We start from the raw sequence: 72,089 nt of genomic DNA on the forward strand, positions 1-72,089 counted from the left end.
AATGCCACTTTTATTGAAATAAAAGATGCAAAACATTGTTCTAAATAACAGCAAGAAAATCCTAACAAAATAAATTGACGCTCCAAGCAAAACACGTATCATGTGGTGAATAAAAATATAGCTCCAAGTAAAGTTACCGATGGACGAAGACGAAAGAGGGGATGTCTTCCGGGGCATCCCCAAGCTTAGGCTCTTGGCTATCCTTGAATATTACCTTGGGGTGCCTTGGGAATCCCCAAGCTTAGGCTCTTGCCACTCCTTATTCCATAGTCCATCGAATCCTTACCCAAAACTTGAAAACTTCACAACACAAAACTTAAAGTAGAAAACTCGTAAGCTCCGTTAGTATAAGAAAATAAATCACCACTTCAAGGTACTGTAATGAACTCATTCTTTATTTATATTGGTGTTAAACCTACTTTATTCCAACTTCTCTATGGTTTATAAACTATTTACTAGCCATAGATTCATCAAAATAAGTAAACAACACATGAAAAACAGAATCTGTCAAAAACAGAACAGTCTCAAGTGAGGAATAATCCAATTGAAAACTAAAATCATGATGACAAGTTTCATGGATATAATTATTCTTTATAGCATACAAGTCATCACAATAATCATCATAGATAGGAGGCATGCTTTCATCATAATAAATTTGCTCATCAAAGCTTGGGGGACAAAAAATATCATCTTCATCAAACATAGCTTCCCCAAGCTTGTGGCTTTGCATATCATTAGCATCATGGATATTCAAGGAATTCATACTAACAACATTGCAATCATGCTCATCATTCAAATATTTAGTGCCAAACATTCTATGTAATTCTTCTTCTAGCATTTGAGCACAGTTTTCCTTTCCATCATACTTACGAAAGATATTAAAAAGGTGAAGCGTATGAGACAAATTCAATTCCATTTTTTTGTAGTTTTATTTTATAAAATAAACTAGTGATAAAACAAGAAACTAAAAGACTTGATTGCAAGATCTAAAGATATACCTTCAAGCTCTAACCTCCCCGGCAACGGCGCCAGAAAATAGCTTGATGTCTACTACACAACCTTCTTCTTGTAGACGTTGTTGGGCCTCCAAGTGCATAGGTTTGTAGGACAGTAGCAAATTTCCCTCAAGTGGATGACCTAAGGTTTATCAATCCGTAGGAGGCGTAGGATGAAGATGGTCTCTCTCAAGCAACCCTGCAACCAAATAACAAAGAGTCTCTTGTGTCCCCAACACACCCAATACAATGGTAAATTGTATTGGTGCACTAGTTCGGCGAAGAGATGGTGATACAAGTGGTATATGGATAGTAGATAAAGGTTTTTGTAATCTGAAAATATAAAAACAGCAAGGTAACTAATGATAAAAGTGAGCGTAAACGGTATTGCAATGATGGTAAACAAAGGCCTAGGGTTCATACTTTCACTAGTGCAAGTCCTCTCAACAATACTAACATAATTGGATCATAAAACTATCCCTCAACATGCAACAAAGAGTCACTCCAAAGTCACTAATAGCGGAGAACGAACGAAGAGATTATGGTAGGGTACAAAACCACCTCAAAGTTATTCTTTCCAATCAATCCGTTGGGCTATTCCTATAGGTGTCACAAACAGCCCTAGAGTTCGTACTAGAATAACACCTTAAGACACAAATCAACCAAAACCCTAATGTCACCTAGATACTCCAATGTCACCTCAAGTATCCGTGGGTATGATTATACGATATGCATCACACAATCTCAGATTCATCTATTCAACCAACACAAAGGACCTCAAAGAGTGCCCAAAGTTCTACCGGAGAATCACGACGAAAACGTGTGCCAACCCCTATGCGTAGGTTCATGGGCGGAACCCGCAAGTTGGTCACCAAAACATACATCAAGTGAATCACGTGATGTCCCATTGTCACCACAGATATCCACGGCAAGACATACATCAAGTGTTCTCAAATCTTTAAAGACTCAATCCGATAAGATTACTTCAAAGGGGAAACTCGATTCATTACAAGAGTGTAGAGGGGGGAAGAAACATCATAGGATCCAAATATAATAGCAAAGCTCACGATACATCAAGATCGTATCACCTGAAGAACATGAGAGAGAGAGAGAGAGATCAAACACATAGCTACTGGTACATACCCTCAGCCCCGAGGGAGAACTACTCCCTCCTCGTCATGGAGAGCAACGGGATAATGAAGATGGCCACCGGAGAAGGATTGCCCCCTCCAGCAGGGTGCCGGAACGGGTCTAGATTGGTTTTTGGTGGCTATGGAGGCTTCTGGCGGCGGAACTCCCGATCTATGTTGCGTTCCGGAAGTTTTAGGTCACGTGGGTATATATGGGTGCAGGGAGGACATCGGAGGAGCCACGAGGGTCCCACGAGACAGGGGGCGCGCCCTAGGAGCACCTCGTGTCTCCCCTGAAGTGGGGTCCAAGTTCATCGGGTGTGTTTCCTTCCAAAAATAACTTCTCTAGTTGATTTCATTCCGTTTCGACTCCGTCTGATATTCCTTTTCTTCGAAACACTAAAATAGGCATAAAACAGCAAATCTGGGCTGGGCCTCCGGTTAATAGGTTAGTCCCAAAAGTAATATAAAAGTGGATAATAAAGCCCAATATTGCCCAAAAAAGTATATAATATAGCATGGAGCAATCAAAAATTATAGATACGTTGGAGACGTATCACCGTATCACGCAAATATCTCTTGTCTTTGTTTCGAGCTGTTTTTCTAACAGATCTAGGTCGACATGTCGTCTTCAAGTGCCCCCAAGGACAAGTTCTTCAATAAGGTCATCAACCCCTACCTCGCGGAGGTGCTGCAACACCCTCAAACCATTGAGATGCGTGAGGGGTTGTTGCACATCCGCGATGTTGAGGGACCAAGGAGGACCGGAAGCATGGAGGAAAGACTCGAGGCATTGGAGCAACAAGTTTTCAAGTGTCAGGAGATGGTGGAGCATGGACTCGACTCCAATCACATTATGATCACGGAGTTCACCAACAACCATAAGCTGGACGTCAAGGACATTGGGGAGGCCATCTTCAAGCTTCATGAGAAAATCGAGCACCTCCAAGCCCAGATCTATGACCTGCAAAATCAAAACTGTGAGTATGAATATAGATTCAAGAGGATGAGTTTGGCTGCAGATTTGAGGATCTAGGAGACTCGATCATCCTTCTATGATGGTGAGCCTATGCCTTGGAAGAGGGACGACAAGCCTACATCGTCAACAACTCCACCTTCTTCACCAACAAAGAAGAACTGAGTATTTGGTATGGGCACTCCCCTTAGCAACTGCCAAGCTTGGGGGAGTGCCCCGGTATCGTATCACCATCACAACTTTTATCTTTACCGTTTTTCTTAGTTCGATCCTTTTGATAATATCTTGATCTAGTAGAATAAAGCTTTAGTATGATCTAGTTGTGAGTTTTGCTTTATGATCCCTCTATGTAATCGAGTCCGTGAGCTATATAATAAAGATTAGTGTTAAGTCAATGGCTTGATTATTTTGCTATGATCTTGAGGGAATTAAATAAAATAAAAGAGAAGAAATAAAGAGATCATATGGATCTTATGGAAAGTAATGAGCTCACATATAAAGAGTATGATGAATAAAAGTTGTTGGGAGTTGACAAACATAGTTTTGGTCATCGTTGCAATGAATAGGAAGTAATAAAGAAAGAGAGGTTCACATATAAATATACTATCTTGGACATCTTTTATGATTGTAAGCACTCATTAAAGTATGGCATGCTAAGATTTGACGTTGGACAAGGAAGACAACGTAATGGGTTATGTTTTCTTACATCTGGAATAAATTATATTGACATGGATCATCCAACATGTTGAGCTTGCCTTTCCCTCTCATGCTAGCCAAATTCTTTGCACCAAGTAGAGATACTACTTGTGCTTCCAAATATCCTTAAACCCAGTTTTGCCATGAGAGTCCACCATATCTACCTATGGATTGAGTAAGATCCTTCAAGTAAGTTGTCATCGATGCAAGCAATAAAAATTGCTCTCTAAATATGTATGAGTTATTAGTGTGGAGAAAATAAGCTTTATACGATCTTGTGATGTGGAAGAAATAAAAGCAACAGACTGCATAATAAAGGTCCATATCACAAGTGACAATATAAAGTGACGTTCTTTCGCATTAAGATTTTGTGCATCCATCCATAAAAGGACATGACAACCTCTGCTTCCCTCTGCGAAGGGCCTATCTTTTACTTTTATCTTCTACCTTACATAAGAGTCATGGTGATCTTCACCTTTCCTTTTTTACATTTTATCCTTTGGCAAGCACAATGTGTTGGAAAGATCCTGATATATATAGCTAATTGGATGTGAGTCTTCATGAACTATTATTATTGACATTACCCTTGAGGTAAAACGTTGGGAGGCAAAACTATAAGCCCCTATTTCTTTGTTCCGATTAAAACTTCACACCCATAAATATTGCGTGAGTGTTAGCAATTGTGAAAGACTAAAAGATGGTTGAGTATGTGGACTTGGTGAAAAGCTCTTATATTGACTCTTTCCTATGTTATGATAAATTGCAATTGTCTCAATGACTGAAATTAGAGCTTGTTGGTTCTCAACGAAGTTTATGATTCATACTTGAAATTGTGATTGAATTGTTACTTTAGCATAATAGATCATATGACAAATATATATATATATTGATGTTCTAATAATGATCATGATGCCCTCATGTCCGTATTTTATTTTTATCGACACCTCTATATCTCAACATGTGGACATATTTTTCGATTTCGGCTTTCGCTTGAGGACAAGCGAGGTCTAAGCTTGGGGGAGTTGATACATACATTTTGCATCATGCTTTTATATCGATATTTATTGCATTATGGGCTGTTATTACACATAATGTCACAATACTTATGCCTATTCTCTCTTATTTTACAAGGTTTACATAAAGAGGGAGAATGCCGGCAACTGGAATTCTGGGCTGGAAAAGGAGCAAATATTATAGACCTATTCTGCACAACTCCAAAAGTTCTGAAACTTCACGGAAGTTATTTCCAGAATATATAAAAAATACTGAGCGCAAGAAGTACCAGAGGGGGGCCACCCACCAGAGCCACGAGGGTGGGGGCGTGCCCTACCCCCCTGGGCATGCCCCCTGCCTCGTGGGCCCCCTGGTGGCCCTCAGGTGCCCATCTTCTGCTATATGGAGTCTTTCGTCGAGGAAAAAATCATAAGCAAGCTTTCGGGATGAAACTCCGCCGCCACGAGGCGGAACCTTGGCGGAACCAATCCAGGGCTCTGGCGGAGCTGTTCTGCCGGGGAAACTTCCCTCCGGGAGGGGGAAATCATCACCATTGTCATCACCAATGATCCTCTCATCGGGAGGGGGTCAATCTCCATCAACATCTTCACCAGCACCATCTCATCTCAAACCCTAGTTCATTGTTTGGCCAGACACGTGTGACTAGGTCGTTATGATCATTGTGTTATATATGATGTTTGAGCAACCCCAGAGATCCATTGTATGGTAAGAAGTGACTACGATACTATCATGGTCTAAGGAACTAAAGCATATGTTAGCTCTTCATGTTATAACGATTGACTTATGACGATAGCATCTCAAAGTATAACAAGCAAGTTGGGCCAATTCAATATGATCATTCTTCCAATGTCATATTCTCAAAGTTGTTTTGAGACTATGTTACACTTAACGATATCTCAAGATCCGGAAAACATGATCACAAACAACACTTGAGCTAGTCTTAGAGGCGAGACTAGGAATCAGGTTTTACCATTTATCACTCCACACATGCATACGAGTTTTCCACTGAATTGCATGTTGCATGATCATAATAGTTATAGCACAAAATATAAATTCTTAATTATAAACATGAAAATATAATAATAATATAATATTGTTGCCTCTAGGGCATATTTCCAATAAAATGGCAATGAAAATTACACACTTCGATAGAAATACAACTTCCTTGACTGCTCCTACAAGTCCAATCAATGCTTTCTCCATCTCATTATTCCTCTTCACGGCTACCTTCTCTATCTTGCACACTTGTTCCTTTTGTGCCTCCTCAAATTTGGACATTGCATCCTCTGCAATCTCATCTCTAGAAACTAGTGTACCAACATCCAATAGACCTCCGTTGATCAATAGGTCATTGTATTCTTCTTCCCAAAACAAAAATTTGCAACCTTTCTACATAACAACAAGCAAAACTTTTAGTTCAACCAAAGAACTACCGCACATAAATGCACTCACATTGTCCATTTCACACTTGAAGAAAATCCATTCGGGATGATCTACCATACTCGAGACCAAAACACCAGCTGCCGCCAACAATCATCACACTTGATGATCACAGAGGCACACCAATGAGCTACTAGGCTAGGGCCAAGACTGGGTGACGAGGATGCGCTGGCAGTCGAATGACGATGCGGGTGGCGAGAGTAGGAAGATATACCGCGGGGTGGCAAGACAAGCTCTGGGGCACTATGCAGTCGGTTTTCGATGAACCTTGACGAAATACGATGACGTCGAGACGTAGGTGCATCTAATCTAGAGACGGCAACGACGGGCATAGATGTGATGAATCTGGTGGCGTGGAGACGGACGATGACCGAATCAAAGTGCATGGAGGAGCGACGACCGCTATGGATCGACTATAGCGGCGCGTGGCGGCGAGCAGAGGCAAGGATGATCACGTCAGAGTGGATTCAGTCGAGCCAGGGAGGTTTTTTTTCTAAGAAGCTGCGTCGGCCAAGTAAATATAAGGGAATGTCGATGCGAGAAGTAAAATGTTTACTCCTATAACAGGGATAAGAGATTGGCTAGGTTCGGTTTAGGCCAATTAATCATATTTTTACTCCTCTTAATGCTTCAGCTACAGATGCTCTTAGGATCTCTGTCAACAGGATCTCCCCCCTCACCCACACACACACACACCACCACCATCTCCTTTTCTGCTGGTTGGTTTTAACCATTCTTATCAATCTAGGGATCATCAACCAATCAAAGAACCTCAATCCTCTAGTAAACCTTTTATTTTTGTTGAGAGCCACCTTTTATTTTATTTGCCCTTAGTTTCACCGATGAGTTCACTTCCACACCAGGTCCCTTGCACAAGACGATGCATTGATGTCCCTCTTTGAAGTTTTCGACATATTGCTACCTCTTGAGCACTGTGTTGGTTTTCCCTTCAAGAGGAAAGGGTGGTGCAGTAAAGCAGTGTAAGTATTTCCCTTAGTTTTTTGAGAACCAAGGTATCAATCCAGTAGGAGACCACGCGCGAGTCACCTCGTACCTACACAAACAAATAAGAACCTCACAACCAACGCGATAAAGGGGTTGTCAATCCCTTCACGGCCACTTGCAAGAGTGAGATCTGATAGAGATGATAATAATAAGATAAGTATTTTTGGTATTTTTATGATATAGATTGAAAGTAAAGATTGCAAAATAAAATAGATTGGAAACTTGTATGATGGAAAATAGACCCCGGGCCATAGGTTTCACTAGTGGCTTCTCTCAAGATAGCATAAGTATTACGGTGGGTGAACAAATTATTGTTGAGCAATTGATAGAAAAGCGAATAATTATGAGAATATCTAGGCATGATCATGTATATAGGCATCACGTCCGTGACAAGTAGACTGACTCCTGCCTGCATCTACTACTATTACTCCACACATCGACCACTATCCAGCATGCATCTAGAGTATTAAGTTCATAAGAACAGAGTAACGCCTTAAGCAAGATGACATGATGTAGAGGGATAAACTCATGCAATATGATATAAACCCCATCTTTTTATCCTCGATGGCAACAATACAATATGTGTCATTTCCCTTTCTGTCACTGGGATCGAGCACCGCAAGATTGAACCCAAAGCTAAGCACTTCTCCCATTGCAAGAAACATCAATCTAGTAGGCCAAACCAAACTGATAATTCGAAGGGACTTGCAAAGATAAACCAATCATACATAAAAGAATTCAGAGAAGATTCAAATATTGTTCATAGATAATCTAGATTATAAACCCACAATTCATCGGATCTCGATAAACACACCGCAACAGAAGATTTTATCAAATAGATCTCCAAGAGAATCGAGGAGAACTTTGTATTGGGATCCAAAGAGAGAGAAGAAGCCATCTAGATACTAGCCATGGACCCGAAGGTCTGAAATAAACTACTCACACATCATCAGAGAGGCCATGGAGTTGATGTAGAGGCCCTCCGTGATCAATGCCCCCTCCGGCGGAGCTCCGGAAAAGGCCCCAAGATGGGATCTCTTGGGTACAGAAGGTTGCGGCGGTGGAAATAGGGTTTCGTGGTGCTCCTGGATGTTTGCGAGGTATATGGATGTATATAGGAGGAAAAAGTAGGTCGGTGGAGCAACGAGGGGCCCATGAGGGTGGAGGGCGCGCCCCCCTGCCTCGTGGCCTCCTCGATTGTTTCTTGACGTCCACTCGAAGTCTCCTGGATCACGTTTGTTCCAAAAATAACGCTCCCGAAGGTTTCATTCCGTTTGGACTCCGTTTGATATTCCTTTTCGGTGAAACACTAAAATAGGCAAAAAAAACAGCAATTTGGGTTGGGCCTCCGGTTAATAGGTTAGTCCCAAAAATAATATAAAAGTGTAAAAATAAGCCCATTAACGTCCAAAATAAATAATATAACAGCATGGAGCAATCAAAAATTATAGATACGTTGGAGACGTATCACATATCTCTCACTTTTGTGTGATAGAAAAAAAGACATAAATTACGAGACCCTGATAAGTACCGAATGTCAGGTATGAGCACATGGCAACTCCAAACGTTTTCAACGGCAATTTTATGTTGGGGAACATAGTAATTTTAAAAATTTCCTACGCACACGCAAGATCATGTGATGTATAGCAATGAGAGGGGAAGAGTGTTGTCCACGTACCCTCCTAGACCATAAGCGGAAGCGTTATGACAACGCGGTTGATGTAGTCGTACATCTTCACGATCGACCGATCCTAGTACCAAAAGTACGGCACCTCCGTGATCTGCACACGTTCGGCTCGGTGACGTCCCACGAACTCTCGATCCAGCTGAGTATCGAGGGAGAGCTTTGTCAGCACAATAGCGTGATGACGGTGAAGATGATGCTACCGTCCCAGGGCTTCACCTAAGCACTACAATGATATGATCGAGGTGGATTATGGTGGAGGGGGGCACTACACACGGCTAAGGGATCAATGATCAACTTATGTGTCTATGAGGTGCCCCCTGACCACGTATATAAAGGATGGAGGGAGGAGGAGGCCGGCCCTCATAGGGCGCACCCAAAGTGTGGAGTCCTACTAGGACTCCCTAGTCCTAGTAGGATTCCACTTCCTTCATGGAATAGGAAAAAGGGAAGGGAGAAGGAGAAGGAAGGAAGGGGGCGCCCCCTTTCCCTAGTCCAATTCGGACCAGTCCATGGGGAAGGGGCGTGGCCACCCTCGAGGCCTTTTTCTCCTTTCCTGTATGGCTCATTAAGGCCCAATATGAATTCCCGCAACTCTCCGGTACTCCGAAAAATACCCGAATCACTTGTAACCTTTCCGATGTCTGAATATAGCCTTCCAATATATCGATCTTTATGTCTCGACCATTTCGAGACTCCTCGTCATGTCCCCGATCTCATCCCGGACTCCGAACAAACTTCGGCCATCAAATCACATAACTCATAATACAAATCATCACAGAACGTTAAGCGTGCGGACCCTACGGGTTCGAGAACTATGTAGACATGACCGAGACTCATCTCCGGTCAATAACCAATAGCGGAACCTGGATGCTCATATTGGCTCCTACATATTCTACGAAGATCTTTATTGGTCAAACCGCATAACAACATACGTTGTTCCCTTTGTCATCGGTATGTTACTTGCCCGAGATTCAATCGTGGGTATCCTCATACCTAGTTCAATCTCGTTACCGGCAAGTCTCTTTACTCATTCCGTAATGCATCATCCCGCAACTAACTCATTAGTCAAAATGCTTGCAAGGCTTATAGTGATGTGCATTATCGAGAGGGCCCAGAGATACCCCTCCGATACACTGAGTGACAAATCCTAATCTTGATCTATGCCAACTCAACAAACACCATCGGAGACACCTATAGAACATCTTTATAATCACACAGTTACGTTGTGACGTTTGATAGCACACAAGGTGTCGGGGATATACCCCGCGGCGTAAACCGGCCGGAAGTTAACCCGGCCAGGACTTGGCGGTTTATCTGAAGACCCCGCTGACACTTGGCGAGTTACTAGCGAACCGCCCTGACCTGGCAGTTTACAAGCAACCCACCTGGTCATTATGACTCACTGGTGATCCGGCGTGCGGGACAGACGGATAACAAGGCCCAAGGCCCAGAAGGCCGGTTCACGTTTAATGGTGGGCCGGTTTAAGAGGAAAGGCATGAGGAATATTTGTCTTACAAAGAGTTAAGACCTGGACTTGTATCCGATTTGTATTAGAGATAGACTAGTCCTAATCCTAATAGGACTCCACATGTAAACCGCCCCTTCAACATATATAAGGAGGGGCAGGGCTCCTCAAAGGGAGGGGGAAGATAGACAAGTTCCATAAGTTGGACAAGTTAGGTTTAGACAATAGCTCTCGAGATAGAGCACTCTTGTAACCGTGATCATCATCATCAATATCAATGAAGCAGGATGTAGGCTTTTACCTCCACTGTGAGGGGCCGAACCTGGGTAAAAACATCGCGTCTCTCGTCCCGCTCAACCCCTCTCAAGCTACCACATATATGCGTTGGCCTCGCGACTAAGTCCTGACACTAAGGACATCTGCCGTGACAATTCCACGACACAAGGTGTTCCTCCGGTATTCGGTAGTTGCATAATCTCATAGTCCGAGGAACATGTATAAGTCATGAAGAAAGCAGTAGCAATGAAACTGTAACGACCATCGTGCTAAGCTAACTGATGGGTCAAGTCAATCACATCATTCTCTAATGATGTGATCCCGCTTATCAAATGACAACTCTTTGTCCATGGCTAGGAAACTTAACCATCTTTGATTAACGAGCTAGCCAAGTAGAGGCATACTAGTGACACTCTGTTTTTCTATGTATTCACACATGTACTAAGTTTCCGGTTAATACAATTCTTGCATGAATAATAAACATTTATCATGATATAAGGAAATATAGATAACAACTTCATTATAGCCTCTAGGGCATATTTCCTTCAATCTCCCACTTGCACTAAAGTCAATAATCTAGTTCACATCGTCATGTGATTTAACACCAATAGTTCACATCTTTATGTGATTAGTTCACATCTCCATGTGACTAACACCGAAAGGGTTTACTATAGTCGATAATATAGTTCACATCGCTATGTGATTAACACCCAAAGAGTGATCATGTTTTGCTTGTGAAAGAAATTTAGTCAACGGGTCTGCCACATACAGAGCCGTATGTATTTTGCAAATTTTCTATGTCTACAATGCTTTGCACGGAGCTACTCTAGCTAATTGCTCCCACTTTCAATATGTATCTAGATCGAGACTTAGAGTCATCCAGATCAGTGTCAAATCTTGTATCGACGTAACTCTTTACGATGAACTCTTTGTCACCTCCATAACCGAGAAACATTTCCTTATTCCACTAAGGATATTTTTGACCATTGTCCAGTGATCCACTCCTAGATCACTATTGTACCCTCTTTTCAAACTTATGGTGAGGTACACAATAGGTCTGGTACACAGCATATCATATTTTATAGAACCTATGACTGAGGCATAGGGAATGACTTTTCATTCTCTTTCTATTTTCTGCCGTGGTCGGGTTTTGAGTCTTTACTCAACTTCACACCTTGTAACATAGGCAATAACTCCTTCTTTGACTGTTCTATTTTGAACTACTTCAAAATCTTGTCAAGGTATGTACTCATTGAAAATATATCAAGCGTCTTGATCTATCTTTATAAATCTTGATGCTCAATATGTAAGTAGTTTCACCGAGGTCTTTCTTTGAAAAACTCCTTTCAAACACTCCTTTATGCTTTCCAGAAAATTCTACATTATTTCTGATCAACAATATGTCATTCACATATACTTATCAGAAATGCTGTAGTGCTCCCACTCACTTTCTTGTAAATACAGGCTTCACCGCAAGTCTGTATAAAACCATATGCTTTGATCACTTTATCAAAGCATATATTCCAACTCCGAGATGCTTGCACCAGTCCATAGATGGATCGCTGGAGCTTGCTCACTTTGTTAGCACCTTTAGGATTGACAAAACCTTCTGGTTGCATCATATACAACTCTTCTTTAAGAAATCCATTAAGGAATGTAGTTTCGACATCCATTTGCCAGATTTCATAAAATGCGGCAACTCCTAACATGATTCGGACAGACTTAAGCATTGCTACGAGTGAGAAAATCTCATCGTAGTCAACATCTTGAACTTGTCGAAAACCTTTAGCAACAATTCGAGCTTTGTAGATAGTAACACTACTATCAGTGTCCGTCTTCCTATTGGAAATCCATTTATTCTTAATGGCTCACCGATCAATGGGCAAGTCAATCAAAGTCCATACTTTGTTCTAATACATGGATCTCATCTCAGATTTCATGGCTTCAAGCCATTTCGCAGAATCTGGGCTCATCATCGCCTCCTCATAGTTCTTAGGTTCGTCATGGTCAAGTAACATGACCTCCAGAACAGGATTACCGTACCACTCTGGTGTGGAACGTATTCCGGTTGACCTACGAGGTTCGGTAGTAACTTGATCTGAAGTTTCATGATCATCATCACTAGCTTCCTCACTGATTGGTGTAGGAATCACTGGAACTAATTTCTGTGATGAACTACTTTCCAATTCGGGAGAAGGTACAATTACCTCATCAAGTTCTACTGTCCTCCCACTCACTTCTTTCGAGAGAAACTCCTTCTCTAGAAAGGATCCATTCTTAGCAACAAAATATCTTGCCTTCGGATCTGTGATAGAAGGTGTACCCAACAGTTTCTTTTGGGTATCCTATGAAGATGCACTACTCCGATTTGGGTTCGAGCTTATCAGTTTGAAACTTTTTCACATAAGCATCACAACCTCAAACTTTAAGAAACGACATCTTTGGTTTCTTGCCAAACCATAGTTCATACGGTGTCATCTCAACGGATTTAGATAGTGCCCTATTTAACGTGAATGAAGCTGTCTCTAATGCATAACCCTAAAACGATAGTGATAAATCATAGATCGCACCATATCTAATAAAGTACAGTTATGACGTTCGGACACACCATTACGTTGTGGTGTTCTAGGTGGCGTGAGTTGCGAAACTATTCCGCATTGTTTTAAATGAAGACCAAACTCGTAACTCAAATATTCTCCTCCACGATTAGATCGCAGAAACTTTATTTTCTTGTTATGATGATTTTCCACTTCACTCGGAAATTCTTTGAACTTTTCAAATGTTTCATACTTATATTTCATCAAGTAGATATACCCATATCTGCTCAAATCATCTATGAAGATCAGAAAATAACGATACCCGCCGCGAGCCTCAACACTCATCGGATTGCATACATCAGTATTTATTATTCCCAATAAGTCAATTGCTTGCTCCATTGTTCCGGAGAACGGAGTTTTAGTCATCTTGCCCACGAGGCATGGTTCGCAAGCATCATATGATTCATAATCAAGTGATTCCAAAAGCCCATCAGCATGGAGTTTCTTCATGCGCTTTACACCAATATGACCTAAACGACAGTGCCACATATAAGTTGCACTATCATTATTAACTTTGCATCTTTTGGCTTCAATATTATGAATATGTGTATTACTACGATCGAGATTCAATAAACCATTCACCTTGGGTGTATGACCTCAGAAGGTTTTATTCATGTAAACATAATAATAATTATTCTTTGACTTAAATGAATAACCGTATTGCAATAAACATGATCCAATCATATTATGCTCAACGTAAACACCAAATAACATTTATTTGAGGTTCAACACTAATCCCGAAGGTAAAGGGAGTGTGCGATGGTGATCTTATCAACCTTGGAATCATTTCCAACACACATCGTCACCTCGTCCTCAACTAGTCTTTGTTTATTTTGCAACCCCCGTTTTGAGTTACTACTATTAGCAACTGAATTAGTATCAAATACCGAGGGGTTTGCTATAAACACTAGTAAAGTACACATCAATAACATGTATATCAAATATACCTTTGTTCACTTTCCATCCTTCTTATCCGCCAAGTATCTAGGGCAGTTCCACTTCCAGTGACCATTTCCTTTGCAGTAGAAGCACTCAGTTTCAGGCTTAGGTCTAGCTTTGGGCTTCTTCATGGGAGTGGCAACTTGCTTGCCACTCTTCTTGAAGTTCCCTTTTTCCCTTGCCCTTTTACTTGAAACTAGTGGTCTTGTCAACCATCAACACTTGATGCTTTTTCTTGATTTCTAGCTTCACCGATTTCAGCATCGCAAAGAGCTTTGGGAATCGTTTCCGTTATCCCTTGCATATTATAGTTCATCACAAAGTTCTAGTAACTTGGTGATAGTGACTAGAGAACTATGTCAATCACTATCTTATTGGGAAGATTAACTCCCACTTGATTCAAGTGATTGTAGTACTCAAACATTTTGAGCACATGCTCACTTGTTGAGCTATTCTCCTCCATCTTGTAGGCAAAGTACTGTCAGAGGTCTCATACCTCTTGACACGGGCGTGAGTATGAGATACCAATTGCAACTCTTGGAACATCTTATATGCTCCATGGCGTTCAAAACATTTTTGAAGTCCCGGTTCTAAGCCGTAAAGCATGGTGCACTAAACTATCAAGTAATCATCATACCGAGCTTGTCAAACGTTCATAACGTCTGCATCTGTTCCTGCAATAGGTCTGTCACCTAGCGGTGCATCAAGGACATAATTCTTCTGTTCAGCAATGAGGATAATCCTCAAATCACGGACCTAGTCCGCATCATTGCTACTATCATCTTTCAACATAGTTTTCTCCAGGAACATATCAAAAATAAACGGGGAGCTACATCACGAGCTATTGATCTACAACATAGTTATGCAAATACTATCAGGACTAAGTTCATGATAAATTAAAGTTCAATTAATCATATTACTTAAGAACTCCCACTTAGATAGACATCCCTCTAGTCATCTAAATGATCATGTGATCCAAATCAACTAAACCATGTCCAATACGTGAGATGGAGTAGTTTTCAATGGTGAACATCACTATGTTGATCATATCTACTATATGATTCACGCTCGACCTTTCGGTCTCCAGTGTTTCGAGGCCATATCTGCATATGCTAGGCTTGTCAAGTTGAACCCGAGTATTCTGCGTGTGCAAAACTGGCTTGCACCCATTGTATGTGAACGTAGAGCTTATTACACCCGATCATCACGTGGTGTCTCGGCACGACGAACTTTCGCAACGGTGCATACTCAGGGAGAACACTTGTACCTTGAAATTTAGCGAGAGATCATCTTATAATGCTACCGTCGAACTAAGCAAAATAAGATGCATAAAGGATAAACATCACATGCAATTAAAATATGTGACATGATATGGCCATGATCATCTTGCGCCTTTGATTTCCATCTCCAAAGTACCGTCATGATCTCTATCGTCACCGGCATGACACCATGATCTCCATCGTCTTGATCTCTATCAACGTGTCATCACATGGTCGTCTCACCAACTATTGCTCTTGCAACTATTACCATCACATAGCGATAAAGTAAAGCAATTATTTGGCGCTTGCATCTTATGCAATAAAGAGACAACCATAAGGCTTCTGTCAGTTGCCGATAACTTTAAGAAAACATGATCATCTCATACAACAACTTATATCTCATCACGTCTTGACCATATCACATCACAACAAGCCCTGCAAAAACAAGTTAGACGTCCTCTACTTTGTTGTTGCAAGTTTTACGTGGCTGCTATGGGCTAAGCAAGAACCATTCTTACCTACGCATCAAAAACCAAAACGCGGTATAGTGATTGCTTTTTGATCTTTAGAAAGAACCTTGTTCATTGAATCCGATTCAACTAAAGTTGGAGAAACAGATACCCACTAGCCACCTGTGTGCGAAGCACGTCGGTAGAACCAGTCTCGCATAAGCGTACTCGTAATGTCGGTCTGAGCCGCTTCATCCAACAATACCGCTGAATCAAGAATCAACTAGTGACGGCAAGCAATATGTATATACCCACGCCCACAACTCCTTTGTGTTCTACTCATGCATATAATATCTATGCATAAACATGGCTCGGATGCCACTGTTGGGGAACGTAGTAATTTCAAAATTTTCCTACGCACACGCAAGATCATGGTGATATATAGCAATGAGAGGGGAAGAGTGTTTTCCACGTACCCTCGTAGACCGTAAGCGGAAGCGTTATGACAACGCGGTTGATGTAGTCGTACGTCTTCATGATCGACCGATCCTAGTACCGAAAGTACGGCACCTCCGCGATCTGCACACGTTCGGCTCAGTGACATCCCATGAACTCTCGATCCAACTGAGTGTCGAGGGAGAGCTTCATCAGCACGACGACGTGATGACGGTGAAGATGATACTACCGTCGCAGGGCTTCGCCTAAGCACTACGATGATATGTTCGAGGTGGATTATGGTGGAGGGGGGCACCGCACACAGCTAAGGGATCAATGATCAACTTATGTGTCTATGGGGTGCCCCCTGACCACGTATATAGAGTTTACATTGCAACCTCGGTGGGACCGATTCGCTCTTTCGGTGAGACCGAAAAGTTACGAAAGGGAAACAGAGAGTTTGCAATCCCATCTCGGTGAGACCGAGATCCCTATCGGTAGAACTGAATTGCTAGGGTTTGGCAGTGGATTATGACAAGTGAAACTCGGTGGCGCCGGATAGAAAGAATCGGTAGGACCGAGTTTGGCTTAGGGTTTAGGTCATATGTGGATATGGGAAAGTAGTTGAGGGTTTTGGAGCATATCACTAAGCACATGAAGCAAGAGGCTCATTAAGCAACACCTCATCCCTCCTTGATAGTATTGGCTTTTCCTAAAGACTCAATGTGATATTGGATCACTAAAATATAAAATGAAGAGTCTTGAGCTTGAGCCAATCCTTTGTCCTTAGCATTTTGAGGGTTCCACTTTCACATCCATGCCATGCCAATCATTGAGCTTTCCTGAAATAGTCATCTTGGAATAGCATTAGCTCAATGAGCTATATGTTGTTATGAATTACCAAAACCACCTAGGGATAGTTGCACTTTCAATCTCCCCCTTTTTGGTAATTGATGACAACATATAGATCAAAGCTTCGACAAATGATAATAAGCATGAAATATATCGTTGCTTTGAGAAGTATGTGACAAGTAAGAGCTCCCCCTAAATTTGTGCATATTTAAAATTTGCTTTGGACTGCAAATGCACAAAGAGTTAGAGTCATGGGTTACTCTTCCATGTCACATACATCTTGGTGGAGCGCTTAAAATGATAAGAATGAAATACATGCACTCATCACCAAGAATAGTGAATGATCACATAAGATAGATAAGATGATAATATTAAGCAAACATTAAGTGTAGCTTATGATCAAACACATGATCATCAATGTCTCACGAGCAATGACATAGTATCTCACACAAAAGCAAACAAAGTTCGAAAAACCACCAAATAAAACAAGAGAGAATAAAAGCAACACTCTCTCTCGAAGCCTATGATCTATACATTTTCTTCCCCTTTGGCAACAAGTTACCAAAAAGTCCTAGAAAATGCATAGTGATAAGTCGACACTCAGGCTTGATCTTCAGGTGGTGGTGGAGTCCGGAGCACTCCAAGGACGAAGCCTTCTGTAGACGTGGTCGGAGTCGAGGCTGAAGTGGACGCTGGAGCTGGTGGAACTGAGGTTGTAGCTGGTGCAGACGTGGTGGCTCTGGGGTCAGCAACTGGCACTGCAGACGACCTCGGACCTCGTGGCACTCTGGCAAAGGCATCAGTTGTAGTCTTGCCTCTCCTCTCCTGCATGTCATCCTGGAGCTGCTCCACTGCAGTCTGAATCTCTGTCACTTTGACATCCAAGTCATAGAACTTTTGTTCCATGATCCTCTCTAAGCTTGCCTGGTTCTGAGTTAGGGTGGCTAGTCCTTGCTCAATCCGCAGGGTGGATGCAATCAAGTAACCAAGCTGCTCTTGTTTGGTTTTCAGGAAATATTCAGATGCCTCCTCTTGAGTAGGCATCTTGGCAGCTTTCTCCTTCCTCGCCTTCTCCTTCTTTGCTTGTGCTTGTGCAGATGATGGCTCATTCTCAGTCATGACCACTTGATTATCTTCAAAGTCTGGACGGATGGGCAGGTGTTCCTTGTCCAATAAGTATATGCCCGTGCCCATCTTAGAGTTGACGAGCTCCTGAATCTGTGGGGCATATCCACAGCTCCTCTTCTGGTCTGCTGCTGTCCTCTTGATTGTTTCAATCATAAGGCTCATGACTTTGAATTTCTGTGGCACGTCAAAGATATGAAGCAAGTTGATCGCGTGGCCCCTGATCATCTTGTGATCTCCAGACTTGGGCAATAGGGTGTGCCTAAGAATCCAGTTGATGGTTGGCAGCCCTGACAAAAGATAGTGTACTGAGCCAAACTTGAACGTATCAAGTGCTTCATTTGGAATCTCCTTGTACATGTTTGACATTGAGTTGTGGTCCATCTTCTTCTTGGCATAAATGTCCAAGTCATCGTCATGCTCTTCTGGGGCATTAATCAGCTGAGCCCATTCAGCAACTGTAGACTGGTACCTCGTACCCTCTGACATCCATACAATCCTGCCATCTAGATAGAAATGGGCTGTGGAGTAGAACTGCATGATGAGTTCCTCGTTCCACTTTGTGAGCTTCTGCCCAACAAAGTCCTCTACTCCACATGCCTTGAAGCTGTCCTGCACTCCAGGGTAGTACTCTTCGTTGTCCTTGATGTATTGCCAATCAATCCATCTCATATCACAGACAATTGGTTTCTTGTCTAGCAGCACTGTCTCATAAAAGTCTTGCTGCTCCTTGGTGTGAAACATGTAGTCAACTGCAGTCCTTCTCCTTGAAGCATACGGGTCTGCTTCTCTCCACTTCCGGAGCCCTAAATCTCTCCTGAGTTTCATATCCTCAGCCACAGGATGAGCATCGTTGTGGTCTGGGATCTTGGGCTTGAGCTTTCTAAGAACATTCTCTTCTTCTTCTGCAGCTTCAGGCACTGGGGCCTTGTTCTTCTCAGTAGCTGGGATGCTTCTTGTGTTCCTCTTTGGCTTTGGCTTTGGAGTTGGCTTGGCCTTGGAAGCAGCTGCCCCTGTTCTTATGGCATCACCCATCAGCTTGGGTGCCTTAGGTGCTGGTGCAGCTACCTCTTCTTCTTCCTCCTCATCTTCCATGATGGAAGCCTTGCCAAGCACTCTGGCTACAGTTTTCTTCACCCTTTCTTTCCTCTTCTTGCCTTCAGCAGTAACTGGCTCAATGGGAGTGGGCTTCTTAGTTGAAGCTCTGGCCTTTGACATAGGCTGCCTGCCTGCTGGCCTTTTGATCTTCATCCCTGGTTTTATGCCCTGTGCTGGCTCAACTCTCTTGGAAGTTGCTTCCTCTTCTGCCACATAATCCTCATCTTCTGAGTCTGAGGTTCTCTTCTTTCTCTGTCTTGTGGCAGCTTCAGGCAGATTGCTAGGGGTGCTCCTGCTGCCATCATCTGAGGAACTTGAGGGACTAGTGCCCTCACTCATCTGCACTTGCTGCTCTGACAAGTTCTGGCTATCACTTTGGTCTGACATGATGCAAACTCTGACTGCTGACCCTGTGAATAGGTTATAGATGAGATAGAGTGGATAAGCATCACAAAATGCAGAGATTTTTGCAAAAGAATAATTCAAAAACTTAGTTTTAGTTTCCCACTGAAAGCATCTCGGATCTACCGATTTCTAAACTCGGTGATACCGAAGCAGTTTTGGCACCTAAACTAGTGAACTCGGTCAGACCGAGTCACAGTTCGGTGGCACCGAGACTGCTAGGGTTTCACAGAGTTCCAAAATCGGTCACACCGATAAGTAATTCTCAGTTAGACCGAGTCTCACTTGTGCAATGGCATAAGCCAAATCGGTGGGACCGAGTTTTTCAACTCGGTGGGTCCGAGATGGTTTCGGCAGAAACCTAACCCTAAATTTTTCAAATTAAACCTAATCTACGAGTTCATTGACTGGATAGAAGTTTAACAAACGTGGCAAGAATCATGATGATCACAATGTGCTAAGAATCGGATTGGGGAATAGCACAAAGATCGAGTCCATACCCTAGTTCGGCGGAGACTCGCTACGGCGGCAACGGCGGGGTTGAATTTCCGTTGACGGCGACGGAGACCAGCGACTGGAGGCGGCTGGCGGTGAGGAGACGATCCGAAGACCAAGTTGGCAGAGCAGGCTATCGCGCAGGCGAAGGGGTTCGGAGAAATTTCTTTTTGCCCGTGACTATATATAGCCCGACCCTGTCGGTGTGACCGAGTGGAACAACTCGGTGTGACCGAATGGTTCAAATCGGTTGCACCGAGATCGAAAACCTAGATCAACTTAATGATCTCGGTAGGACCGAAAGTAGGGTATCGGTCAGACCGAGAATCATAAAGAGGTTTTGGAAGTTTAAGTCTATGACGAATCGGGGACTCCGAGCGCTCCTCACACAGAGTGGTTCGAATCTGACTTGATCAAATTTTGTGATGTAGCATGAATAGAGTTTGAGACAAGAAAAGCATAGATAGCTAGAGGAGGTTCTTAGGCATTCTTGTCCATCCACTTGGCAAAAGGAAATAAAACCAAACAATCAAAACAACAAGTGGATGTCCTCGAATGAGTAAAATATGCAACCAGCATGCTCACACAATAAGATGGCAAATGAAATATGTGACAAGGCATGCACAACCAATTCTAGCATCTATCAAGCAATTTGCGATGACAAGGTCATCTATATATGAGTATATTGACTTAGGAGTCAAGTGAGAACACTTGATCGTAGGTCATACTCATCGTTTAAGCTCAAGTGGGGTTACCACTTTTACATAAAGCATTGTTGTGTTCACATCTTTAGAGTTGCTTTAGCTCAAGTCTTAGAGTAAAGCTCCCCCTAGATGTGATATCCCCCCTTAGAGGGATGAACTAACCTCGGGTTTTGTCGATGATGACTTCATGTAGATGTTGAAGATGTGGATGCTCAATGTTGATGTAGATCACTTGGAGCTATCCATTTGAGTGAATTGCACTTTCAATACCTACATGGGTTAGTCCCACAAGGAACAAACAAGGATATCCATAGACATAGAGTGATGCACACACAAGATGATGTCCATGAAAACTTTTAGGTTACCTTGTCCCTTGTCTTACCAACAAGAGGGTTTGTGACTCCTTGAACTAGTGCAAGATGTGGAAGTTGATTGCACTTGTTCTTGCCAAAATGATAAGAGTGAAGTATGTTGGCGGAGTCACCCTCAAGAACTCTCTAGTTCTTCTTCTTTTGGATCCACACCATCTTGATGGGAATCCTTGGAGTTGTAGTCGTACTTGATGAAGTGGAACTTGAAGTAGTCTTGGGAATCCACTTGACTAAGGTCTTAGGAGCTTCTTCAAATGCATCAATTTCCTCTTGAAGCTTGTCCTTGCCTTTTTGCTTGTACTCTTGTGGTGGAAGATCATCTTGAGCTTGTGTCCCCTTGAAAGAAGTATCATACTTCTCTTGTTGAGGAACAAACTTTGTCTTGGGGTATTGATCTTCTTCCCACTCAACTCCATTGGCATTGAACTTTCGTTCAAAACCAACACCTTGATTCTTCCGGTGCATTCCTTGCTTGCGCACAATTTCCTCGAATTGCTTACTCCCGGCAAGGCTTTTGTACACTCCTTTCTCTATAATTCCCTTCAATAAGCTATTTTCTTGCTCAAGTGTAACTTGGCTAAGAGAATCATTAGTGGAATCAAGAGAACTACTAGAAGCAACAATGTTGGATTTAGCATGATCATTGTTACTGCTAGAGGAAGAATCTTTCTTGTTCTTGTTACTAGACTTGACTTGAGGCATGTAAGTGGATAAGAGTAAACGCTTGGCAATGTAAGAAGAACTTTTCTTGCGGAGATCATCATTGATTGCTTTTAAGAACTCATGCTCTTGCTCAAGATTGAGCTTTTCAAAGCGTAATTTCTCATGAGCTCTTAAAAGTTCTCGATGATCTTCGAAGATAGTTTCATGAGCTAACTTAAGAGTGTTTAGTTCTTTAGTTAGAGCCTCAATCTTCTCCTTATCATTGTCATTCGTTTTATCTTGATTAGCATGATTAATTAACGTTTCATCATAGTATTCATCACTAGAGTTGTCAACAAGCAAATCATCACCTAACAAGTCATCTTCATCACTATTGAAATCAACATACTCGGGGTGTGTTACCTTAGGACCTTTGGCCATGAAGCATCTTCCAATTCCTTCATTTGGTGAGTCAAATATGTCGTAGGAGTTGGTTGACACAAGTGCTAGACCGGCAACACCTTCATCTTGAGTATCTTTGGAGTCGAAGTGATAACTTCTCTCGGAGTGGCTGTCGGAGTCGGAGCCGGATACCCATTCACCAACATGAGCTTGATGTCTTCGTTTTGTGTAGCTCCTTGATGATTTTTCCTTCCTTTCCGAATCCTTGCTTCTCCGTGAGTATCTTCGTTCATAACGATCATCTCTACTCCTTCTCTCTCTTGGTGGTGATTCTTTGCTTCTTCTTTTTGGAGAATCTTCTCTTCTCTTGTAGGGAGCCGTACACTCATTGGAATAGTGTCCGGGTCTTCCACAACTGTAGCAGTTTCACTCTCGACTAGAAGATCTTTTGGCATTGTAGGACCTTGACTTGAAGCTTCTATATTTGCTTCTACTCTTGTAGAACTTGTTGAAGTTCTTCACCATTAAGCTCAATTATTCATTGAAGTTTTGTTTCTCACTTGATGATGTAGGGGCTTCACATGAGGCTTTGTAGGCACCACTTGATTTGTTGTGAAGTTCCTCTTTATCCTTAAGTGACATCTCATGAGCAACAATTCTTCCAATCACCTCCGTTGGCTTGAGATCTTTGTAATTGGGCATCATTTGGATCAATGTGCACACGGTATCATATTTTCCATCCAAGGCTCTTAGAATCTTCTTGATGATGAATCTATCGGTCATCTCTTCACTTCCTAAGCCGGCAATCTCATTTGTGATGAGAGCAAGCCTAGAGTACATTTCAGCGACACCTTCACCATCCTTCATTTTGAACTTGTCAAGTTGACTTTGAAGCACATCCAACTTGGATTCCTTGACGGAGTCGGTACCTTCGTGCATATCAATCAAAGTGTCCCAAATTTCCTTTGAATTCTCAAGACGGCTGATTTTGTTGAATTCTTCGGGGCACAATCCGTTGAAGAGAATATCACAAGCTTGAGCATTGTATTGCAACATCTTCAACTCATCCGCGGTAGCTTCACGGTTTGGTTCTTTCCCATCAAAGAAGTCACCTTGCAAACCAATACACACAATAGCCCAAACGGCGGGGTTATGTCCAATAATATGCATTTTCATTTTATGCTTCCAACTAGCAAAATTAGTACCATCAAAGTAAGGACCTCTATGATGATAATTTCCCTCGCTAGACGCCATACTCTCCTAGGTTGTGAAACCAAGGCTATGACCACCAAAAGCTATGGAGATCAAAGCAAATGGAGACCAAAGCTCTGATACCACTTGTAGGATCGAAAGTATGTCTAGAGGGGGGGTGATTAGACTACTTGATCAAATAAAAACTTAACCTTTTCCCAATTTTAGTTCTTGGCTGATTTTAGCTATTGTAGGACAAGTCAAGCAATCATCACACAATTCAAGCAAGCATGCAAAGAGTATATTGGCAGCGGAAAGTAAAGCATGCAACTTGCAAGAATGTAAAGGGAAGGGTTTGGAGAATTCAAACGCAATTGGAGACACGGATGTTTTTCCCGTGGTTCAGATAGGTGGTGCTATCCTACATCCACATTGATGGAGACTTCAACCCACGAAGGGTAACGGTCACGCGAGTCCACGGAGGGCTCCACCCACAAAGGGTCCACGAAGTAGCAACCTTGTCTATCCCACCATGGCCATCGCCCACGAAGGACTTGCCTCACTAGCGGTAGATCTTCATGAAGTAGGCGATCTCCTTGCCCTTACAAACTCCTTGGTTCAACTCCACAATCTTGTCGGAGGCTCCCAAGTGACACCTAGCCAATCTAGGAGACACCACTCTCCAAGAAGTAACAAATGGTGTGTTGATGATGAACTCCTTGCTCTTGTGCTTCAAATGATAGTCTCCCCAACACTCAACTCTCTCTCATAGGATTTGGATTTTGTGGAAAGAAGATTTGAGTGGAAAGCAACTTGGGGAAGGCTAGAGATCAAGATTCATATGGTAGGAATGGAATATCTTGGTCTCAACACATGAGCAGGTGGTTCTCTCTCAGAACATATGAGTTGGAATTGTGTATGTGTTCTGATGGCTCTCTCCACGAATGAAGAGGAGGTGGAGGGGTATATATAGCCTCCACACAAAATCCAACCGTTACACACAGTTTTCCAATCTCGGTGGGACCGAATCAACAAACTCGGTCGGACCGAAAAGGTAAACCTAGTGACCGTTAGAGATTTTCGGTGGGACTGACATGCAACTTGGTAGGACCGATATGGTTAGGGTTTGGGCATAACGTAATCTCGGTGAGACCGATTACACAAACTCGGTGAGACCGAGTTTGGTAATAAGCTAACCAGAGAGTTGGTCAGGCAAACTCGGTGGGACCGATTTGCTCTTTCGGTGAGACCGAAAAGTTACAAAAGGGAAACATAGATTTTACATTGCAACCTCGGTGGGACCGATTCGCTCTTTCGGTGAGACCGAAAAGTTACGAAAGGGAAACAGAGAGTTTGCAATCCCATCTCGGTGAGACCGAGATCCCTATCGGTAGAACCGAATTGCTAGGGTTTGGCAGTGGCTTATGACAAGTGAAACTCGGTGGCGCCGGATAGAAAGAATTGGTAGGACCGAGTTTGGCTTAGGGTTTAGGTCATATGTGGATATGGGAAAGTAGTTGAGGGTTTTGGAGCATATCACTAAGCACATGAAGCAAGAGGCTCATTAAGCAACACCTCATCCCTCCTTGATAGTATTGGCTTTTCCTAAAGATTCAATGTGATCTTGGATCACTAAAATATAAAATGAAGAGTCTTGAGCTTTTGAGCTTGAGCCAATCCTTTGTCCTTAGCATTTTGAGGGTTCCACTTTCACATCCATGCCATGCCAATCATTGAGCTTTCCTGAAATAGTCATCTTGGAATAGCATTAGCTCAATGAGCTATATGTTGTTATGAATTACCAAAACCACCTAGGGATAGTTGCACTTTCAGGTGCGCCCAAAGTGTGGAGTCAGTCCTAGTAGGATTCCACCTCCTTCATGGAATAGGAAAAAGGAAAGGGAGAAGGAGAAGGAAGGAAGGGGGCGCCCCCTTTCCCTAGTCCAATTCGGACCAGTCCATGGGGAAGGGGCACGGCCACCCTTGAGGCCTTTTTCTCATTTCCCGTATGGCCCATTAAGGCCCAATACGAATTCCCGTAACTCTCCGGTACTTCAAAAAATACCCGAATCACTTGGAACCTTTTCGATGTCCGAATATAGCCTTCTAATATATCGATCTTTACGTCTTGACCATTTCGAGACTCCTCGTCATGTCCTCATTCTCATCCGGGACTCCGAACAAACTTCATCCATAAAATCACATAACTCATAATACAAATCGTCATAGAACGTTAAGCGTGCGGACCCTACGGGTTCAAGAACTATGTAGACATGACCGAGACTCATCTCCGGTCAATAACCAATAGCGGAACCTGGATGCTCATATTGGCTCCTACATATTCTACGAAGATCTTTATCGGTCAAACCGCATAACAACATACGTTGTTCCCTTTGTCATCAGTATGTTACTTGCCCGAGATTCGATCGTCGGTATCCTCATACCTAGTTCAATCTCGTTACCGGCAAGTTTCTTTACTCGTTCCGTAATGCATCATCCCGCAACTAACTCATTAGTCACAATGCTTGCAAGGCTTATAGTGATGTGCATTACCGAGAGGGCCGAGAGATACCTCTCCGATATACGCAGTGACAAATCCTAATCTTGATCTATGCCAACTCAACAAACACAATCGGAGACACATGTAGAGCATCTTTATAATCACCCAGTTACATTGTGACATTTGATAGCGCACAAGGTGTTCCTCCGGTATTCTGGAGTTGCATAATCTCATAGTCCGAGGAACATGTATAAGTCATGAAGAAAGCAGTAGCAATGAAACTGTAACGATCATCGTGCTAAGCTAATGGATGGGTCAAGTCAATCACATCATTCTCTAATGATGTGATCCCGCTTATCAAATGACAACTCTTTGTCCATGGCTAGGAAAATTAACCATCTTTTGATTAACGAGCTAGTCAAGTAGAGGCATACTAGTGACACTCTGTTTGTCTATGTATTCACGCATGTACTAAGTTTCCGGTTAATACAATTCTAGCATGAATAATAAATATTTATCATGATATAAGGGAATATAAATAACAACTTTATTGTTGCCTCTATGGCATATTTCCTTCAATTTAGTGAAGTGGGGATATCATCTATATTTGACAAGAATGGCAACTTTGATGGAGAGAGGATTTTCTACCATGCACGAGACTTCCCCTGCATGCATGCTCATTTTTTATTCTTGTTCTATGGGGCCCACTGATATCATTATTTAGTATTCTCTAATAGTTTCATTCAAACAAATACATGCCTAATATATTTTGAAATAAAAATTTGTTTCACCTTCTATTTACACAAATGCGATTTTCTGGCAAGATCTTTAAACAAGACCAATATTGAATATTTTTTTTGAAATTATCTTTTTGACAACTAAATCATCAGGCTTCAAACATGTTTCATTGAAATTCATTAATTCCATGCGAAAAAATCAATAAGTTTTATTTTGTTTCGCATAAATAATCTTATTGTTTCAGTATGGCTCGTTGCCTTTCATAATGTTACACTATTTACCAATGTGTATCGAACTAATTCTTAAAATGTCAAACTTTGTAAATATCAATATATTTTATTACAACAAAAGTTTCAGTTTCATTGAGGTCCATCATAAATTCATGATCCAGATTGTATCATTGTGTCTCATTGTGTGTTAGTGTGCTTTATATTGTTCCGTACTGTATGCAAAATTACTAAATAAGAGTGTTTATATCCAATTTTTATTTGGGGGCATCGTGTTTCAAAGTGAACCATTGTGTTTAACCATGTTTCAAAACATGAATTTTGAAACTCGTTGAAATATAATCAAGTGCGGTCTCGTTTTGAAGTCCTCATCATCATAAACACAAATATGCAAACGGATCATAAAGTTGGGCTGCTGATTCTCAAGACAAAATCGATTTAAACCTGGGAATAACATAAAAAAAGAATGGGATGATGGAGCATAGCTAGAACAGTATTGTTGCATGTAATGAGAGAAAATGTTGACCAACTATAAGCAGTACTCATTAATGCATGTGAATCTCTAAACAAATGAATGGCTGCAATATGCACGGGATATCCCAAATATGGTAGGCATGCCTTTCTCAACTTTCATGCTTCAGTTTATTTTTAACAGAAACTTGCCGCGTGTCACTAAAATTTGCCATCCTTGCGTGGCTGGTATTGCCATCGAAAAACATCATGGCCGGAGCTAGGTAAATCACGTGGATTTTGGAGAATAAATTGCATGTGGATGCTAAGAAATTATTTTACATCCTCCACAAAATAATAATAATAATTAATTTTACATATACACCCCTAAAAGCAATGAAAACTCCCAGCTGAGTAATCAGTTATCCGGAGCCAAACTCACACCCCTTTACCGTGTGGTACGTTTTCTCTCCCCTTCCGAACCCCTCGCGTCCTGACCTTCGCTTCCAAGTTCTTCCAACGCGGCGGATCTACCTTCAACTGCCGCTGTGCCGCCTTAGCGTCACCGCCGGCGCGTCGATCCGGCCCCCTCCTGCCGCCACTCGGGGACGCGCTTCTCCGCCGCCACCGCCGTTCCCCTTCTTCCTCGCCCCCGGGAGATCCTGGCCATCGGGTCTCCTTCCTTCCTCCGAGGTATGAGCAGCTAGGTTGTTTTCATCACCGCAGCATCAACCCTCTTTGTTTTTGAATCAATCAATTCCGCTAGGGTAGGGAGAGGACCTTTACAATTTCTCCGTTTGCCGGTGCACACCCGCCACACCATCTAGATCTGCCCCTAGGTGGCGCTAGGATGATCCAGGGGCATGCGTAAGATGATGATCCAGGTAGTTCGCCAGATCCAGCGTTTAACTTCGATGTAGAGCTGGCCCTGATCCGGACGGATTCCGCCTAAGATTTTAAATCTTCTTCTGGAAAAACGTTAGGCACCGATGTTTGATAATTCCAGTGCCCAGTGGGTTCAATTTAAGTTACTCTTTTTAGATCTGAAGTTTCTACCGGAGTTGCTGTTGGCTCATTCATATTGGTTCAGTATATGTTCAGTATTGCCTCTGTATTTTGTCTGTGCAAGTCTTTAGACCTCTTGTCTTTGCCATGACTAGATTCAAGGAGAATTTTCTGAAAAATTAGATAGAGGGAGGGTGTATATCTGATCCAGCAAGTTGCAGGATAATGCTGGGAGTTTTCAAGCACCAGTAGGTTATTAGCAATCCTATGTCTAGGGTAAAAAATTTGTGACACTAGTAAGTTTGATGCTTTTTCCTATCTTTTTCTTTCTTCCATCCAACTGACGTCTGTTGTAATAGCAGACACTACACGTTATGGGTTTGTGGGGAAGTGAGTTGTTGCTTTTCTCCCTGTTGTTTATTGCAACAAGGGAAAGCACATGCCTTTCTCTGCATTTTAGTTACTGTGTTAATTGTTTCATGTGCAACTTCGATTGTCTGATGCAGTTCGTCTCTGTACAATTAATAGCACTATGAGGTCTGTTTTCCTGAATCGAGCTCATCACTTCATTTTTAATTATATGTAGGATCAAAGTTCAGGTTGGCGCCGACATGTCGTCGAAGAAGATAGAGCTAGACCACAAGGACATGGTTCATGATTCTGCCATTGACTACTATGGGAAGCGCCTTGCCACAGCCTCCTCTGACTCCACTGTGAAGATCACCAGCATTGGAGGTGCATCTGCCCCGTCCCAGCTTGTTGCGACCCTCACTGGCCACTATGGTCCTGTGTGGCGTGTCGGATGGGCCCATCCCAAGTATGGTTCCATTCTCGCATCCTGCGGCTATGATGGCCGTGTGATAGTCTGGAAGGAGGCTGCCACTGGGCAATGGTCTCAGCTCCATGTGTTTGACAACCACAAGGCCTCAGTTAACTCCATTGCTTGGGCTCCATATGAACTTGGCCTTTGCCTTGCCTGTGGGTCTTCTGACGGCACCATCTCTGTCATCTCCATGCGGCCTGATACAGGAGGATGTGACGCTGCAACCATTGAGCGGGCGCACCCTGTTGGCGTGACAGCAGTCTCCTGGGCTCCAGCAGCAGCACTCGGGTCCATGGTTGGCTCAGATCAGCTCGTCCACAAGATCGTGTCTGGTGGCTTTGACTGTGTCGTCAAGGTGTGGGAGTTTGTCAATGGTGGCTGGAAGCTGGAGAGCGCTCTGGTCTCCGACATGCACAAAGAGTGCGTGAGAGATGTCTCATGGGCACCGGTCCTGGGCCTGGCAAAGTCCACCATCGCCAGCGCGTCCCAAGACGGCAAGGTTGTCATCTGGACCAGTGGCAAAGGAGGAGGCAAGTGGGAAGGAAAGCTCATGCGTGACTTCGAGGCTCCGGTGTGGAGGGTGTCCTGGTCCCTGACGGGAAACATCCTGTCCGTGGCTGCCGGCGAGGGCGACATAACTCTGTGGAAGGAGTCGTCAGACGGGCAGTGGGAGTCGCTGTGGACCAAGGCCTCAGAGGAGCCGCCGCAGGAGGAGCAGGCGATCGAGGAGGCCATGCAGTAGGAGGGGAGTCTGCGCCACATCTCCCGTGTCGATTTCGGACCGTGATTCGTGTTTCTAGCGCCAACGCCATGACTTGCTTTCACCTGATACTCTTAGAGATACTCGTTGCCATCTTTTTTGCCGTTTGTTTCTACATGGACAATGTCTGATTGCACTTTTAAGTTTTATACTGGTCATGTACTCTTTGTGCACACCGTCAGAATGTATCGGCTGTTTGAACTGTTTATATCCTGCACTGGCTGTTATCGGTGTTATGTATGCTCGTGTGTGTAAAGCTCCATGATGCATGTGGAACCATGTTGACGGCCACCAGAGTGCCAGCGCCGCCGCGGCATTGATGGCCGCCACACCGTCGGTTGATGGCCGTCCGGCGCAGGTGTGGTCGTGGCCGTGAAATAACCTGGGCGCTGGGGACAATTCTTGCCGTCGTAGGTGTGCTCGTGGCCCTGAAAGAAACTGATTGTTCCTCGTTGTGTCTCCAGTGCGTTACTTTTTTTTTTGCGTCCCTGCCGCCGGAGAACCAGACTTCGGCCCCTCCCTTGTCTGGCCCAGCCCAACCACGAGCCTCTCAGTCCATCCCAGGCCGCATCTCTGCGCTGCTTATACCCCTAAAGAAACATCTGTTGCTTTAAAAAAAAACATCTCTGCGCTGCTTCGGCTCTCCCTCCCACCGTCCTCGGCTCCCCGGGGATCCTGCCCGTCGCCGCCAGCGGCCCGCGTTGGTGCTGCCCCGGCTCTTGCAACTTGGAAGGGCTGCCACCACTGCCTCCTCCCTCCCCGCCAGTCCCCCGTGCCTGCGGCAAGCGCTCCTCGGCACCCCTCCTAGGCTCCTCCTGCGTCGGATCCCCTCGCCGTGAGTTCCGTGCTCCCTTGATTCCGATTTCCGAGTGTCCTCATAATCCGTTCGTGCCTGATAGAGGCTAGGGTTAACTATCCTTCGATGTTCGGTTAGTGATTGATGGAACGCCCTGCTGTTTATGCTGCCGTGCCCCGTATTAGGGTTCAATTCGATGCATCTAGAAAAAAAGGTTCAATTCGATGCATCTAAAAAAGAAAGGTTCAATTCGATGCAGTTTCATGCAATACTATTAGGGTTCAATTCATTCGGTTCAGTTTTATTGCAATCTTAAATACAAGATGGAATGATGGATACTCTACCACGTTGTGTTGTTTTGCTATGCTCTATGGATTTTGATTTATGGTTCGAGTTTCATATCAACTGCACCTCTGTCCCATACTTCTTTTTATGTCACATTGCGTGTGCTGTAGGTAGTTTACTGCGCTGGTTAATTTTCAGCCTAGGGATGTTTATTGTTTCAGTGAGTCAAATCCTGCTGCCATCATGAGCAGCTTCTCTGATGGTTGCGCAGAGGCACGTTTTGTTCGCTTTGTCAGGCTATTGTTTTGTTTCTTATCTTTCTTGTACATGTGATGATTCGTAGGTGGCATCTGCTTGGCAGTGGGCAGGGCAACATGTCTGGCAATGTGAGTTGCTCCTACTCGTAATTCTTTTTGTCTGTAGAGAAGCCAGTGTGGTGCATTTGAGGATTTTGAGCTGATCCTCTGCTTGTTATGATGCGTAGCCTGCAGGTGTGGATAACACTTTCCGTAGGAAATTTGACAAGGAGGAGTACTTGGAGCGAGCTCGACAGAGAGAGCGGGATGAGAAGGTCCTCCACGATGTCCTACTGTTTTTTGAAAACTAAACATGATCATATTCATACTTCTCTCTTGTTCAATACATTGCTAACATTTGTTCTGTCTTTCTCCCTTGGTTATGCAGGATGAAGCCCGGAGAGGCAAGGGTATGCACTCTGTCTAAAGTTATTAGTTCTATTAAATCTGTAGCCTGTTATTATCATTCAATACTGAAATATTTCCTCTACAAACGTCAGATAGGGGCCCTCCTGTGCAAAGACAGCCTTTGAAGCATAGGGATTATGAAGTTGATCTTGAGTCTCGTCTTGGTAAAACCCAGGTTTGTAAAATCATATAGATTTCAAATAATGTTCCTTATTATGTTTTTCCATGTTTCCTCATTGTTGTTTAACCTGTGAGCCCAATTGAGCGTGATTCCTCAATTTCTTCTTATGTAGTATATCTGTAATGCCTCGCGTGGTACATTTTGAAGTTCCTTATTTAGGTTAATTTGCAACCTAGTATATGAGACTTCATGTTTATGCTTATTTGAATTATTGGATGTTGATTTGTGGGTATTGGGTGTTCTAGTATGTCATGGCATTGTATGTTCTTTATGCTGCTATTTTCCAATAGAGGTTGTCAAACAGACCTTACCAATCAATTAGATGTGCCCTTGTATATATAGTCAGAATACAGAAAATGTACTCAGCAATATCTGCAGTTTCTGTGTATATACTATAATGTTGCCATGGCTAGTCTTAATTTGACGCTCTCTGCAATTCATGGAAAGACCAACAAGCCAACCATCTTTCATGTTCTGAAAACTGCATCCGCATTCTTGTGTGCTGGTGACATATATAATTTGGCCTGTAATGAACCTGCTTAAATGAAAGCGGCGAGAGTTCCCTGACTTTTCCTGTAAATTTGGGGAAGCTGAACTGAGACATTGTCAGTATCTTGCTCCCTGTTTCATTTGTGTTGGATGTCGAATCATTCTATGACATCCACTTTGGAAAGCAGAAAAGATTAATTGCATCTTGCATTGCTTGGATACATATATATTGAATTCGAACCACAAACACAATCCAAGCATCTTGCATTACTAGGATGGATATGATTGGGGTGCCGAGCGAGCAACTAGCTTGTAGTTTTGATCGGATGGATTCAGAGACTCAGGTGCTGGAGCAGAGAGCTGCCGTAGAGGCCCTTGGCCCTGTAGCGCCGGACCAGTTCCGCCATGGTGGTGCTCCTGTACCGCGCCTCGCCGTTGGTGACAATTGGCTGTAGCACTCTCGTTGATGTGGCTGCGCCCTGCGGCCGGAAGAAGCAGGCCACGGAGACGCGAGGCCCGACGCTCTTGGCCACCACGCGGTGCTCCACGCTCTTGAACTTGCCGTTGGAGACAAGCTGCAGGAAGTCGCCGACGTTCACCACCAGCGCGCCCGCCACCACTGGCACATCCACCCACACAGCATCCGACTTCTTCTTGTCGTCTTCCTGTAGTCCGTCGACAAGCACCTGGAGGCCGCCCACAGCGTTCTGGAGGACCACAGTGAGGAAGCAGGGGTCGGAGTGGGCGGTGGTGCCCAACGTCAGGTGCGGCTCTGGGCAGGACGGGTAGTAGTGGCCAGCGAGCCCCTCCAGGCACGCAGCATCCTCCTCCAGGTGCCCACGGTGAAGGCCCAGTGCCTCCGACAGCAGCTCGAGCAGGGTGCGGCCCAGCTGCTGCACCAGCCTTGTGTACTCAGGCACGATGGTCCTGCACGCGGGAGGGATCTCCTCGGGCGGCGTCGGCTCCGGCGCCGTCTCCATGAAAAGGGTGTCATGCCAGGTGGCCGCCGGTGACCGGAACAGGTTGAAGTTGCTCTGGTACCTCACGCGCCGGCGAGAGTCCCGGCTGTAGTAGGGCGCCTTGGCCTCCACCGTCTCCTCATGAAAGCCCTGCAACGCCGCAAGCATCTCTGACATGACCGCCTTGGGCACACCATGGTTCACCACCTGGAAGAAGCCCACCGTCTCCACGGCCGCCTTCACTGCGGCGACCAGCTCAGCTCGCTCGGATGGTGCAGTAGTAGTAGTAGTAGCACCCACGGCAGCCGCGAGGTCGATGACCGGGATGGTGAAGTGGTGCTCTTGATCTGCATGCAAACGGTGGAGGGGGAGGGGGTGGTGGAAGATGGAGGGGATGGTGGTGATGCCCGTGTCAACGAGGCCCTTGACGCCGGCCTTGGTGTTGTCGAAAGCCTTGAGGGCACGAAGGCGATCGGAGTCGGAGGCCATCATTGTTGTACTACTCCACTAGATGAGTATTGCTGCTCCTTTAAAGGATCTCTGTGCCAGTGCAAATCGTGCAAGATCAAAAAGCTCGATCCACTATATATTATTTTTCTGCATTACCTATCTCTTCCCAACTGCTATGCAAGAGACAACCTAACTTGCAGTTCTTTATGTAATCAGTGCGGTGGTTGATCCATTATTGTTCCCCTATCATTTTCTGAAAAGAAAAAGAAATCATTGTTTCCCTATCAAAGACCAGGCTCGAATAGTGATTTCACTAGTTTGAGTTAGCCAAATAAGAAGCCAGGCTAGATTGACTCTACTGGAGGACTCCTTTGAGTAGCACTGCCGCTGTGCTGTATTACTATATACTAGGAGTCTACAATGATTTAACAGTTTGATATTATCAGCACATGACTAGGACAATTCTGAAAGCCTTAAAACACTTTTGAGTAGCATAATGCAATTCTTGAATATAAAACATAAGGATGGAAATCATAAAAGTGTGCTTAAGATTGAAGATTAGAAGAAGTATGGATGAGTATTGCAAAAGATGAGTAACTCTTAAGTCCACGTATGAATGCTTTATTTTTATAGGTGGTTCGGTTTGGTCATTAACTCATTTATCATCGATAAGCTGTTTTCTTAGTTCGGTATAAAAAATCTGTCCATATAAAATAGACGCTCTATTACTTATAAATGTATAACTAACAGAGTATTATTTTGCCTCCTTTTCAGGTGGTAACCCCAATCGCACCTTTGAGTCAGCAGGTTTGTCCCAAAATCTCACAGGGCTTGTTATTTTAGATTAGAAATTGCAATGTTTGTAAAATTTTCAGTTTGGCTTACTTGATAGACATTCTACCAGAGTATGTGACTTCTTGTTGTTTTTTAGTTGTAATTGAGAACTCAGTGGGATCTTAATTCAGAAAACCTGTTGTATGTGCTGTTCTTTAGATTTTGGTCTCATGTTTCCGCAATCAGTCATTACTCATTAGTGTTTGACTCATCACTTGCTTGATCTTTTTTATAACATACAAATGCATGAAATTTAGAACAGTTCTATTGCTACATAATTAATCTCGCTTGCCATGGGATTGGAGGATGATGCAAATATTAATGCTTAACTAGATACTGTTCATGCTCAGTTTATCGCACAAAATCTTGTTCTCATTTACCATCTTTCTGGCAGGCTGGATACTACTGTTCAGTATGTGAGTGTGTTGTTAAAGATTCAGCCAACTATTTGGATCATATAAATGGCAAGAAGCGTAAGTACCTGCAAACTCTATTTTAAGTCCAGTTGGTCTAGCAAACTTGCCTATCATCAGTTTCATGTTTTATGGTTTGACATTTGACAGATCAGAGAGCATTGGGCATGTCTATGCGTGTTGAAAGGGCGTCACTCGAACAGGTAAACAAATTTGAAGCTTGTCTGTGGACCTGAGTCCATCTAATAACTAAAATCATTGTTCATCATGTGCTGGTTATTTCATTGGTTTATCATCACAAATTAAAAATGAAAATCTTCGTGTTATTTAAGCCAAGTGGACAGCTGCTTGCATGGTTACCTTCCATATGTTTCAATGTTAATAACTCTCCGCCCGCAGGTTCAGAAACGGTTCGAGGCACTTAAGAAGAGGAAGGATCCAGCCAGCTTCAGTGAACAAGGTGATACAATGCGAAAACATCATCTAGGATGTCAATTCTCCTCTCTATTCATTGTCCACAGAATTGTCTACCAGATTGCTGTCTGAAATTTAAAATTGGCTTCTTCGCCTTTTCTTCAGATTTGGATGAGAGAATATGGAAACAGCAGCAAGAGGAGGAGGAGAAGAAGCGTCAGCGCAGAGAAAAGAAGAAAGAAAAGAAGGTACAAGAACAATCTTTGATGTGTGTGTATGTCTATGTGTATGTAATTTCCTGTTTTCTACTACGCGTTTTCCATTGAACGCGAGACTTGCAGTCTGTCAGTTCATTGGGCTGTTGAGAATCGTTAGTTTTTAATGACATGGTATGAATTGGTTTCAGAAAGAGCAGGCTGGCCAGAATGAACCTGAGGACATTGACCCTGATGTTGCTGCTATGATGGGCTTCGGCGGGTTCGGCACCTCTTCAAAGAAGTGAAAATTGCTGCTTCAGGTGGCGCCATTCCGTTGGTCTCTGGCTGCTGAAGACGTCGCCGTCGCTCTCTGCACCTGGGTCTCAGCATAGGTCAGACACAGCTCTGATGCAGTGTTGCGATTAGTGTACTGGAGCTTGTTGCAACCGCTACCTGATGAATGTCAGCAAAACGATACTTGATGCCGGAACAATTCAGCTTCTGTAATCGGTGACCGGTGATCATTTGAGAAGCATTTCATCTTTGAGAAATGAGACGACTAATTCGTCTAGATGCTGCTGTATCATTTGAGGGGCATTTTATCTTTGAGAAATGAGATAACTAATTCGTTTACACGCTGTTGTTGTATCAGCTTGCGAGAAAAGCAAATGCTCTGTTTGCAGGCTGTTGTTTTATTCTTGCATATATTCTCCGTTTTGGAAAAGAAAAAGTAAGTTTGCATACGACATAAGTTAGGAGTAGCATAAATGATGGATTTGTGACAAAACTTAGAAGACAATTTTCTTTCGGTTTTGTTCTCGTTACCTTTCGGCACATGCATCCAGTGAAAACTGGAATTCCGTGAAAATCTGAAAACTGTAAAACGGAGGCACTAGATTGTAGATACTCCCTTCGTTCACTTTTATAAGTTGTTTCACAGTTTCAGACATTTGAAAATGGGCTGCTTTCCATGTTGTCTAAAATGTCTTCAACGTATTATAAAAGTCAACAAAGGGAGTAGATGAATCGGACTAAGAGATGGGGTACCTCGTGATCACTTGAACATATTTTACAGAAAACTCCTATCTCTCCCTTGACCTGTGCCATACGCGGCAAGCCCAGCCCCTTCTTCCTTAGGATTGTTTCTATGAGAGAATTTTTATTTGTACCAATAAAAATACTTTTGTGATTTCTTCTATATGGATATTTAATTAGGAATTTTTTATGTGGGATTTCTTTATTTCTACACCAGAATCTTATATGATTGCCCCTATATAGGCTGTTTCATTTGCATTGATATAGTCTCGTATGATTTTGTCCCTGGTTACGGTGCACTAAGGCCCTGTTCGATACCACTCCACTCCACAACTCTGGGAGCGGAGTTGGCGGAGCTATAGTTCAAAACGGCGGAGCTGCACTTCCCCTGCACCACAGATTCCGGGAGTGGGCAACTACCGAACAGGGCCTAAGTTTCAAACAAAATTCTGCACCTGTTCAAACCTCTAAAATATCCCGTGCTTTCCGGCTTTCATATGGTGTGATAACAAAAACTGGTCCCCGCAAAAAAAAAAGAACTGGTGGAACATTCAGTCCTGTAGATTTGTTTGGACATGAGACTGCAATCTTGTGTTTTTTTCTTTAATAATCCCTTGCATTTGTTATCTTTGAATGAAAGATGCCCTGAGCATAATTGAAAAATACTCCACGAGCATTTCACTTATACACTGAAATCTGCTGAAAAATACGCTTCCTTAGAGGTGCTAAACATGTTGATGGACTAAATATACTGGAAAAGACATATTTGTGCCAAAATTTACCATGAAAACATGTAGATGGACTAAATATACAGTCCTCTAAATCAACTCGAGAAGATGGTAACAATGTGTTGTTAGCGCATAAGCTAGCTGCCATGACGCTAAATTCAGGACACGCGGGCTGCTGGTTGGCGAATTAGAAGAAAGGCCAACGATCAAGACATGCTACCAATTTGAAAACATGTCTCTCGTTCAGGTTCAGGGCACAGCTCTAGTCCCTGGGCTGAGAGCTGCTGCGCCCGGAAAAAAACCACGACCCAAACCATACCCGCGCGCGCGTTTTCCTCGCCATTTCCTGATGGAGCTGTCCAGCAAGTTGCGCGCGACTATTCGTCCGTGGGCGTATCCATCCTACTGTTCCACGATCAGTCCAGTGTCACGCAGATGGCGACCTCACCTCGCCGGCCTGGTTCTACTACCAGTCTGCATCCTTGACATTTCTCTTCTGCATGTAGATACTAATCAAGTCCTAATCAAGCGTTCCCTTGTCTGACAGGACCGCCTCACCAGATAAACACGTGCAGTAGCAGTATTGTGACCGGAGCACACTCTTCCTGCACGCCGCGCGCGGTTCGATCTAACCCGATTGATCCAATCGGACGTACTTTAATTTGGGTTGGAGGGAGTAATAATAATCAGCAATGATTATTATGGACTAGCACATATGCCCGTGCGTTGCAACGAGAGGGAAAATAGTATGTATTTAAAGGTAGTGAGAATTATATATGTAAGCAAAATCATGTGTGCACATGAAAAAAGAACATTTAGCTTCTTGGTTTCGCCGGGTGTGAAGTAATCAATCCACTATTTTTTTATTCATTGATCGAGGGCATTTAAGAGTTTTGTTACGTCATCATACACCAGAGAAGGCCCATGAATTATTCAATCTAATTTTTCTTTCAATCGAGGAGATTTTAAGGTATTAAGTTTCTGAATATTGTAGGAAAAATAAACCATTTTTTAAATTCTGATTGAAAATTGTGTACACTTTAAGAAAAAAGTGAACAAACTTTAAAACAGGAAAAACTTTTAAAATTCACAAATATTTTTTGAAAACACCAACTTTTTATAAAAACATGAATATTTTTGAATTTGTGAACATTTTTTTAGCATGGGAACATGTGTTGAAAATTCATAAAAAAGTTCAAAAATGTTTATCTTTAATATGATTTTGAATTGTGAAAATTTCACCTAAACAAGATTATTTGTCAAATTTGGAACATTTTTCTAAAATTCCATTTTCTTTTTAGAAATCTCGAACAATTTTGGAAAACAATAGAAGTTTTTGAAAAAATGGGAAACATTTTGCAAGTTCCAGTTATGTTTTCAAAATTGCCACAAAATTTTGGAATTATGAACATTTTTTATAATTTGATTTTTTTGAAATTCTGAACGTTTTTTGAGATTTTTGAATTTATGAAATACATTCTATAAGAAAAATAAAATTGGAAGGGGAAAAAGTGATAGGGAAGGAGAATAAAAATATAAGTAAAACATAGAAGCAAAGAAAAATGGGGCAGCCATTATTGGTTGTCCTGTGCGAAGCTCTGACTATTTGTCGTTCTATGCGAAAAATAGAATTTCCTTACTGTGTGGGCAGAAAAATGAGTGGGCTGGCTTCGCTGGGCCACAGCATGCGGCACACGTACAAAATTCTGGAAAAGCCTTTTTTTTCTAGCAGAGGAACGCATAAGAATTTAGTACCACCTTGGATAGAAAAAAAAATTCTTTTCCGCGCTGAACGGATGAAAAAATTGACGAAACGCACTTTGCTTTATTAATAGGTACTAGTAAATGCACACGTGCAATGCACGTTAATATTTAGGCAATATATTAATTGCATGCGGTTATTAGGTATGCTATTATTTATGTGTTAATCATGTGATTAGTGTAATATTTGGTATGATATTAATCGCATGTTAAACACATTTAATGCTCGTCATTCGAGCAGTCTAGGTCGTTGGATTGACTTAGTTCGATGGCCGAGATCAGTTGGATCTGCCTCTTTGGTTTTTTTTATATTGGTATAGAAAGTACAAGTATAGATTGAAAGGAGTAAATGTTTTACGGGCCAGGTCGGTTTATATCTCAAGCTTAGCCTGGGATTCGAGGCTTTAGATTGGTCGTAGATGCTCCATGCTACTAACCAATTATACTCCCTCCGTTCTGATTTATTGGTCTTTTTCATATTTTGTGTCAAATTTTAGTTATAGATTTAACTAACAAAATTTTAATGCATGTCATCGAAAATATTATCAACGAAAACTATGTTCAAATACGAATCTAATGATATTTTTTATGACATGCATTAACATTTATTAATAACATTTATGAATTATGATCAAATTTTGATCCAAAATACGAAGAGGACCAATAAATCAGGACGAAGGTAGTGGATCATTGACTGGTATGTACGTAGCTTTCATTAGAATGGATGTTCGTACCATATGACCCCCCCCCCCCCCCCCCCCCCCCCTCCCATTAGCTGAAGAAGACATCTTTGGTTCGCATGATTGCTTGCGAGAACGCAACAAGAGAATGAAGAGAAAAAGGACGTAAAATTCTAGTGCCACATTTCGGCATCCATGGAGATTTTTGTTTTCCAACCATGCAAAGAGATCTATCCGTTCGACTACTATACTATACCTGTACTCATAGAGATTTTTTCAGGGGAGGCGATCTCTGACTCGTCAGCGGAAACCCCGATCCTTTCGGTTTCCTGCTTCCTTCGTTCCGATCGATCCTTGAATATACGCAGGACTTGTCCAGCGCCCCCGGTCGGTGACAGCGAACCGAAAACGATTGTAATTTAAAACATGCTCCGTGCATGTGCTTTTGTTTTTTCTTGAGGCGTTTACGTCCAACCGCACCAGGTGATAGCGAGTAAGGGAGAAAAGTCATAAGCACATCCGGTGCTGCTACTAATTATTAGTATCAGTGCATATCTCTCCAGCTTTGAGGATTTTATTTGATTGTACTCCCTCTTAATGATCTAAACGCTCTTATATTTCTTTATCATCAAGGGAGTAGTACTAGCTAGGAAAAACTCTTTGCTCAGAGGCTGCTGAGGATGAGATGCTGGCGTTGTTTGTTTTAACAACTCAACAGTTAATTGGTCCTTGCTCGAAAAAGCATTTGCTTAGGGCATTTCTTACCAATCCTCTATAGTTTAGAGGAGTATCCGACCGAGCAAAGCTTAGGAGAGTATAGTTACTTCACTAATTTTTGGCCGGACATAGCCGATCCCTAATACAACGGAATAAAACTACTTCTACTTTTCATTGATACATTTCTCGAACACTTGCCATGCACATATACACATAGAGTGATTGACTAGCCGTCGATCCTCCGGTACTTAGTACCTTGACGAGGCAGTCCTCGGAGAGCGTAAACATGAGCACCGCCCCTAGTGACGCTGTCCATGTATCCGCAGATGGTCAGCGTGGCCAACGTGAGCTACGGGTTGTCCTGCTATGTGCCGATGCTCATGCACCTGGCCGACTACGCGTTCGTGCGTAGCGTGTCCCAGGCCTTCGGCGAGGACCACTGCCCCGGGCAACCAAGGTACAAGGAGCAGGTGTACAGGGGCCTCCTGGCCGTCATGGCCGCCGGGCTGCTCTCGGTGCTCCTGTGGGCCGTGCACTCGGGGGAGATATGGAAGAGAAGCGACACCAACGAGATGAAGCTCATGGCGGCACCGCCGTCTTTCAAGTACCAGCGGAGCAACGCGAGCACCCACTCCCAATGGTCGGAGAGCTCGAGCGCCTTGAGCAGGGACAGCATGTCGACAACACGCAGGAGGTCGTCGTGCCAGGAGGGCGGGCAGCGACTTGGAGAGCTCGAGCATTAGCGCATGCGCGTCCGGGGAGAGGAAGGAGCTCAGCCTCCCTTGACGCTCCTGATCTGGACGGCTCTTGCGCATAGTTTCAAATAGTCGGCTATAGCTCTGCTATAGCCTTTTCAGCAGGGTGCTGTTAAATGGTCGCCTTCACAAATAGCCCGCTATAACTGATTTCGAGGCCCGCCGCTATTTTTCATAGCCCGCTATTTAAAACATTGCTCTTGCGACAAAACGGCGGCGAGGGGAGGCGAGCGCACGGGCTGGCTGGCGTGGAGGGGCGCGGGCGCATGCGATGGTTCAGGGGCGGCACGGTTGGTCACGGGTGGCGGGAAGGGGGTACGGGGAGGGGGCTGGCGGCGGGCGAGGAAGGGGGGAGGACCAGGAGGACTAGGCGCTGAGGCAGGCGTGGGTGACGGAGCAGCAGAAATTTCGCTGCGGCTCGTTTTCATGGAGTATATTTAGGGAAACGAGAGGCGCCGGAGTATAACTTTTACTCCCTTACAGCAAATTAGGGATCGGTTAGATACGCGTTAGAGGCGTAAAACCGACCTTTTACTCTAACCTTGGATAAAGGATTGGTCAGAAATGCCCTTAGCTAGTTAGGGAAATCGATCAGTAAAGTGGGTCGCCATCGATCGAATATCCAGAGACCATCACTCCACTCGTATCATCTTATCCACCGGGTAGTCACGTACTCCTGCTCCACTGCTCTCAGCTTGGGGTGGTGTCTATGTGTATGTAATTTCCTGTTTCTACTGCGTGTTTCCCGTTGAACGCGAGACTTGCAGTCTATCAGTCCATTGGGCTGTTGAGAATCAGGAAGAGTTTGTAATGACACGTTATGAATTGGTTTCAGAAAGAGCAGGCTGGCCAGAATGTGTTAGAGTTGTGTCGAATATTATGTACGTGATAGGTTACAGTTGGACTTGTAGTTGTATTGTGTTTAGATAGGATATGGAGTCGTGTCCTAGTAGGACGCTTGTATCCTATGCCTCTCATATATAGCGGGGGTAGAAACACGATGTAACCTATGCCAACATAATAGCACATGCACGCAAGGGGGAGTCGGCGGCGTGTGTCGGCGTCCGGGTGGCCGGTGTGCAGTATTGTGACGGTGTCACGGGAAGGAGCGCCCGTAGTCAGGCCCCGGAGATGTAGCCATATCGGTGAACCTCGTTAACAAATCTCGGTGTCGTGCTCGTGTAATTGCTTGATCCTCGAATGATCGATGGTATGCCTCAGATTTATTCTAACAAGTGGTATCATGAACAAGGTTTGATGAGGCAGTGCATCTGTTGATCTAGAGGAAGTGCTTTGCGAAAAGATCGTTGAGTTAAATTGCGGTTCAAGACGGCAGCGATGGAGCGGATCGGTTGTCACACGGTGTTTCCGTGTTTCGATCAGGGCAGTCGTAGTGTTAGCAGCGAATCAAAGAAACTCTTGATGCGATCGGAATTTTTGTAAGGACATGCAATCGATGGCGCGAACGGAAGTTACAGCAGGCGTCCGATCAGCACAAGGCGCGTGTCCCATGGCAGCGGCAGGCTGGACGTGCGGCGATCGGATCGATCGGGCGAGCGTCCGACGGCAGGCGTACGTGCTTGTATTGCTGGCGCTTGGCGGCCCATGACAGGCAAGGCCCATGGTGCGCTGGCGGAGCTGGAAAGCGGAGGCCCGTGCGCGTGGTCGGCGGAGCGTGGATGAGCCGCAGGCCGGAGATTTGTTTGAAAAAGAGCTACGTGACAGACTGGTGTTTTCCATCTGGATGAAGAGCAAGGCAAAGCTAACGGACCTTTATACAGCTTACATATGCATGTGGTGGAGTTTGGAAATTTTCCTTTGATCTCTATGTTGGAGTGCACGGGAAGGCTTATGAGGTAGGTTGGCTTCGTTTCTTCAAACACGTTGAGCACGTGGATGGTAGCCTGATGGTCTGTGGTGTGCGTGGCAAGGATAACAACATGTGTATAAGGCTCGTGGAGTTTGAAGCATGTCGTGCAGTCGGATAAGTTTGGCTAGGTCAGACTAGACAGTCCGACAGATCGACGCAAGTCGGTTGGTACAGAAGACGGTGGAGGGATCGATGACAACGACATACGAGCGTGAAGCTGATGGTGACCGATTTCTGGGGCGTGGAAACATGTGGCGCAGGCCCTGAGGGTTTGTGTGGCTTCGACAAGACTATGGCGCGGGGTTGATTCAAGACAGTGTACACACGGAGTTTGAAGTCGACGGGGCGCGAGAGTGGACTGATCATCTACCATGGAGTCATGTTGAAGGTGAAGCTGGATTGAGGGGCTACGGTGTAAGGATCCAGAGAATCGAAGCCTATTCAGCGGGAAAAGCGAGTGACATGCAATTTGGACTGGAGCCCAATGGTCTGATGGAAGCATGAAGCTCGTCATCGGTCGGTGATAATCGGTGGTATTCTGCAGGGGTTGAGTGGTGTGGGTTCGCGACCCTTTGAGACTAAACCGGGACAGCGGAGGCTCGACGCGGTAATAGCGGCGAGGCGTGCTGTATGCACGGACATGGAGACGGACCAAGGCTCTGGTGGTCATACATGTGGTGAGACAACTGCGAATTTGACTCGAAATGATTACAAGCAATGGTGAAATTCCTTCAAGTTTCAGACATGCGTTCAAGAAAGGAGCGGTGATGTTGAGTTCAGGTAACCCTTATGTGTGACACCCAATATGTGAGTTGTTCATTTTCACGCAGGTCAGTGATCAGTGTGTGATGGCGTTGGATGGATACTCTGGAAGTTGGGAGTACAAACTAGAGTAGCAAGGAACTTAATTTTGCTCGAGCATTGACAATGGTCAAGAAAAGAAGGGACTACAAGTTGCAGGTGGAGTCACATGGAGTCTTTGGAGTAGCAGCGGTGCTCATGGGATAAGCTCAAGTCCAATATACATGAAAATTTAATGCATTGACGAATTCAAGGTGGTGGAGAATATTCGTCAAGGTGGAGTTTGTTAGAGTTGTGTCGAATATTATATACGAGGTAGGTTACAGTTGGACTTATAGTTGTATTGTGTTTAGATAGGATATGGAGTTGTGTCCTAGTAGGACACTTGTATCCTATGCCTCTCCTATATAGCAGGGGTAGACACACGATGTAACCTATGCCAACATAATAGCACAGACGCGCAAGGAGAAGTAGGCGGCGTGTGCCGGCGCCCGGGTGGCCGGTGGACGGTATTGTGACGGTGTCACGGGGAGGAGCGTCCGTAGTCAGGCCCCGGGATGTAGCCATATTGGTGAACCTTGTTAACAAATCTCAGTGTCGTACTTGTGTGATTGTTTGATCCTCGGATAATCGATGTATATCTTGGATTTATTCTAACAGAATGAACCTGAAGACATCGACCCTGATGTTGCTGCTATGATGGGCTTCGGCACCTCTTCAAAGAGTGAAAATTGCTGCTTCAGGTGGCGCCATTCCGTTGGTCTGTGGCTTGCTGAAGACGTCGCCGTGGCTCCGTGCACCTGGATCTCAGCATAGGTCAGACACAGTTCTGATGCAGTGTTGCGATTAGTGTACTGGAGCCTTGTCGCAACCGATTCCTGATAATGCTGGAACAATTCAGCTTCTGTAATTGGTGACCTGTGATCATTTGAGAGGCATTTTATCTTTGAGAAATGAGATAACTAATTCGTTTACATGCTGTTGTTGTATCAGCTTGTGAGAAAATCAAATGCTCTGTTTGCAGGCTGTTGTTTTATTCTCGCATATTCTCCGTTTTGGAAAAGAAAAAGTAAGTTTGCATATACGACATAAGTTAGGAGTAGCATAAATGATGGATTTGTGACAAAACTGGCAAGTTAGAAGACACTTTTCTTTCAGATGGAATTCGGTGAAAACTGTAAACGGAGCCACTGGATTGTAGATAGATGAAACCGGTAAGAGATGAGAATTTTTCTATGAGCGAATTTTTATTTGTACCAATAGAATACTTTTGTGATTTCTTCTATATGGATATTTGATTAGGAAATTTTTATGTGGGATTTTTTATTTGTACACTAGAACCTTATATGATTCCCCCTATATAGGCTGTTTCATTTGCATTGACACAGTCCTATATGATTTTTTTTCCTGGTTACGTTTCAAAAGAAATTCTGCACTTGTTCAAACCTCTAAACTATCATTTGCTTTCCGGCTTTCATATGGTATGATAACAAAAACCGGTAACACATTCAGTCCTGTAGATTTGTTTGGACATGAGACTGCAATCTCGCGTTTTTCTTTAATAATCCCTTGCTTTTGTTATCTTTGAATGAAAGATGCCCTGAGCATAATTAAAAATACTCCGTGAGCATTTCACTTGCATTGAAATCTGCTCAAAAACACGTTTTCTTAGAGGTACTCAGAAAGAAACATGTTGATGGACTAAATACATTGGAAAAGACATATTTGTGCCAAAATTTACCATGGAAACAAGTGATAAGTGACCTAGTCCTCTAAAGCAACCGGAGAACATGATAACAATGTGAAGTCAGTTCGTTTTTGTTTGGCTGTGTGCATCTTAATTATGCAGAGGTCGGACGATACTCATCATGTTTTGTATCCGTTTGATACTACATTTTGAGTCAATAAAAATACCCTTTATAAAAAATGCTAGCTGTCATGACGCTAAGTTCAGGACACGCGGGCTGCTGGTTGGCGAATTAGAAGAAAGGCCAACTATTCGTGCGCGGGCGCATTCATCCTACCGTTCCACGATCAGTCCAGTATAGGCAGATGGCGACCTCGCCTACCTGGTTCTACGAGTCTGCATCCTTGACATTACTTCTGTGCACGTAGATAAGTCGTAATTAAGCGCCCCCTTGGTTGACAGGACTGCCTCACCAGATTAACACATGCAACACTCTTCCTGCATGCCGCGCGCGGTTCGATTCAATCTGATTAAGACAGCAATACAGGCTTTACGGGTCAGGAGCAGCAGATGAGTGCAAGTGTGAAGCTAGTTTCAGGGTTATCACTTAGAGCATCTACAGCCGGGCCTCTCATACCCATCTTAAATGTTTGAAGGCCGTCCGGTCACTGACCGGTAAAAAAAAGACCTAATCTGACTTCTCAAACCGTGGACAAACGCCCGGACTGACAGGCATCCCTTATATCCAGCCCAAATCTAGGGCGGATATGGAGTAGCTCGGACACGTTCAGGCGCGCCCGCCTAATAGGCCCGATCTACCGTCGACCCCACACACGGATGCAGAGTGACAAATATGAAACATACTCGATCAGTGCCCCAGGACGGGCGTTTGAGGGGACCCATTGCAGCGGTGTCCGTGACGGTGAACGAAAAACGTTAATTTTAAAACGTGGATGATGTTTACATCCAACCGCACCGGCGATAGATAGCGAGTGAGGGAGAAAAGTCTTGTGCATTCATGTTTCTCTCATTTTTTCGTAAAGGGGGACTTCCGGCTTCTGCATTAGAACGATGCATACGACCAACTTTATTATAAAGCAAATAGGTTCAACTAAGGTCTTAAAGTCATAAAGAAAGAAAAGAAAAGCTTACATAGAGCCTATAAAGAAGTAACCATAGCGTCACAACCGGCCGGCATAAACAAGATAAGTAAACTAATTGCCTATCCTATTACATAACCGTCATCCAAACCGGTTGAAAATATCCCGTGCTACCGTCTTCCACCGAATAGATCCAATAACCAAACGCTCCCTGGCCTCTGTCGGAGTGAGTAGCGACCACATACTGATCAATGCAGTGGCTCGGAAAATAACCTACAAAAAATAAAAATTTGTTGTTCTGTTAAAAGTCAAGTCATTTCTGCAGTTTCAGACTGCCCACAATAAAGCACATACTCCTACGCGAATGTGTCTCGCTGTTTCGGCCTCTACTGTTGGAACACTACTTCCTCCACGCCACCCGCACGCCCAGGTCCTGCGCCCACGACTGGCTCGTCCCGCACGTAGCTCACGTCTCCTTAGGACTAGCTAGATCAGTTGCAACCTTATCCTGCCGTTGCACTCTATATATATATATATATATATATATATATATATATATATATATGATGGTAGTTTGGGACACCTAAGTGCCTGGGCACCTTATCTGGTAGCCGTTAGATGGTGAGTTGATGTATGACGTTTGTGTTGATATGGTAAATAATTAATGTGATTATATATGGCAGTAATTAATAAGTATGGTAAGCGTGCATGCATGCATGACAACCATTTATGTTTAAATTAATAGATAGTCATAAATGGATTAAATCTTCCAAATTTTACGTTCAGGTATATACACATATATTTCTCATTAGAGTATGTACACATAAGTATATGCCGGTGCATGTATACATTAATTTAACATTAGGGTATGTACATTTTTGTGGGTATGTAGAGAAAAAAAATAATGTCAAGGTATGTACGCATAAATTTTATGTTTTTTTGCAATTGCATAAATTTTATTTTAGGTTATGTACATTTGTGTGTATGTGCATATAAATTTCACACAGGGATAAGTATATTTATGAGTATCTACACATAAATTTCACGTTGGGTATATATATTTACGAATATGTACACGTAAATTTCAAGTAAGGGTATTTTTTTTTGCGGGGCAAGTCAGGGTACGTACATATAAATTTCACATCGGGGTATGTACATGATATGTAAAAAAGATTTCATATCGGAGTATGCATATTTTTGTGTATACATTTTTTTGTGAGGGCTTGAGTACGCACTAAAAAATATATTGATTATCACCATACATTAATTATCATCTTGGGGTATGTTATGTTTGGGACGTATATTTCTTAGGTATATCAATTCGCTTATCGTGCATGGGTATATCATTTCTAGGTTTCTGTCATAGATGTATTATTATATGTGTATAAATTCTTTGTGTTAGGTATATAGGTACATAGGACAAATTCTTACTACATACATGAAAGTATTTTTTATTTTTAATAGCAAAAAAAGATGGGTGCATCATATGTTTATGAGTATTGTATTCCGATAAAGAATACAAGGCAAAAACAAGAAATTGTACACAAGGTATTATAGTGCATATATTATAAATAAAGATTTAAAAGAAACTAGTATGTCATATCATATATGGAAATAAATGGTATGCTATTATAATGACGTGCATTTTATGACAGGTATGTCATGCACCAATATTTAGAAAGAGATCAATCGCATGGGGCATTAATTGCATGGTGCTTAGGTGCCTGGGCACCTAGGAGCCCCAAACAATTTACCTATATATATATATATATATATATATATATATATATATATATATATATATATAAAACATGTGAAGTCATAATCAATACAAAGAGTTTAATCCTCCAACTTGGTATCAGACGCGAGTTCTCCCTGAGACCTCACCATGTCCTCCTCGGCGCCCACCCTCCCCGTGGCCATCAGCGACGCTCCTCCCCCGCCGGGCACCACGGCATCCCTCCCCGTCGCCACGGCGCCTCTGCCCATCACCACGACGCCTCCTGCCACGGCACCTCCTGCCACGCCACCTGCTGCCACGGCGTCCCTGCCCGTGGCCATGGCGCCCCCTGCGACGGCGCCGCTCGCGGTCACCCTCCCGCTCACGGGTCCTCCGTCCGCCGGCGCCTCGTCTTCCTCCGGCGTCCCCAACATGCACCAGCTCAACATCGGCCACTTCCTCGACTTCAAGCTGGACTTCGCCGCCGGCAACTTCTCCAAATGGTGGCAGATCTTCAGGTGCTTGCTCTCCATGTACGATGCCGAGGGGCACGTCGACCACTTCTCCGAGCCTCTCCAGCAGACCGTGGCGTGGCGCCACGCCGATGTCACCATCCTGCTCTGGATCTACGAGTCCATCTTCGACGACCTCTACGACGTCATCAAGTCGCCGGACAACACGGCGCACCGTGCTTGGAGCCAGCTGATTCACTTCTTCCACGACAATCAGCCGACCCGCGCGATCCACATCGGGGCTGAGTTCCGCTCCACCACCCAGGGCGACCTCTGCGTCGGTGAGTACTGCCGCCACCTGAAGGCCCTTGCTGACGCCCTCGCCGACGTGGACGAACCGGTCATCGACCGGTCCCTCACTCTGCAGCTCATCCGCGGGCTCTCGCGCCGCTTCCACGTCCTCGCCTCAGTGCCCACCCTCCAGGTACCCTTCCCCACCTTCATCCAGGCGCGCTCGCGCCTCCTTCTCGAAGAGATCTCCCTCGACGCCCGTGATCGCACCGAGGGGGGCACCGCCCTCACCATCAGCACCAACGTCGGCGGTCTCCCAGGCAACTCCCCTGGCGATCGCGGCCACCCCGGCTCCGACGATCGCGCTCGGCCCACCGGCGAGGGCAACCCCAGCCGCGGCGGCTCCTCTGATCGCGCCCGTGGCAATGGCCGCGGTCGTGGTCGTGGCAACGGCCCTAGTGGCGGCTGCCGCCACCCACAGCAGCAGCAGTTCCCCGGCGGGCAGCCGCCGTGGATGGGGTACTTCGCGCCCTGGGGCGCGCCTTTTCCTCCTCCTGGGCGTGCTCCATGGGTGCCCCCGCACGCCGCCGGCATCCTCGGCCACGCCCCGCTGCTCCGGCGCAGGCGTACCCGGTCTTCTACCCCGGCGCGCCGTCCTCCTCGTATGCGCCACCGCCACCGTCGCCCGCTCCTGGCTCGTGGGACAACTTCAGCATGCTCAACTCCGCGATGAGCAACATGTCCCTGCAGCAGCCCGGCGCCGCCGACTGGTACCTGGACTCCGGTGCCTCCTCGCACATCTCCGGGAACGCAGGTACACTCACTCGGCTTTATGATGTTTCAGCTCATCATCTTCCTCCCATTATAGTAGGCAACGACACCATCATGACTCCCTCTTCCCTCGGCTATGCCTCCCTCCCTCCCAAACCCTTTCATCTCAACCACGTCCTAGTCTCTGCCAACGTAGTCGAAAACCTAATCTCCGTTCGTAAATTCACTACTAGTAACTCATGCTCAATTGAATTTGACCCCTATGGCTTTTCTGTGAAGGACCTGCTCACTCGGAGGCTAATCATGAGGTCTAGTAGCTCCGGCCCGCTCTACGCGTTCCTAGGCTCCGGCGCCACCGTCCTCACCAGCACCACCGCCGGCGATATTTGGCACCGCCGCCTCGGTCATCCGAGCCAGGCTACTCAGGCCTCGTTGCAGTCTTTTATTTCCCCTTCATGTAATAATGTGCCCGCACCATCTCCTACATGTGATGCATGCCAACGCGGGCGCCACACTAGATTACCCTTTTCAGAATCAATTTCCTTTACTAGTTTCCCATTTCAGTTAATTCACTGCGACCTCTGGACGTCGCCTGTATCCAGTTTTTCTGGCTTTAAATATTATCTTATAATAATGGATGACTACACTCATTTCTCCTGGTCTTTCCCTCTCCGTAACAAGCCTGAAACGGCCTCTGTTCTTGTACGATTTTGCCGCTACATTCAAACGCAGTACCACTCCCTTGTCCATTGCATTCAAAGCGACAATGGGGGTGAGTTCGTCAACACCGCCCTTCTCACTTTTCTCTCCGACCGAGGCATTGTCCTCCGTCTCGCGTGTCCGCACACTTCTCCGCAAAATGGGAAGGCCAAACATGCCATTCGCTCCACTAACGACATTGTTCACACCCTCCTAGCTCACGCTCACATGCCACCGCCATATTGGGTCGAAGCTCTCCACACGGCTACCCATCTTCTCAACCGACGACCCTCTCGAGTAGTTCACAACCTCACACCTTTCTTTCTCCTACACGGCGTTCACCCTAGCTACACCGACCTACGCACTTTTGGGTGCCTCTACTACCCTAACGTTGCACCATACACCGCCCACAAACTCTCACCCCGATCCACCCCGTGTGTTCTTCTTGGTAGCCCTCCCGAGCATAAAGGCTACCGCTGCCTCGACCTCCGCACTCGGCGCGTTTATACCTCTAGGCACGTCACATTTGATGAGAGTATTTTTCCCTTCCAATCCACGCTTTTCCGCACCCGATCCCACCACAGAAAATCCCAGCACCCGACCACATCGTCCGCCGCCCTTCCACGCCTCGGGATCGCCCCACCTACCTCGTTTCCTACCAGCTCCAGATCCTCCTCGGATCGCGCGCCTACCCACAACAGCCCACCTGTCTCCCCGCACCCGCCGCGTCCCACCCTCCCGCCGGCCCGCCCCCTGCGCCAGCTCCGCGGACCCCACCCTCGCATGCCGCTCCCACCTCGCCCCCTTCCCTTCCGCCACGCGGCTCCACCCCACGCGTTGTGGCCCATGACCGCATGCAACCCACCCCTCGCTGCCTTTTTCCCACGTCCAGCATTGCGCCATGCAGCACCTCGCCATGCAGCACATCGCTCCCACCGCGCGTCGTCGCCATCGCACCCCCACAAAACCCTCATCCTATGCGCACGCGCGGCAAATCTGGTTTTACCCTTCCTAAAACCCAAACTAATCTCATTGTAGATGTCCTCTCCCCCATCCCTCCAACCTACCGCACTGCCCTAAAAGACCCCCGCTGGTATGCCGCTATGCGTGAGGAATATGATGCACTGATTCATAATAAAACCTGGTGTTTAGTGCCGCGTCCTGTAGGTGTGAACGTTGTCAGCGGCAAATGGATCTACAGGCACAAATTCAATGCCGACGGCTCTCTGGCATGCCACAAGGCTCGCTGGGTCCTGTGCGGGTTCACCCAGCGCGAGGGCGTCGGCTACACCGAGACCTTCAGCCCCGTCGTCAAGCCATCAACCATCCGGGTCGTCCTCAGCCTCGCCGTCGGCAGCTCGTGGCCAATCCACCAGCTGGACGTGAAGAACGCCTTTCTTCACGGCCGGCTCAACGAGGTCGTCTACAGCGAGCAGCCTTCCGGCTTCCTCGACACCGACTGCCCGGATCATGTCTGTCGTCTCCAGCGCTCCTTGTACGGCCTGAAGCAGGCCCCCCGAGCCTGGTTCTCGCGGTTCACGGCGCACCTCGTCGCCCTTGGTTTCGTCGCCTCCCGAAGCGATAGCTCGCTGTTCATCCTCCATCGCGGCGACTCCATGGCATATCTGCTCTTATACGTGGACGACATCATCCTCACCGCCAGCAGCAACGCCCTCCTTCGCCACGTCATCGACTCTCTGCACCAAGCCTTCGCCATGACAGACCTCGGCGAGCTGCATCATTTCCTCGGCATCAACGTGCAGCGCTCTGCTTCCGGCCTCTTCCTCTCGCAGCAGTAGTACGCGCTCGAGGTCATCGATCGGGCGGGCATGCTCACCTGCAAGCCGATCAGCACGCCCCTCGACGCTCGCGCCAAGCTTTCTGCCTCCGAGGGTGCGCCCGTCGCCGACCCTACCTTGTACCGGAGCCTCGCCGGCGCGCTCCAGTACCTCACCCTGACGAGGCCGGACATCACTCATGCGGTGCAGCAGGCCTGTCTCTTCATGCACGATCCACGCGAGCCGCACCTCCAGCTCGTCAAGCGGATCCCCCGGTACGTGCATGGCACCTCCCACCTCGGTCTGCGCCTCCACAGCTCTGCCCCGACACACGACCTCATCGCCTACTCCGACGCCGACTGGGCCGGGTGCCCGGACACCCGCCGCTCGACATCCGGGTTCTGCGTCTTCATCGGGGCCAACCTCGTCTCTTGGTCCTCGAAGCGTCAGAACACGGCCGAGTACCGCGCGGTCGCCAACGTCGTCGCCGAATCGTGCTGGCTTCGCCAACTCCTCACCGAGGTCCGTCGACCGCCACGCCGCGCCACTGTTGTCTTCTGTGACAACGTGAGTGCCGTGTATCTCTCCAGCAACCCGGTGCAACACCAGCAAACAAAGCACGTGGAAATCGACCTGCATTTCGTCCGCGAACGGGTCAGCATCGGCAACGTCAAGGTTCTGCACGTTCCCACTTCCTCTCAGTTCGCGGATATCTTCACTAAAGGACTGCCAACGGCCATCTTCAACGAGTTCCGTGACAGCCTCAACGTTCTCAACGACCCCGTTTCGACTGTCCTCGAACCTTGACGACTTCCAGTCTGTCTACTATAAAATATTTTGCCCGGCTCCGGCAAGACAGAGGCGATGACGGCCGTGCGCCTTTGGCTCGCTTTAGTTACAGTCGTTGCTAGGTGGTTTACGGATCTGAATGTAATTTTAATTATTTCTGATGTTCATTGTACTATCATGTTTGAAGATGAATAGATCGAAAATTTTCCCGCAAAAAAATAAAAAATACAACTGGTGGAAACCATGGGTGAGTGATTTTCTCTTTGTACGCTCAAAGGTCATGTTTGTCTCAACGAGTTTGTTAGATGGGGTTCAAAGGTGATAATTTTGGTAAATGTGACATTTATGTTGCGTTTGGCATTGCGGTGAATAACGGCAACCCCGTTTGGCCCACTCGTTTTAGCCTGTTTTGGCCTTTGTTTCACCCACTTTGGCATACATTTGCGGCTAATTTTCTACGACAAAATGTAAAATAAGCATGTCGACATTACCTTCGGGAGTTGAATGTGTTTTTCGTTGGATAGATGGCAAAAACCAGTACACCACTAAAATATTAGGAACATTTTTTATTGAGTCAATGTAAACATTCATTAGTCCTAAACCTGGACCCTTGTAAATTGTCCGTTCCGACCTTTGAACGTGGTTAGAAGCCAGTCTAGACTTAGCTTAGGCTGGTTGTAATGGGGAGTATCATATACTAGTATCATGCATATGATACTAGTGTATGATACTACCTCCTTAATGCATAGTATCATATATTACTCCCTCCATCTATGTGTGTAAGTCATCTTACGAAAACCAAATAATCCCAAAACACTTAGCCGCGTTACATTAACTCTTATCTCGTTCCTTGTTTCGTGACATATCAACCAATAAGATATGTGGGCCATGCATGCTTTAAATGACTTGACACTACCAAACACGACATGCAGTGGTTAGTTCATTGCATGCAATGTTATTAATTAGCAAAAAAACATTAAGTTCTCTCGTTTCCCCCTCCACCTTGGTCACGGTGCGCAACGTAAGATGACTTACACACCTAGATGGAGGGAGTAGTTTCATGTAGTACTCTATTTATTGCCATGCATAACACAAAGTAGTATAGCATTATTATGACACAGTATCATGATATGATACTATACCCTATCTTTCTTCATTTAATACTATGCCACCTCATCAAAATTGCCTAGTTGGCATGCATGATACTAGCTACGATACTACCATTACGACCGGATATGTATTAATTGAAATTCATGTGCTACTAGACCAATCAACCGGACCCATGCATTTGCATGTACTCATCTTTTCCGATCTATAGGACTCAATTCAAAAATCTCACCAATCAAGATAGATGATGAGTGGTGAAATATTTTATGTAATTTGTAAAAGCATCCAATTAATGCTCTTGTTTTTCTTAAAAATTTATGTTTACCAATTTATTAATTGCAATGCATGCATACATAATGTACATACATTGATCAATTTTCTCTTAATACTTGCATGCAATTATTTAATACACATTAAAATCTGAACTTGTGATGCGGAACAACCAAATTGAGCCTTATAAAATAAAAAAAACTAAGATTTTAAGATAAGGCCTATAAACCGGAAAGGAGGGAGTACTAAACAAGTCATTGTAGTCTATCTTTTTGTCGGCTGTGGCATCCTTTTCTACATTTTATTTGTTTTGGACTCTGTTTGTGAGCCAGCACAGGACCTGAGATCTTTTTTTTCCGAAAAGGACAGGACCTGAGATCTTGTTTTCGTGCTTTTATTTAATAATTTGGTTGCATGCATCACTTTAATGCAGAGGCAGATGGTTTCCTCCATTAAAAAAATGTACTATTCTATTAATTCAAACATCAAGTTGTGTAGTACTAAATTCACAATGCGGCGTTCTCATTTCATCCTCTGCTCACCAGTACTATCTACGATGCTGCCACTACTAAGTGCTGGTTCTTGTCTTCTGGACGGGGCGAAAATGGCATGTATGGTCAACTCAACTCAGTTCGCCAAGAGAAAAAATGTCTGTCAATCCGCTCGTCCACCTACCTCAGGAAATGTGTTTTGACTCGTCCTAGCTACAGTAGCTTGCTAATCCTAACATTCACAAAATGCATGCACGCATGCATCGCCCTCCAGTTCTCTATATAAACACTCGACATCTGCTCATCCAGCCTCATCATCCAATAATCACACACTACTTTGTTTGTACCTCTGCCCAAGAACACCCATACCGCACGTCCAAGATTCCTAGTACGTGTGACTAAGCAATTAAGCTCTTCTCTAAGCTCATTTTTCATTATTGTCGACATGAAGATCACCGTGCACTCGTCCAAGGCCGTCAAGCCCGACTACGGCGCATGCGGCGTCGCTCCGGCCTGCACGAACGACGTCGTCCCGCTCACCGTGCTCGACAAGGCCAACTTCGACACGTACATCTCGGTGATCTACGCCTTCCACGCACCCGCGCCGCCCAACGCTGTCCTCGAGGCCGGGCTGGCCAGGGCGCTGGTGGACTACCGCGAGTGGGCCGGGCGGCTCGGCGTGGACCCCAACGGCGAACGCGCAATCATGCTCAACGACGCCGGCGCGCGGTTCGTGGAGGCGACGGCCGACGTGGCGCTCGACAGCGTCATGCCGCTCAAGCCCACGCCGGAGGTGCTCAGCCTGCACCCCAGCGGCGACGACGGGCCCGAGGAGCTCATGCTCATCCAGGTCACGCGATTCGCGTGCGGGTCACTTGTCGTCGGGTTCACCACGCAGCACATCGTGTCCGACGGCCGCTCCACCGGCAACTTCTTCGTCGCGTGGAGCCAGGCCACCCGCGGCGCCGCCATCGACCCCGTCCCGGTGCACGACCGCGCTTCCTTCTTCCATCCCCGCGAACCGCTGCACGTCGAGTACGAGCACCGTGGCGTCGAGTTCAAGCCCTACAAGAAGGTGCACGACGACGTTGTCCATGGTGACGGCGACGACGACGAAGACGATGACGACGAGGTGGTGGTGAACAAGGTGCACTTCAGCCGGGAGTTCATCTCCAGGCTCAAGGCGCAGGCGTCGGCTGGCGCGCCCAGGCCCTGCAGCACCCTGCAGTGCGTGGTGGCGCACCTTTGGCGGAGCATGACGAAGGCGCGCGGGCTCGACGGCGGGGAGACCACGAGCGTCGCCATCGCCGTGGACGGGAGAGCGCGGATGAGCCCGCAGGTGCCGGACGGATACACCGGCAACGTCATCCTCTGGGCGCGGCCAACCACCACGGCGGGGGAGCTCGTGGCCAGACCAGTGAAGCACGCGGTGGAGCTCATCAGCCGGGAGGTGGCCCGGATCAACGACGGCTACTTTAAGTCCTTCATCGACTTCGCCAGCTCCGGCGCGGTGGAGAAAGAGCGGCTGCTGGCGACGGCCGACGCGGCTGAGATGGTGCTGAGCCCCAACATCGAGGTGGACAGCTGGCTGCGGATCCCGTTCTACGACATGGACTTCGGCGGCGGCCGTCCGTTCTTCTTCATGCCCAGCTACCTGCCGGTGGAGGGCCTGCTCATCCCGCTGCCCTCCTTCTTGGGCGATGGCAGCGTGGACGCCTACGTGCCACTCTTCAGCCGCGACATGAACACCTTCAAGAACTGTTGCTACACCCTCGACTAGCTCCGCTTTGCACGTACCTGTCATGCATGTGCCAATGTGTGCCTGATGTTGGATCCGTGTATGTATAGCTAGTTGCCTAGATTATTATTTTTCAAGTTCTTGATTCAATTGTACATGATGTTTTGGGATAGTACTCCCTCCGGTCCTTTTTAGTTCGCATATAAGTTTTAACTAAAGTCAAGCCTCATAAAGTTTGATCAACTTTGTAGAAAAAAGTGCCAACATTTACAATCTGAAATCAATACCACTAGATGTGTCATGACTTAAAGTCTTATATTACATAACTTTAGCATAGCAAATATTGATATTTTTTCATATAAATACGATTAAACTTTGTGAAGTTTAACTTTAGAGAATTCCAATATGCAGACTAAAAAGGCCCGAAGGGAGTAAATAAACAAAGTTAAAATATTCAGAAGATGGTGAACATGATCAAGGTAAATTATTTGTTCACTTGTTATGTCTTGTCTCGTAATTATATATACGGTGGCCAAGTTGCTCTTGAATCCTTCATACCTCCCTGCGTTTCATAATAATAATATGTGTCTCAGTTTTGAAATTAAATTAAACTAACCTTAATTCAAAACCCCGGCACTTATTTTGAATTGGAGGAATTATTATTTTCTGTCAACATATTATTGTACATACTAATGCATGAGTACTTCTTTTATGCAATAGTCGTACTACACTTTGAGGATTTGTGGCCTAAGATATGTCTTGATAATATAATGGCAAGCCAGCCTCTAATTAGTTAAGGAGCGCTGATCCTCAAACCGTTCGTAACCATTTAGATCATGCGGTTCAACCCGATTCTGCATCGGTTTATAGGGCGGTCCGCATACACTTTGTCCCGCAAAATCGGTGACAAGCTAAGAAGGCTTTGCGGACGTCCGGACAACACTCACGTCCGCTTTTGACTACTCTGGCCCATCCAAAACTCTCCCATCCTTGCCCGCACGCTTTCCCGCCTGACGCCAGCTGCCTGCACTCATGATGTTGTAGAGTGGCCGCTCCGTATTGATGCCAGCCTAGATCGGACGTGACCTCTCACTGGCCCCGCCATTAAAGCTGCAAGCAGACCGAGGGCGTCTCCCGCGACGAATCCTCGGTGTCCGCACCTGTTCAATGCCGAAAACGCATTACTGGACGAGATGGGACATATATCTACCACGCCCGTTCAATGACCCGTCCATCCTTATGCCGCCATTAAGCAAGCTTGCTGGCCGAGAAAACCCACTCTGGCGCCGTGCATTGACACATCCTGACGCCTGGCCTCACCGAAATCCGCTATTTAAAGTCGGCCACATCCGGCTAACACCACGCCACAACACAAGTTGCCCCACATTCTCCTCCCTTGCACCATATCCGCCATGACTGCAGGGGGCAACGCTCCGTGGGAGAGCCTTTCGACAGAGATGAAGCACGAGGTGGCCGCCCTTGCGGTTGCCTGACAGAGCTACCACGCCAGGTGGATCGAGGACGACATGTCGGCCAACTCGCCCAAGGTCTCCGACGACGAGGATGACCCCATGATGGAGGCGGGCTACGACGACACCGTGCCGAATCCCTCGCCTGGGCATGCCGGCTTCACTATGGAGCAGGCACACTTCAACGCCGCCATGACGGAGGAGCAGCCTGCGCCTGCGCCTATGTCTGCGTTCCAGCCTGCGCTGGAGGAACAACGATACAACCTGTTCCTCCTCGAGCAACATCGGTTGGCGGAGGGCCAAATTGGCGGTGAGCGCACGAGTGAGGAAGCAGTGACAACCATTGACGTGGTGAACCTTAACTTCGTCGCGGAGCGTGCATTCTACGAGGCCGCCCGCGCTCAAGCCACCGCTCGCCGGGAATTGTCCACCACAGAGGCGCAGCTGTAGAAGATCGCGGACAAGAACGATGTCAGCTACGTGTCCTACGCGCCACCGTCGAACTTGCGGGCGGCCCAGTGGGACGACGAGAGCGCTGACGCTGGAGTCGTGGACCTCACGTCCACTAGCGACGGACAAGGTGCAAACTTCTTTGAGGATGAGAAAGGCATGGGAGGTGGCAGGGCCTTGTCTCCCATGTGGGCCGGTGCTGACGGAGACGACGGAAGGAGGGCTTGGTTCCAGGAAGGTAACAACAAGGGCTTGGACGCCGAATGCCAGACACCGAACGTCGCGGTAGGATATGTTTTTTTAATTCTAAATGTTCGAATTGTAATAAACATCCATCATGCTTGAATGAATGTTGTCTGTTTATATGAAATCCGCTATGTTTGCATGAATTTCGTCTGGTTAATTCAAATAGTTGTTGAAATGTATGCGGGCAGCATTAGATGGCGGCCTCCGGCATCATCAATGGACTGGCCCCCTGTCCGCGGGCGGATGCCAGAGCAAATTTGCAAGTAAGCGTTGGAGATGCCCTAATGACAAATGGTTTTGCATTGATTTGTTAAAATTTTATTGAGCTTTTATACCTAATCACCATGAACCAAAATGTCAATTTTATTTTATAATACTTGTTAACATATCAAAGGAAACCAAAATTTATTTGATAAGTAAATAAGACGTGAGGACGGTTAGATAGTCTTGATGAAAAACCGATGAAAGGAAAAACAGAGATGAAAGGGGTGAAATCGAAACGTGGAGAAGAGGAATGAAGAAATGTAAGTGGAGTTGGACGAGCGGAATGGAAAGCTTCCATGGTGAATTCGTTAATCAGTAACAGTTCTACCCGGAGAGTAACCACTAGTAGCCAGCTAGTTCGACGGACTGACGGTTTTGGTGTGGACTTTGTTCACCGGTACGCGCGTACGTACCAGTTTCAGTTCTGCAAAAACAAATCCGACCATCGAAAGTCGAGAGCATGGCCACGGAAATGGCTCAAGCGTCACTCGTGTCATGGCTCGGAGTATGAGATTTGTTAGGGTACATCATACTACCTAATATGGGAAAAGAATTTTATGAGACCAGGTCTCATGCGAGACCCATCCTGATAAATGACACGTGGCATTGACAAATCATAAAGTATCTATCCCACTCCCTTGTCATGTAACCACATGTACTTGATTATATAATCTTTTGTTTCTCCCATTACAACGCACGAACATTTTTTCTAGTATATATATATATATATATATATATATATATATATATATATATAAAGCACAGATTGACTTCATGGGTTCACCGTCCTAATACGCTTCTTTTTATAATTTTACGCTTTCAGTTTGAATTTAAAACATACACAAGATGGTACTAATTCGGGAACATCTTTCGTCCGTCGTCAAAATTTTCATCGCTGATGTTTTAAGTCAGTTGGACTTCTCCCTGATTCGTTTGGCCTCGGCACACCAAACTCAGCCCAGGCAAAAACGGATCAACATCTCGATCTCATCACGATCTCCAGGCTCCAGCGCGCCGCCACCTCTTGTCGACCGCCCCCCTTCCCCGGCACCGCGCGCCGGCATGAACGCCGCAGCCGTTGGCGGCTTCCCCCGCCCCTGCTACTCTTCTCCGCTACCGCCGCCTAGCCTCGCTGCCTCCTCTCCACCAGCGGGATTCACCGCTACCGGCCACCACCGCTCACCCCAAGCCCTCACCATGTCATCGGCGCGGCTTTGGTGACTCCTCCCTGGCTCCTACCTCGCCCCACACGTAGCTCGGCCCACTGGATGGAGCTCCTCCGCCCGGTGGCCATGGCCATGGGGTGCGGCCATGGGGTGCTCAAGCTCCTCCTCTGATCAGTTCACCCCCTCCTCTCTCTCTTCTCCTCCCTCTCTCTCTAAACTCAACTCTGTTCTTCGATTCTAGATGTGTAGGGAGGAACGTTTCATGGACAATGAGAAGATATGCAAACCACGCCATGACTTGAAGGCCCCTGTCGTGAAATCCCCTTCCCCTTTTCCCTGTATAGTGATGCTCCATATTGCTTGATATGATTTTGGTCAATCTTCACTTGAGCCAAGCTAGCCGCTGGAGCTTGAGTTATTTTGTTAATTGGTGTTTCCGACTCCACGCTGCTGCTGTCCCTCGATGTGCTCTGCAGACGGGTACTGGAACTACTTGTCGCCAAGGATGTAGAGCTACAATGGTGTGTTCGCCATCAACGTGGGCACCAGCCACCTCATCAAAGGCATCGTCGTGCGCAGCAAGGCCTACGCCAGCCAGGTAGGTAGTGCTCCGGCCTGCTCTATCCCTTGTGTCTTTTTTACGACAAGGCAATTGTTCTGAATCCACTGCCGTGCAGGTTCAAAAGGGAGCCAACGTGATTAGTCCTTAAGCAGCCAGCAGCGCGAGCAAAACGCTTGGGCGGCACCGGTGGAGCTGACGGGAACAGCCAGGCAGGTCCGGCGAAGCGTGGAGGAGTCGACAAGAACCTTAAGAGGTAGTGACTCAGCTAACAGTATCACTTTCCATCTTGTGTGAGTTACTACTTATTCATCACTCATTTATCACTACTAATCTTAGTTGTTCAGGGTGCGGAAGCTGTGTGTCAAAGATGATGGAGAAGATGAGCAAGATGATGTTGGACATGGTCATCTTGGTGACGGGGTCCATGGCTGGCTTCGTTCCAACCAAGGGAAAGCTCTCCCCGCCACCGCCCTGGAGAGGTCGTTCTGGCCTCTCTCTCTCAATGCCATCAGTGAGTACAGTAGTACCCTGGAAACAACAATGGGACCTTGCTGCAACCTCCAATGTTATTTCTGGTGCAATGTCCAAGAGGTAAGAACATGAGCAACTCAAGCCATATGAAACCATTTCTCTGTTCGGAAGTCATATCAACATTTTGAACGTCGACTTCGCCAGAAAAACAGCCTGCTCGCTATGCTTCCCTCAAGGTAGGCCGTTGAATAGTCTCTAAAAGTACTTCTATTTAATTATTGACTATATGAGCCTATTTCATGCAGTTCTTGACTATATGTAGAAAATATTACCCCGTCACTTGGAAACTTTTGAAACAATAACAAAAGCCTTTTGATATCTTAGCCTCATGCTTCTACTTTCTTAATCCCAGAATTGATGAGGCCCTGGTTAGTTTGGACTCACATGAATGTTCAATTAGACTTTGAAATACATCAGTTGTCGAATACAAGCTATTGGACATTTGCACTTGCCTTATGAGTGTGGCTCATAATTATTCAGTAGCATAACATCATATATGCATTCGTAACTTGCATGTTGCATCTATAATATGGATGGGCCATGGATGATTCTGCCTTTCGCCAAACTCAATAGTAAATCATGTTATGATGTTCTCTGTTTAAACATGGTTATGTATCTTCAAGAATTCTGCAACTAAAATAAAAAGTGATTACCTTGAGGAGAAAATAGCAGAATTTATGTAAAGTATGATTTAAATTTCACATATATTCTCAAGTTTGCTAATAGGTCAGCGGTATTGCCTCGAAAAGCTACTAACGAGTCATAAGTGCCAAACTGAAGGAGGGGCAATTCGTGCACTTATACAAACTGAACACATTGTATTTCTGATGAAACCTTTAACATTTAAGTTAGTAATCTTAAAAATTAGAAAATGGATCAGCAAATTAGTAGTACATTAGGAGAACCGAATCAAATGAAACTAATTATGTTGTGCTGAATATTCTGCAGAAGCAAGTATTTGAGAGTAAAATTGCATTTTTCATCATCTCTGAACCCTTTTATTCTCCACATTTCACATAAATAATGCATCTTTCAGTTTAGATGGCATAGAAAAATCATATGCAAGAAGATCATCATGCATCGACATTCCGCATCACTGCAATGAAAGTTAGGTGCATTTGCTAAACAAAAGAAGCTTCCATAGTTCCTGTGTTCATAATCCGTCACTTAAAGAGTGTGTAGTCGTGTCAAAACCGTTATGTCCTGAGCCAAGAGTGAATAGACGAAATGACTTCTATTATTGTGTTGTGTCTGTAGCTGCACATAGTGTGTGTTTCAGTAGCCATAGCAATTCGAGGGCACCACAATCGAGAAAAAAATGTTTTGCTACATGCTGCATTTGTGGTGGTCTTACTTTAGCATGCAACTAGCTACTAGGATTGCAACAATCGACAAGTACTCCCAGGGATACCATCTGGACCAAGGTTACTCTTAATTAAGCAGCTCACCATATAACTTAAAGAGTTTTTTCCACATAAAAATAATAACATTGAAGTTCATATCTTCTATCGAAACTCCTTTTCTATGTATAAACCTCAGAAGGCAACTTCCAGTAGACCTAACTGATGGGAATATCAAAGCTCTTAGCCTGCAGGCTCTCGGTCAGGTACTGTATTCGCAACTCGTCGTATTTTTTATGATCAAGGGTAAGAATGTAGATGTTGTCAACTTGACATAAATGCTATGCTTGCTGCAAGAAAAGTGGTGTCAACATTAACAGAGAAGTAGATGTTGTTTGAATTATTCTTGATTATTTGTGTTATGTTAATAGCTCTTTGCCCTATTCTCAACTGGGTATCCTTGCTGATTAGTCACCCGTCCATTGTACAGAAGGTAACCCTCGAAGGCGTGTTACATAGTGGCTCAGTTCATCGCCTTGCAATTAACCATGTTCAGACACATGGTGATCAGGTGGACACGTGGTCACCACTGGTGAGGGTGGGGAGGAAGAAAAGTGACGACATGGGTTGGATGCCATGTTAAATTAGTGGACATGGTTTCTTATCCTCATTGAGATCAAATCAGTTTTGAAGATGTTTGTCATTGCCCACGTCCAACACACGAGGAGGCAGGAGAGTCAACTAGCCCATGAGCTTGCTGGTCTAGCTAGAACAAAGGAAGATGTAGTCCTTATTGGTTATGTCCCGGTGGACCTACGCTACAGAATGTACTCTAATTATCCCCCTGTTCCTTTTTTGGGGATTATCCCCCCCCCCCCCCCCCCCCCCCCCACGCCTGGAAGTAATTTTTGTTACTCATTTAAAAAAATTATGAGATGGACTTTTGAGGGGGTCTTGGTCCATGCTTATTAGGCTAGGGCTGTTTGATATTTTTTTCTCCCGGTGCAAGGCACGGGCCTTTTTCCTTATTGGTGAAGCTTTGATGTATTCTTTTAAAGCAAAAGTAATCGTCTATTACCCATGTCAGGTTTCTACTCAAATTGTGGTGCTTCTGTTCTATGAAATTTTATTTTCTTACTGATGCTATGTTCTGGCATTCCTTATCTTCTATGCGTGATGTGTGTCTTAGTGCTAATAAGACCTATTTTTCCCCAATGGTAAATCTACCTTTTCCCCATCATGTGACTTAAAAAGCTAATCTATTGATGGTTAGTTTTCCTCCCAGTACAAAGGTCATCTGTTTCGGTATAGTTTTTCTTCTCTTTCTTTTACTGGAACATAGACCATGCTCACATGGCCGCAACTTGCAAACAGAGATTGAAACATGCATACAGATCTCTCAAGCATGCAATATTTTACCAGGGTGACAATTTTTTCACATGGCTTTATATCTGAAGACAAGGGGACTACATGGAGCAACAACACCAGATTTTTTTATGCATTTGCAAGATAACTGAATCCTGGGTGACTTTTCAAACATGCATATTATGTTAGGGTTCATGTTGCAACGCATGGGCAATTAAATGAAGAGGGCCAATTATTCGTTTACTAGGGATAGTGAGATGGGGAACGGGAAGAGACAACGTGTGCAGTTCTTCTCGCAACGACATTGTCTTCTTTTTCTTATAGTGTGCGTGTTTGTGTAGGCAAGTCCTTATGTTTGGGCCAAGCCCAAATATTGCAAAAAATAATTACAAATAAAATATAATTTTCGAAAAGACAAAACATTATTTGAAAAACATCTGTTAAAAATTCCTTTTTAAAGAAATGTTTCAATTTAGTAAAAATGTTAACTATTCTTAAAAAAGTGTCGCGATTTTTATGTAAACGTTAACTTTTATTAAAAATAAGAAAATTTCCATATTTAACCTTATCATCAACAATTATTAAAATAGGATATAAAAAACGATGCATACTAACACGTGAAGCAGGTTTTTTTAGGCTAACTACATGCTTTATTTATTGCTCAATAATGTTTGGAGGAACACACTTTTTTTTGCACATGAAGCATGTTGTGCTTCTTTTTTCGCCCGGTGCAACGCACGGGCATTTGTACTAGTCTCTCCCTAATAATAAAGCACGGATTGACTCCATGGGTTCACCGTCACAATACGCTTCTTCCTGTTAATTTACCACAAAAGAATTCTAATATGGAGATGCACGTTTTTCCTATAAAAAATATAAAGTGATATCCTTGTAACGATGTCTAAAAAATTTAGAGGGAAAACCAAACATGCAGACCATCATTTAATCTGTACGTCATGTATAACTCGGAATCAACAGCTTTGTCTTCTCTTTACACATTGAGCACAACAGTTTCAAGGATCTTGCTACAGTACATAGATCCTTGGAACAATATCATGCTCTAGGAACTACATTTTATAAGTGGCATACATATATCCAAAAAGTGGACAAACTGAATCAGAGTTCATAAAAAATATTGAAAGAGTATGTGAGGTTCTGGGAGGAGGAGAAATAGGTTAGTGACCGTGGTCGGGCTGGACGAAATCGTCAGTGTCAAACTCAAGGTCGGACTTGAGGACGTCCTAGCCGAGCTTGTCGGCGCAGGTCAAACACTGCCTCGGCAAGTATCTCATGGAGCTTAAGGCAGCAGTGCGGGCCCGTGACACAGGGCCCAGGTAAATATGCATTGCAGTAAATACAGAGGGGGGAAATAGTGGATCTGCGTCCAATTCTTGCAGAGCCTGCTATATAAATTACCCAAAGAAGGCCAGACTTAACTGAGAATTAAATTTCAGAGAGCGTTCACTTAAATAGTCAAAGAACAATTGTTAATGTCATGGAAAAATAGAGTGATTTAGACACATCCTGCAGAATATATCACACTGAATTTCTAAGTTATATATACAATTACAACTGACATTGTTGATGCAATGCTAGCAGAAGAAAAACACATGGTAGAACAATTATCATTAAAACCAAGAGGTTAACAATTAATTGGTGCTATGCTGTAACTTCGGGCCAAGAGTGTTCATATTTCAGTCGATCTATCAAAGGTGTTCAATGGTATCTTGGTCTATGCCGTTAATTGACCATTGATACAATTAACAATAGTAAACAATTCTCAGGAGTAAAACGGTAAATGACTTAGGGATCTTTCAAAAACAAATTGCATCAGTAATACTTACAAAGGCATAATTGCATATCCAGTCCCAAGCTTCCCTGCCTGTTTCCCGCCACATGTATGCATTGCAGCCATGTATGCCAAGCAAGTCTGGTCTGAGCCGCCGCAAGCTTGTCTGGAAGCACATTCATACACGATGGGCCATCGTGCCACCACTTGGGGTGTCTTTGGCTCGCTTGTAAATGAGAGTAAGCGAAAGAGGCAAGGTTGTGCTGCTACACCTCATTGTTTGTCTGCCCAGTCTGCAATGCTCTCTTCCGACGGGTTGGGGATGAAGTGGTTGCACGCGAGGCAAGCAGCGAGGTCGCCCGTATTGCCGTCGAGGACAATGCAGAGGGGCGGGGTAGAGTGGAGGCGGCACCGATTCTACACCAAACATCCTCACTTCCAATGCTGCATGAACCACCCTGCCTGGTCGTCATGTTCTACTGACTGAAGATTGATGTAGCCCTAAATATCTATATGCAACGGTAAGCACTGCACTTACTTTGCCAGCCCCTGCAATCAAAATTGTCAACATCCATAGAGCATAGTACATAAATACTCTCATTTTCTCAAGGGGATTAAACTTTAGGTGGCGAATAATTTCAGATTTGGGGAGAAAATCATAGACGAATATATTGCAGTAAAGCCTGCTGCCCCTGATATCTTCAAGCTCCTGCATCACAAACCAAATATTCAGTGCACTGCTTTTCTACTAATCTAGAACAAAACAAATCAAGAAAACTATCAATTTTTCTTATAGAAATCAAGGGAAGTATCCTAATCGTGCCATACTAATCTTAATACTCCTCTGCCAATAGCTAGCAGCTTCCTCTGCCTGCAACCACCCACTTCCTCTGCCTGTAGAGCGCCACACACATGAACACAGATGCATATCCAGCCGCACGCACACACGCTAGGCCGCCGGGAGCACAACACAGGCACCACATACGCCACACTCGGCCGGATAGAGTCGCCGCCTGTTTGTGATGCAAGAGGATAGAGGAGGTTGGAGAGAGAGAGAGAGAGAGAGAGAGAGAGAGAGAGAGAGAGAGAGAGAGATTTAGAGAGCAGAAGATGGATGCTCACGCCGATTTGCTGCCGCATCCTTCAATCCACTGCCGCCGCGTGTGTGTAGCCGCCATGGCGTTCATCCTCCCGAGGCGCCGAATCCCTTTGAAATCCAAGTCTGGAACTCCATGGATATGGGCTAGAGATTGAGGAGGCTGGGTTGATGCCGGAGAATTTTAGGGGCGGATGGGGAAGGGAAGGAGAGCGGCATATGGCCGGAGAAGAAGACCGGCCGCCGCCACCGGCGCCGTACCCAGACGGATCGAGGAGAGCCCCAGCTCGGGTGTGCTCTGGGCACCTTAAAAGAGGAGCACGGGCCAAATACCATAAACTACATGGTCGTTTTTGGAAGAACGAAACGTTTTCGCTGGTTAGCCACTTAAGTTGGAGCGCGGGTTAAAATCCTTGGTGTAATAATAATTGTTTAAGACACTCCACGGATACATGCCCATCATTTCAATAATAGCATAAGCAGTGAAAGCTTAATTTACAATTCAACTTTAATAGTGCCAAAAATAGTTACTAAGACACGCATTATTTCATACATAGATTTATAGCTATAGAGTATCTACTGCTAGTGTCGATTTTTAGCATGTTAGTTGTAGTCTTTGTGCACAAAATAAGAGAGTTTTTTACTATACAAAATCTCATTGATGACATTTCCAACAAAATATCTGCATTTTCAAACCTTATTATGCTGATACAATTTTAAACTGAGGAAATCTGAGGCTAATAATTATTTTAGGGTACCTCAAATTCATTTTTTTTCTTAGTGATATTGAAAATTTATTTTGTCATTGTGAGTTTATTTAATTTTCCGACACAAAGTCTATTTTTTACATGATCTTGGTTGGTCATTGTACCCGAAATAGGATTATCTTTGTGGCAAAACAAAGACTCATGTGTGTAGTTAGTTTTTTCATTAAGAGCAAGAGCGTCCTGTGCGTACATGTACATCTACATTTTTTGTTCCCGCAAAAAAAATGTACATCTACATTTTTTTTGTGGGTCGCGCTCATGCAGCTATAGCTGCCGTCTTCATCATGTACCATGAAGATTGTCTTTGTCAGGGAAGACCCAATCCAATCCACCTCCATGTCTCCGCAGCGCAGCGACCGCATGCCACAGCTCCTCCCGCATCCCGCGCCGCCGACCAGCAACGCCTGCCGCGCCCTTGCGTCAGGTTGCAAGATGGACGGATCATCCCGCCGCTCCGCCGTCAAACAAAAACCCGCAAAGTTGCCTCTGGGCTGACTGCATCATCACAAACGGGTTCAAGCGGACACCCCGCATTGTCCGCTGGGCGTCGCAACATCCCGCGTATGCTGCATTCAATGAAAATACAGAGTAACTCGTACTACCAGCCAACTCTCTTTGATCGGGAGAATCCACAAGCAGCTACCAAGCAAACTCTTCGTCACCGATTCAATGATTCAACTTGATTGCATGGAGTTAGACCCGTATACAACACTGGTCATCGATGTCTTGTCAGGCGTCAGTACATCCTCTATCCATCCTCAACAGGATCACATACCACTACCAGATTCAGATGGCCACCATGTACGCCTTCGCCGACGCCGGCTCCACCGCCATCGAGAAGGGCCACACGGCTATGCTCGCACAGTACTGCGCCTTTGCCGGCCAGCTCCGCAAGTGTCCCAGCAACGTGTCGGTGTGGGGTCCTAAATGACCGCAGCGTGCGTGCGCTCCTCCAGTCCTCAGTACGTGCCCAACCGCAAAGTCTGCGGCTGTCCGCGACATGGAAAGAGAGAAGCTGGTGGCGGACTGTGCTCCTGGTACCTGAGTTCCTCTGCTCTGTGTTGTGTTCGCCGCTAGCAGCACCAGCGTCCAGCACCCCGCCGACAGACGAACCCCGCCATCTGCTGTGTCCGGAGCTGGCCTCCACTCTGGATCTGTCGTCCCCATCAACACAAGCCACCGCACCCTCCCGATCTCCAGTCCCGATGTGCAGCCGCCGCCGACATAGTCTACCTCGATCATCGCCCCGGCCCCTTCCTGCCTGCATCTATGTGGTGTGTTCGTGGCCGGCAGCACGAGCACCCCGCCGACCGTTGAATCCCGCCACCCGCTGCGTCTGGATTGTCCCCTCCTTTCCTCTATGTTATCTTTTCTTTCTTTTTGAGTGGGATTTATCGGGTCTTTCTTGGCTGACTTTATTTAAAGAAGCGATATATGGGACTAATAAAAATCGAATCTCATGTTATCATAGTACCGTGCGGCTGGCTACTTCCCCATAGATGGAAGCCGAGGTTGGGAGTTTGATTCACAATTGGATTGGATTAGTTTTCATTCTTTTTCCACCCTGACAGTGGCAGGAGCCGGCCATTAGGAATCGTTTTTCCATCTTGACGATGTGGCCCAGGTAGCATGCGGAACTTCAGGTCGAGGCCCAGCCTGTTGTGCGCGTAGCGGCCTTCGGACTAAATTTTCTTAGATGATGGATGAAAATTCCATAAAATTAGTACCATCTAGTTTATATTACGATTTTGTCTATACAAATCGTAAAAGCGTATTATGACATGAGAAGAAAGCTTAATGTGACGGTGAATCCACGGAGTCAATCCGTGCTTTATTATTAGGGAAAGATGATTATTATTATTATTATTATTACATTTTTTAATATACAATGTACTTTTTAAAATACATAATTACTTTATGAACCCAATAGCTAAGACCGTTCCCCCTCCTCCTCCCACGACCGACTGCCAGACATGGTGACATCAGTAAACTCTTTGAAATCTTCCACACTGCCGCATGAGAAACAACATGAAAAGATGTGTTGTGCAAAAACATAATCGTGAAAGGAATTTGTAAGTGTACGGTAGGTGTGTGCAATTTAAATCATAGAAATATCCACTTGGTCGCGAGTATCTCTTCACATATTTGTTGACGTTGCTTAGTGATGCCCCAAAAATATCGCACTATAATGAAAATGGTGAAGTTGTAGTACAACATTCTTGCTTCACTACAGAGGCAACAAAGATTTCCATGAACCAATGTTGGGTAGGTTTAGGGGTAGCATAGCACTATTTGTGTCCAACGATATTAGAAGCATTTTTTGCGGGGTAATGGTATCATAAGCATTCTTTGCGGGGCATTGATATTAGGAGTGTTGTACAAAAATCCTCCATCGGTGGCTAATATAACAAAGTAAAGTGCGGAGTTTGTGTCGCACACAGCAGAGTCCAACTGCTTGTGCTTTGGTGACCAACATTTTTTTTATTAGGAGCATTGTAAGAGTTTGTGACGGGCGCTAGTGGGTTTAGCAGAAAAATAATAGCAAAGATTTATTTTGTTTTTAGTGGTTGGTACTATTGACATTCCATGCACGGAGACGTTTATTAGTGACATTATATCCCATTTGGAGACGCTCTCTTTCCTTTTTTTAGTTTTTTGTATTTTCCTTCCTTAGGACAGCTTCCACTTTTCATTTTTTTCTCCGTCTAGACATGAAATCCCAGCCCTCTTTCCCTCCTTATTCTGCCATATAAGCCATGAAATCGCCCTCCTCTTTCCTTTTTTATTTTTCTTTCTTTTCTTCATTATTCTGTGAAGAGATATATGAAATCCCTCCTCTTTCCTTCTTTTTTTATCTCTTTCCTTCTTTATTATGGAAGGACTTATTTCCTTCTTTATTGGTTCCCGAGATGGCTCCTTAATACAGAGGAAACTCGAAGATGTATATAAATTGCAAAGATTGGATTTAAGGTAGCAGTATGGGACTATTTAAAAGGGTTTAGAGTCTGATTCAGCCCACCATCGAGTACTTTTCTGCACCAGCTTTGGGCCAGCTTTGCCCGTTCGGTTGTGTGGCTTCCCTCGGCAGGGTGGGCTGGAATAATGAGGCGGCCGAAAATCCTCCTGGCGTGATAGACTAAGTGGGCAATCCTTGTTTTTCTAAACATACAATGGGCTAGCTGAGTTGGTCGCTCACTCTATGCACTTTTCTGGTGACTCGCGTTCGAATCCTCAAAATACCAACTTTTTATGTGTGGCCATTTTTTAAAGAAGCGACCATAAAAAAAAGAGGACACGATGCACCTTGGATTTTGGAAAAAATATGGACATGTTGAAAAAAAAAACTGAAAGCGTAAATTCATGGGAAGAAGCATATTGTGACGGTGAACCCACGGAGTCAATCCGTGCTTTATTATTAGGGAAAAACTAGTAAGAAGGCCCGTGCGTTGCAACGGGTAAAAATAAAAAATGCGTGCACCTTTGCCTGCTAAACCACTATAGCACCGCTATAGATGATTAATTTTCCACTATATAAATAGAGTGGAATAAAAGTTGTTGAGGAATTAATCTAGAAGATATGTCATTTTATTCACTGTTTAGCAAATATGATAAAACAAAAGCTAAGAATTATGTGGCTGATAAATCACATCTTGTAGAATATACATGACCATTGATGTGGATATAAATATTAAGGGGAAGCATAACTACTTGGCTTTTTTCACGGGTTTAATAGGATTTTTATTCCATAGTAACACGGTTATAATTTAGAGGTAAGATTTTATCTATACATGAAGGTTCCAGATTCAACCACACGGGCGTGCTATGATACGACTATATCCTGCTAGGCAACCTGCAACCTTTGTTCCATGGAGTCACAAATCCCACAATCTCCCTTCAAGGTGTCTGATACAAAACAGGCGATGTGCTCCCATG

The 72,089-nt window shown here is 44.9% G+C and overlaps 2 protein-coding genes, 1 long non-coding RNA gene and 3 pseudogenes across 5 annotated transcripts; 4 read left to right on the forward strand and 2 right to left on the reverse strand.

The window, feature by feature from the left end:
• Positions 1 to 27,965: 27,965 nt before the first annotated feature.
• LOC125529775 (protein transport protein SEC13 homolog B) lies at positions 27,966 to 30,357 on the forward strand. The gene is made up of 2 exons (XM_048694192.2): positions 27,966 to 28,254; positions 29,153 to 30,357. Exon 2 carries the CDS (start codon positions 29,178 to 29,180, stop codon positions 30,129 to 30,131), a length of 954 nt encoding a protein of 317 aa, XP_048550149.1. The 5' UTR covers positions 27,966 to 28,254; positions 29,153 to 29,177; the 3' UTR covers positions 30,132 to 30,357.
• Positions 30,358 to 30,753: 396 nt separating this feature from the next.
• LOC125532125 (uncharacterized) lies at positions 30,754 to 36,504 on the forward strand. Its single transcript, XM_087545028.1, has 11 exons — positions 30,754 to 30,984; positions 31,574 to 31,616; positions 31,715 to 31,801; positions 31,915 to 31,936; positions 32,027 to 32,109; positions 34,788 to 34,820; positions 35,242 to 35,320; positions 35,411 to 35,463; positions 35,660 to 35,720; positions 35,840 to 35,922; positions 36,081 to 36,504. Exons 2-11 carry the CDS (start codon positions 31,605 to 31,607, stop codon positions 36,174 to 36,176), a joined length of 609 nt encoding a protein of 202 aa, XP_087401154.1. The 5' UTR covers positions 30,754 to 30,984; positions 31,574 to 31,604; the 3' UTR covers positions 36,177 to 36,504.
• On the reverse strand, positions 32,781 to 34,172 carry LOC125532126 (1-aminocyclopropane-1-carboxylate oxidase homolog 1 pseudogene; annotated as a pseudogene).
• A 12,389-nt stretch (positions 36,505 to 48,893) lies between the features above and the next one.
• On the forward strand, positions 48,894 to 52,737 carry LOC147986982 (uncharacterized; annotated as a pseudogene).
• A 2,974-nt stretch (positions 52,738 to 55,711) lies between these two features.
• Positions 55,712 to 57,375, forward strand: LOC125534216 (agmatine coumaroyltransferase-1 pseudogene; annotated as a pseudogene).
• A 7,972-nt stretch (positions 57,376 to 65,347) lies between these two features.
• Positions 65,348 to 67,726, reverse strand: LOC147986983 (uncharacterized). 3 transcript variants are annotated; one of them, XR_015615260.1, is made up of 3 exons: positions 67,416 to 67,726; positions 66,349 to 67,002; positions 65,348 to 65,368 (listed from the first exon to the last, which is right to left on the reverse strand). It is a non-coding gene; the product is annotated as an uncharacterized LOC147986983 (long non-coding RNA). The 3 variants fall into 3 exon arrangements; XR_015615258.1 differs by lacking the exon at positions 65,348 to 65,368 and adding an exon at positions 65,398 to 65,904; XR_015615259.1 differs by lacking the exon at positions 65,348 to 65,368 and adding an exon at positions 65,398 to 65,907.
• Between the last annotated feature and the right edge of the window lie 4,363 nt (positions 67,727 to 72,089).

Source organism: Triticum urartu, chromosome 2A (assembly GCF_056163025.1).
Source record: "Triticum urartu cultivar PI428250 chromosome 2A, HENAU_Tu73, whole genome shotgun sequence".
Lineage (NCBI taxonomy): Eukaryota > Viridiplantae > Streptophyta > Magnoliopsida > Poales > Poaceae > Triticum > Triticum urartu.

Coding starts and splice junctions, on each gene's coding strand:
- LOC125529775 (XM_048694192.2), top strand. CDS start 29,178: ATGTCGTCGAAGAAGATAGAGCTAGACCACAAGGACATGGTTCATGAT.
- LOC125532125 (XM_087545028.1), top strand. Junction 31,937..32,026: donor TGAAGCCCGGAGAGGCAAGG/GTATGCACTCTG, acceptor TACAAACGTCAG/ATAGGGGCCCTCCTGTGCAA. Junction 34,821..35,241: donor TCGCACCTTTGAGTCAGCAG/GTTTGTCCCAAA, acceptor TCTTTCTGGCAG/GCTGGATACTACTGTTCAGT.